The sequence below is a fragment of the Gekko japonicus genome, unplaced genomic scaffold (genome assembly GCF_001447785.1).
Source record: "Gekko japonicus isolate JY-2015 unplaced genomic scaffold, Gekko_japonicus_V1.1 scaffold696, whole genome shotgun sequence".
Lineage (NCBI taxonomy): Eukaryota > Metazoa > Chordata > Lepidosauria > Squamata > Gekkonidae > Gekko > Gekko japonicus.
The window spans coordinates 74,827-140,394 of record NW_015161971.1 but is presented as its reverse complement, the minus strand read 5'-3'; the positions used below and the strand labels follow the sequence as shown (position 1 = coordinate 140,394).

The following is a 65,568-nucleotide window of genomic DNA, read 5'->3' as shown; positions in this document are numbered from 1 at the left end:
CTACCCCCCCCTCAGAAGAAACCCCCCCAACAAGAAACCCCCCCCAACAAGGCAAGCCAAATGAAAAGCACACAGTAAAAAAAATTAAACTGTGCAAAAAGAGAAACTAGAAGAACCCACCCCCAAAATAAAACCCAGAAAGAGGCCCGGTGCCCTGGAGGCCTACTCACACCACCCTCTCACCAACCCCAGGCCCCAAACCACCAAAACAAAATTTTTTTTTTAAAGTGCCCTAATACAGTAAACCAGGCTGATGTCTGCTCTCGATCCAAGGAGGTCCAGGCAGGAGGGAGGAAAGCGGGCAGGCTGAAGGAGCAGGGCAGGGGCGGCAGCAGAAGCCAGCCAGCCACACACAATCTCCTCTAAGCCAAGCCAGGCAGCTCTCTCTCATCACCAGCAACAGGAACACAGCACACAGGATCCAGGAACAGCACAGCAGCAATAGCGTCAGCCACCAGAGACTGTCTCCTTTTATGTTCTCTGGGTATACACAGAAGGATTTCAAAAAGAAACACCTTCTGTGATTGGTAGAGAGCAGATGCCAAAACCCTATTGGCCACCAGTGCTCCTTCCCTGGGAAAGGAGCAAGCTAGTGGTTGGGCTGGCAGTAGCAACAACAGCCTTGCCGAAAGTTGCAAACTGCAGTGCATTTGCAAATGCATTGCATTGATTGGCTGTCTGAAGTTCCCTCTTTCCCCCTCCCTCATGGAAACAGGAGCAAGAGGCGGGAAAGAGGGGGAAATGGCGAGAAAACAGGTTTTCCTGGTCACGTTAAGACCCCCCAGTGGCCATTTTCGGCATTGCCGAAAAATGCCAAAAAACCCCCAATTTTTTTTTTCGGATTTTTTCCCGGCTCTCGGCATCCAGAAAGCCGAAAAATCCCGAAAAGAGTTTTTCGGAATTTTTTTCGGCTCGGAATTTCCAAAGGCACACCCCTACCCACATCATATATCAGCTTCTCCAAAATAAAATATTCCCAAACCTTAAGCAACCAAGAATGTACAGTTGGGGGGGGGGTGTCTCTAGCCTTCCATTTTAATGCTAAAACTTTTTTTTTGCTGCCGAGAACAGAACTGAAATCAAATCTTGAGTGTGCTTAGGCATCTTATAACTGTCCCATAGATTTAATAAAATTATTTTAGGATTTTGTGGTATTTGGAAGTCCAACATTAATTTAACTTCTTGCAGTATGTGTTTCCAAAAGGTTTTGATTATTGGGCACGTCCACCAATTATGTATATAGGTTCCTCTTTTCCTGCATCCCTTTCAACACCAGTGGGATGCTATGCTAGAAGAATGTTCACAGGGTGTATGTTGTGGGGAGGGGAGGGGAAAAGGAGTTTGTAAGCCGCTCTGAGACACCTTTGGGTAGTGAAGGGCAGGGGTATAAATCCAATCTCTTCTTCTTCTTCTTCTAATTGGGTAGGAGTTAAATACCACCTGGAAACTAGGGTCGCCAAGTCCTACCGTTTCTTTAGCAGGGGGAGTCCCGGATTTTCCCGGGAGGTCTTTGTCGCGCGCGCGCCGCGATGACATCACCCAGAAATGACGTCATCGCATTGGGCACTTTGGGGCGGGGCACTGTCATTTGAGGGAAAACCATAGAGTTTTCCCTCAAATGACAGAGCGTCCCCCCCCACAACATGCCCAATGCGATGACGTCACTTGCGGGTGACGTCATTGCAGCGCGTGCCGAAGACCTCCCGTCATCATGCCGGGCACGTCTACGTGCTCCTGGCACTTTGGGGATGGGGTTCCCCCTGGTGGCCCAATCCAGGCCTGCGGGGAATCGACCCATCGAACAGGGGTTTCCCCGCGCCCCCCCTCGGGCGGGACCTTGCAACCCTACTGGAAACAACTTTATACGTCTGCATTTGTATGTTCAGTGCTGAAGAGAGATAAACAGAAGCGCTCCGAGCTTGTGCCCCTTGGTCTTCTCCTAGTTCCTGTTCAATATCTGCATGTCAAGCCTTTTGATAGTGCAGTAATTTCGCACTTTTAAAAGCAAACAGCATACTATAGATTTGTGGTATCGTGCCTTTTATGGGTGTAGACTCGTGAAATGGTAATTTTTCATAGCCAGTCCATGCTAAATGTAAATCCTGAAAGTTGTAAGCACTGATTGAATTATGCAACTGAAGATATTCAAACCAGGGTAGTTCTCTGCTTCTTATCAGTTCCTGATAAGAACATAAGAAGAGCCCTGCTGGATCAGACCGCTGGTCCATCTAATCTAGTATCCTGTCTCACGCAGTGGCCAACCAGTTCCTCTGGAGGGCCCACAGAAAGGGCGTAGAGGCTGAGGCCTTCATAAGATCGTCAGAAGAGCCCTGCTGGATGAGACCAGTGGTCTGTCTAGTCCAGCATCCTGTCTCACACTGTGGCCAACCAGTTCCTCTGGAGGGCCAACAACAGGGCACAGAGGCCGAGGCCTTCATTAGAATATCAGAAGAGCCCTGCTGGATCAGACCAGTGAGGGTCCATCCAGTCCAGCATCCTGTCTGAAACAGTGGCCAACCAGGTTCCTCTGGACAGCCAACAAAATGGCACAGAGGCCGAGGCCTTCCCCTGAAGCTGCCTCCTGGCCCTGGGATTCAGAGGATTAGTGCCTCTGAATGTGGAAGTTCCCTTCAGTCCCCATGGCTGGTAGCCACTGATAGACTTGATAGACTGCCTGGACCGTGCTCAAAGACTTTTAGCTCACATTAGGGAGTTTTTGCGACTTGATCTAAGCTGTTTCAAAAAATTAACATATAAGAAATACAGGAGACAGCTTGAAAGACGGGAAGAGGAGGATTAACTGAGAATAAATACAGAAAGCAGGTTGAACGGTGTGTGTGTCAGAAACACCAAGGAGAACATAATTCAGGCGGGAGACTCGTTTGCAAGGTTTTGCAAAGGTAGTGCAGCCAAAAACGAAAGTAAAAAGAGGCTTCTGTCTCCTCCAGCCCTGCAGCTGTTGGTACTGAAAGCGAAACCACATTCTGCACACAAAGCAGCGTCTCTGCTCCAGAGATAGGCATTTGGCGCTCTGTCACAGTCTAGTGTGGTCGAGAGGCAGAACTCAGGATGGAGGCTGAGTAGAGAGGAACAGGTTTGATTCTTGCCAGCTTGCGCCACCCAGGGCAGGGAGCAGAGGCCGTTCCCAAATCTAATGCTGCAGTCTTTTCACTTCCTGTACAACAATACCATTAAAGGTTTCTCTCTCTCTCTCTCTCTCTCTCTCAACAACTTCCTAATATAGCAGTAAACGACTGCCAGTCATTCCTTATGGGGAGAAATGAAGTCTGGAGATTAGGGACAATGTTTGTTGGAAGCAAAACCAACTGTTGAGAGGAAGAAGAAGAAGAGTAGGTTTTTATACCCTGCTTTTATCTACCAGAGGAGCTGCGGTGGCTCAAGTGGTTAAGATGCTGAACTGCAGGCTGTGGAAGGTCGGTAGTTCAGCAGTTCGAGAGCCGAGTGTGCCGCATGATGGAGTGAGCTCCTGTCTCTAGTTCCAGCTCCTGCCAAGCTAGCAGTCCGAAAGCAAGAAATTGCAAGTAGATAAATAGGTACCGCTTCGGTGGGAAGGGAACAGCGTTCCGTGTGCCTTGGTGTTTAGTAATGCCGGCCACATGACCACGGAAACGTCTTCGGACAGCGCTGGCTCTCCGGCTTTGAAACGGAGATGAGCACCGCAACCCTAGAGTCAGATTCGACTGGCTTTCGAGCAAGGGAACCTTTATCTACCAGAGAGCCAGTTTGGTGTAGTGGTTATGAGCGTGGACTCTAATCTGGGAGAACCCGGTTTGATTCCCCACTCCTCCACTGGCAGCTGTGGGTGTGACCTTGGGTCAGTCATAAGTTCTTTCAGAGCAGTCCTCGAAAGAGCTCCCTCAGCCCCGCCTGCCTCCCAGGGTGTCTGTTGTGGGGAGGGGAAGGGGAAGGAGTTTGTAAGCTGCTCTGAGACACCTTTCGGTAGTGAAGGGCGGGGTATAAATCTAATCTCTTCTTCTTCTACCGTAAGGAGTCCAAAAGCAGCTTACGGTCGCCTTCCCTTCCTCTCTAAGCTGTTGTAAAAAAAAGTAACACATAAGAAATACACGAGACAGCTGGAAGGAATGGAAGAGGAGGGTGAACGGAGAATCAGTGTAGAAGGCAGGTTGAACGGAGGGGTGTCAGAAACACGAAGGAGAACATAGTGCGGGCGTGAGACTCGTTTTCAAGGTTTAGCCGGAGTGCAGCTAAAAACGAAAGTAAGAAGTGGCTTCTGTCTCCTCCAGCCCTGTGGCTGCGGCTGTCGGTACTGAAAGTGAAACCACATCCTGCACAGAAAGCAGAATGTCGCAGAGATAGGCATTTGATTCTCTGTCACAGCCCAGTGTGGCCAAGGGGCAGAACTCACCAATGGAGGCTGAGTCCTTTTACTTTCCGTTGTAGCAGTAAATGACTGCCAAGCATTCCTTTGGGGAGATGTGAAGAACAACGATTAGGGGCAATGTTTGTTGGATGTTGGAGCTGCGGTGGCTCAAGCGGTTAAGACGCTGAACTGCAGGGCTGTGGAAGGTCGGTAGTTCAGCAGTTCGAGACCCGAGTGTGCCGCATGACGGAGTGAGCTCCCGTCTCTAGTTCCAGCTCCTGCCAACCTAGCAGTTCGAAAGCAAGACTTTGCCAGTAGATAATAGGTGCCACTTTTGTGGGAAGGTCACAGCGTTCCGTGCGCCTTGGTGTTTAGTCACGCCGGCCACATGACCACGGAAATGTCTTCGGACAGCGCTGGCTCTTCGGCTTTGAAACGGAGATGAGCTTACCCTAGAGTCGGATTCAACTGGCTTTCGAGCAAGGGAACCTTTACCTTTTGTTGGATGTAAAACCAGCTGTTGAGAGGAAGAAAGGGAGGTTTTTTATACCCCACTTTTCTCTACTGTAAGGAGTCCAAAAACAGTTTGCGATCGCCTTCCCGTCCTCTCCCCACAACAGGGACTTTATGTGGTAGGTGGGGCTGAGAGAGTTTTGAGAGAACGGGGACTGGCCCAAGGTCGCCCAGCAGGGTTCAGGTGGGGGAGTGGGGAACCGAACCCGGTTCTCGGGATTAGAGTCCACAGCTCTTAACCGATACAGCAGGCTGGCCAATTAGAATAGAATCGTAGAGTTGGAGGGGACCTCCAAACTGGCCTGGAGAAAAATGGTTTCCTGACCCCAAAGGGGCAACCAGCATTTCCCTGGGTGTGTAAGAGAGGGCCACGAGAACTAAGCCCTGAGGCGACCCTTCCTGCCCTCCCTTCTCGTGATCTGCCTAAATTCACTTGCTGTCAGATGGCCACCTAGCTGCTGCTTGAAAACCTTCAGAGAAGAACCTAGCCAATATTATCATGCCCCTGCATAAATCAATGGTGCGACCTCCAGGCTTTCAGGGCAACAGAAAACAACTCCATACGGAGAAGGTACCGGCAATGCATACAATGCAATGTCACTTCTAGGGAAAAACCAGAAGAGATGTTGCTCTAAGACACCCCCCCTACCCGAAAATCTGTGGTAAAACCATAGAGTTTCTGGCAATTCCTAGAGACCTGTGATGTCACTTCCGGGCTTTCCTGGAAGTGATTTCGTGCTGCATGCAATGCTGGTGGTTTTAAAAAAAATTCTCCCACATCCTAAAGGAGCAGCAGCGGGAGAAGCAAGGGGCCAGTGAGAACTCACACACAAAACACACAATTGAAGCTTAAGAACATAAGAGAAGCCCATGTTGGATCATGTCCAATGTTCCCTCTAAGCTGTGACATCTTGTGAGCAAAAATGCTACTTTGTGAGTTCCTGGCATTAAAGATGTGAGCAAGCGATTTGGTTACAGCATAAATTAGTTTGCTCTGGAGCCACATCCTTCCTGAGCGAAGACAAAGACGTGTGAGCCGGAGGCCAAAAACCTGTGAGCTCACTCACACTAACTCAGCTTAGAGGGAACACTGATCATGCCAGTGGCCCATCCAGTCCAACACTCTGTCACACAGTGGTCAAAAATACCAGGTGTCCTCAGGAGGTCCAGCAGTGGGACACCCCTCGACACAGACGGGGCCCCACGGGGGGGGGGGGGAGCCAGCTGCTCCAGAGGGAGGGCAGCCAGTCTCCTCCTGTGGCCCAGAGGCTGTGGTCACCCCTGTTCAAAAGTTACCCACTCACAAGGGGGCCTCCACCCCACCCATCTGCAGCATCACGGGGATGAACACACCTACCAGAGTGGAGCACCAAGGGCATTATTCTGAAGACAACGGGGCAGGGGGCTTGCCTGGTTGGCATGCAGAAGGTCCGAGGGGGGGCCCACAATCCCCAGGGGCAACTTCACAGAAAAGGGGACCTTTCTCTGCCCAAGCAAACCCTGAAGACCCGTGGCTGATCAGAGGGACCATCGGGGCCAACCGTCTGACTCCATGTCAGGCATAAGAATATCAGGGAAGCCAGTGTTGGATCAGGCCAGTGGCCCCTCCAGTCCAGCACTCTGTGTCACACAGTGGCCAAAAACACCAGGGGCCCTCATAAGGTCCAGCAGTGGGGCCAGGACACTAGAAGACCTCCCACTGGTGCCCCCCCCCCCCAAGCACCAAGCATCACTGGCCCCAGACCGAGAGTTCCCATCTATGCCTTGTGGCCAATAGCCATTGATGGACCTCTGCTCCATATGCTTATCCAATTCCCTCTTGAAGCCGTCCATGCTTGTAGCCGCCACCACTTCCTGTGGCAGTGAATCCCACGTGTCAATCACTCTTTGGGTAAAGAAGGACTTCCTTTTAACCGTTCTAACCCAACCACTCAGCAATTTCATGGAGTGCCCACGAGTTCTTGTATTGTGAAGCTGCCTTATAGTGAATCAGATGCTTGGTCCACCAAGGTCAGTATTGTCTACTCAGACTGGCAGCGGCTCTCCAGGGGCTCAGGCAGAGGTCTTTCCCATCGACTCCTGCCTGTTCCTTTTAACTGAAGATGCCGGGGATTGAACCTGGGACCTTCTGCATGCCCAACAGAGGCTCTGCCACTGAGCCACGGCCCCTCTTTACAGCTCTCCAAAGTCTGAGATCTTTCCCATCACCTCCTGCCTGGTCCTTTTTAACTGGAGATGCCGGGGATTGAACCTGGGACCTCCTGCATGCCAAACAGAGGCTCTACCACTGAGCCACAGCCCCTCTTTACAGCTCTCCAGGGTCTCAGGCAGAGAGGTCTTTCCCATCACCTCCTGCCTGGTCCTTTTAAACTGGAGATGCTGGGGACTGAACCTGGGACCTCCTGCATGCCAAGCAGAGGCTCTTCCACTGAGCCACAGACCCTCTTTACTCTCAGGCTGAGGTCTTTCCCATCACCTCCTGCCTGGTCCTTTTAACTGGAGATGCCAGGGATTGAACCTGGGACCTTGTGCATGCCAAGCAGAGGCTCTGCCACTGAGCCACGGCCCCTCGCACAGTCTTGCGCCATAGAGGGAGACCTGGCAACCCCTTGCCAAGAGTGGTTTACCTAAGACCACCTAAAGACGCCCCCCCCCCGGACTGGGTAAATTAGAACCAGAGACTTCCAGATAAGGAGCTCACAGTGAAATCCTATGAAAAGCCACCAGTCATTTCAGTATGCTTGGACTAAAAGTAACTCTGCACAAGATTCCACTGCCTGTCTCTTCGCCGGCTCGGCTATACTAGTTCTCTTCATCAGGGGTCATTCCGTAGAAAAAGAGGTGCGGGAGCTCATTAGCATAACTCATTAGCATAACTTAGTTGCATATGGCACACCCCCTGGCGTCACCGGAAGTGTGTCAGAAGGCAACGGCCACCGCTCAGGCTCCACTGGACTGTTTTGGATTGCTAGCTAGTGGGGGGGGGGAGGAATGTGCAGATCTGCCCTCACAGAGGAGGGAGAGCTTGTGCCTGAATAAAACTTGGTCTTAAAGATGCCACTGGACGGTTTTGGTCCGGGGGCCCGGGGGGGGGGGCTGGCTGCCTCTTGCTCTGACTGAGGGCTGCTGGGAGCAGGGGGCGGGGCTTATTGCATGTGCCCGCCCCCTGGGCTCTTTACTGCCGAAGCTCCGCTCCTGTGCGCTCCTGCAGGAAATGACCCCTGCTCTTCATTAAGCCAACCAGTCTTCTGTGTCCCTGGAATGGAGATGCCGCTTTGTGGGCAGAATGTGGTTTCACTTTCAGTACTGACAGCCACAGAGTCTGGAGGAGACGGAAGCCTCTTTTTTACTTTAGTTTCGTTTTCAGCTGCAAGCCGCAGAGTCTGGAGGAGAGGGAAGCCTCTTTTTTACTTTAGTTTCGTTTTCAACTGCAAGCCGCAGAGTCTGGAGGAGAGGGAAGCCTCTTTTTTTACTTTAGTTTCGTTTTCAGCTGCAAGCCGCAGAGTCTGGAGGAGAGGGAAGCCTCTTTTTTACTTTAGTTCAAGCTGCAGAGTCTGGAGGAGACGGAAGCCTCTTTTTTACTTTAGTTTCGTTTTCAGCTGCAAGCTGCAGAGTCTGGAGGAGAGGAAGCCTCTTTTTTACTTTAGTTTCGTTTTCAGCTGCACTCCGGCTAAACCTTGCAAAGGAGTCTCACGCCCGCCTTATGTCCTCCTGGGTGTGGTTGACACCCTTCCTTTCAGACTGCCTTCTATATTTATTCTCCGTTAACCCTCCCCTGTCCTTCTTTCCAGCTGTCCCTTCTGTTTATTCTGTGTTAATTTTTTACAGCAAGCTTAGACCAAGCTGCAGAAACCCTCCCAACGTTAGGTAAAAATCTCCGGGCACGATCCAGGCAGAGTTTAGCGCGTGAACATGTGAAGCTGCCCAATAGTGAATCAGACCCTTGTGTCCCTCAAAGTCAGCATTGCCTACTTTGGCTCGCAGCAGCTCTCCAGGGGTTCGTGCGGAGGCCTTTCTCATCACCTCTTACTAGGGTTGCCAGCCTCCAGGTGGGGGCTGGAGATTTCCTGGGATTATAACTAGGGCAGTGCCTCTGCTTGGCACGCAGGAGGTCCCCTGGCATCTCCAGCTAAAAAGGAGCAGGCAGGAGGTGATGGGAAAGACCTCCGCCTGAGAACCTGGAGAGCTGTAAAGAGGGGCCGTGGCTCAGTGGCAGAGCCTCTGCTTGGCACGCAGAAGGACCCAGGTTCAGTGAGTTAGTGTGAGTTCAGTGTGAGCTGGCTCACAGTTTTTTTTAGCCTCCGGCTCACACATTTTTTTTTTGTCTCGGCTCCTAATTGAGACAGTAGCCAAATCGCCTGCTCACAGCTTTAATGCCAGTAGCTCAAAAAGTAGAATTTTTGCTCAAAGGACTCCACAGCTTAGAGGGAGCATTGAGCACGACTGATTTCCAGATAATAGAGATCAATTCCCCTGGGGAAAATGGCTGCTTTGGAGGGGTGGACTCAATACCTACCCTCTCCAGACCTCCCTGGGTTTCACCTCCCAAATCTCCAGGTATTTCCCACACAGGAGTTGGCAACTCTACATCCTACCTGATTTTCTTTTGAACTGGAGATGCCGGGGATTGAACCTGGGACCTTTTGCGTGCCAGGCAGAGGCTCTGCCACTGAGCCACAGCCCCTCTTTACAGCTCTCCAGGGTCCCAGGCGGAGGTCTTTCCCATCACCTCCTGCCTGGTCCTTTTAACTGGAGATGCCGGGGATTGAACCTGGGACCTTCTGCATGCCAAGCAGAGGCTCTGCCACTGAGCTACAGCCCCTCTTCACAGCTCTCCAGGGTCTCAGGCTGAGGTCTTTCCCATCACCTCCTGCCTGGTCCTTTTAACTGGAGATGCCGAGGATTGAACCTGGGACCTTCTGCGTGCCAAGCAGAGGCTCTGCCACTGAGCTACAGCCCCACTTCATGGCTCTCCAGGGACTCGGGCAGAGGTCCTTCCCATCACCTCCTGCCTGGTCCTTTCAACTGGAGATGCTGGGGATTGAACCTGGAACCTTCTGCGTGTCAAACAGAGGCTCTGCCACTGAGCCACAGCCCCTCTTTGCACCTCTCCAGGGTCTCAGGCTGAGGTTTCCCATCACCTCCTGCCTGGTGCCTTTTAACTAGAGATGGCAGGGATTGAACCTAGGACCCGTGCCAAGCAGATGCTCTGCCACTGAGCCACAGCCCCTCTTTACAGCTCTCCAGGGTCTCAGGCTGAGGTCTTTCCCATCACCTCCTGCCTGGTCCCTTTTAACTGGAGATGCCGGGGATTGAACCTGGGGCCTTCTGCATGCCAAGCAGAGGCTCTTCCACTGAGCCACAGCCCCTCTTTACAGCTCTCCAGGGTCTCAGGTCTTCCCCATCACCTACTGCCTGGTCCTTTTTAACTGGAGATGCCGGGGACTGAACCTGGGACCTTCTGCATGCCGAGCAGAGGCTCTGCCACTGAGCCATAGCCCCTCTTTACAGCTCTCCAGGGTCTAAATATACATAATAATAAATTTTTTAAAAACAACAGGAAATTTTTACTGGTGTTACCTCATATGCTTTGCAGTCATATGTTTTACCCATCAATTGGACATGTTTAACTATCAACTCTGACTGTAATAAGCTTTAAGAGTCTCATATTTGGACTATTTCTTTTAACCTTACGTATGGTTAAGACGCTGAACTGCAGGCTGTGGAAGGTTGGTAGTTCAGCAGTTCGAGACCCGGGTGCCGCATGACGGAGTGAGCTCCCGTCTCTAGTTCCAGCTCCTGCCAACGTAGCAGTTCGAAAGCAAGAAATTGCAAGTAGATAAATAGGTACCACTTTGGTGGGTAGGTAACAGCGTTCCGTGCGCCTTGGTGTTTAGTCACGGCGGTCACATGACCATGGAAATGTCTTCGGACAGCGCTGGCTCTTTGGCTTTGAAACGGAGATGAGCACCGCAACCCTAGAGTCGGATTCGACTGGCTTTCTAGCAAGGGAAACCTTTACCTTTACCTGTTTATGTTTTATTTATGTGTACGCCAGAATAAACATTTGTGTTTTTATAACAGTTTCTAAGCTTGACCCTCTTAGATCACATATAAATAAGGTGCCCATGAATAAGGATTGCGTTGACGGATCAGTCCCGGGTCCCAGCTAAGGTAAATGTTTGGCTTCCAAACGGAAGAGGTGGAGGGTGGCGTTCACCGGCCTTCTGTGTGTTTTGCAGGCTCTTGTCAGGTATCTGAATGACCGCGGGCTTTTCATCTTGCTCGTCTCGTCCGCACTGGCAAAAGAAAAAGGTAAGACCGAAGCTGGCAGCCGGTTAGTAGAAGCTGTATCCCGTGGATGCGTCCTGCGGAAGATCCGTATTTAGAGGGGGGGAGGCAGTACGGAGTAGCCCTTAGAGCAGCGGGTCCTCAACATTTTGCCCGTTGGACACCTTTCCTGGCATCCGCCAGATGTTTTTAAAATGTGGGTGGGTTCCGGTGGGGCTTTTGTCCAGCAGGGATTCTGATTGGCCACTGGAGATTTGATTGGCTGTGCAGAGCACAAGGGATCTCCACTGTGTGACTGAAGGTAAACTGCGGCAGCCATTTTGTTGCTGGCTCTGCCTCCTGCGGCTGCCATTTTGTGGCTGGCTCTGCCTCCTGCGGCAGCCATTTTGTGGCTGGCTCTGCCTCCTGCGGCAGCCATTTTGTGGCTGGCTCTGCCTCTGGCGGCAGCCATTTTGTGGCTGGCTCTGCCTCCTGTGGCAGCCATTTTGTGGCTGGCCCTGCCTCCTGCCTTTTGTGGCTGCGCCAACAACAAATTCTAAAGGTGTGTTTAGGCTCAAACAGGCCGAGGACCTGTGGCTTAGAGTGCTGGACTAGGGCCTGAGAAACCCAGACTGACATCCACACTCTTGTCACGGAGCTCACCATGTGACCCTAGGCAGATCACTCTGTCTCAGCTTGACACACCTCACAAGGTACATGACACCCAAAAAGATTGCAAATATAAATAGTAATATGTCAAACAAATGTTGGAAATGTAAAAAAAATGGAAGGCTCCTTTCATCATATGTGGTGGACATGTGACAAGGCAAGAAGTTATTGGGCTGAGATACATAAAGAAATGGAAAAATATGTTAAATGTAATTAAAAAAAAAACCCCTGAAATATTGCTGTTGGGACTTAAAATGGAAGAAGTTAACGTGCAAAAAAGAACATTGATGTGGTATGTGATCACAACTGCTAGAATGACTTATGCACAATGTTGGAAACAAGATAGAATCCCGGAAATTGAGGAATGGATAAAGAAATTAATATTCATGGTTGAAATGGACAAAAGGACAAGGAAACTTAAGAACCTTGAAGCAGAAGAATTCTATGCAAACTGGAAAGACTTTAAAGAGTATTTAGAAAAATATTGGGATGTAAAGGACAATTTAATTTGCTTTGACAATTATTGAAAAGTTAATGTTATTAGATTAAAGTTAATTAAGAGAAAATATTAGTAAAAAGAAGCGTTACCGGTAGACTATGGTTAGAAGATAAGTGGAAAATAGAAAAGACAAGACGGGGACCCGCGATACTCGCGGGGGGGGGAGAAGAGCTCCATCTCCTCCATCCCCCCCCGCTCGATCTCCCCGAGGAGGCGGCAGCAAGGCCGGTCCTCCCCCCCGCCCGGCTCCGAGGCGGCGGCGGCGGAGAGGCCGGTCCTTCCCCCCCCTTTGCCGGGCTCGGCGGCAGCGGGGGCGAGGCCGGTCCTCCCCCCGCCTGCCTGCCCGGCTCCAAGGAGGAGGCGGCGGCGGCAAGGTCAGCTACAGAGCGTTCCATGCGCATGCGCACGGAGCGCTCTTGCACTTTCGGGGGGATTTAAACATCCCCCCGAAAATTTTTTCTACTTTTAGCATTTTTGTGCACACGTGGGGACTGGCCCACGTGTGCACAAACCTCCCCCTCCCCCCCAAGTGCCCCCGGAGCGCTGATTTAGCGATCCGCACTCCGGGGGCAACTTGGCTATTAGATATATAGAATTAAGATATGGGCTGGAGGTTGGAGCACTGTGGGAAGCCAGGAGGGGAGGGGAAAGAGAAGAAAGGATGTATAACAAAAAATAATATGTTGTATGTTTGAACTAATAATATATCCTAATAAATTGTTTTTTTGGGGGGGAAAGGTTGTTGTAGGGTTAAAATGAGTGATGGAGGGAAGTGATAGACGTCAGCTTGAGTTCTTTGGAGGAAGGACCAGCCTTAACTCTGTGCCTCTTTCCTCCCCTCCTCACAGATTCTGTCCCTGAGGAATCTCCACGTCTTCAGGCTTTGTTTGTGATCTCGTCCCCGAGGCCAACGCGCCTAGCAGGTAGCGCTGAGATGCTTGGCACATTAGTAACTGCTCCGATGCTCTGTTGGGGTGAAACAGTGGGAGGGCTTCTGGAGTTCTGGATCCACTGGTGGACCTCCTGACGACACCTGGGTTTTGGCCACTGTGTGACATAGCGTGTTGGACTGGATGGGCCATTGGCCTGATCCAACATGGCTTCTCTTCTGTTCTTATGTCTGGGGCAAGGGATGCTCTGTCTTCTTGGTGCTTGGTGGGCAACTGTGGGAGGACTTCTGGAGTTCTGGCCCCGCTGGTGGACCTCCTGATGGCCCCTGGGTTTTGGCCACTGTGTGACACAGAGTGTTGGACTGGATGGGCCATTGGCCTGATCCAGCATGGCTTCTCTGATGTTCTTATATCTGGGGCAAGGGATGCTCTGTCTTCTTGGTGCTTGGTGGGCAACTGTGGGAGGACTTCTGGAGTTCTGGCCCCGCTGGTGGACCTCCTGATGGCCCCTGGGTTTTGGCCACTGTGTGACACAGAGTGTTGGACTGGATGGGCCATTGGCCTGATTCAACATGGCTTCTCTGATGTTCTTATATTTGGAGCAGGGATGCTCTGTCTTCTTGGTGCTTGGGGGGTGGCAACAGTGGGAGGGCTTCTGGAGTTCTGGCTCTGCTGGTGGACCTCCTGAGGGCCCCTGGTGTTTCTGGCCACTGTGTGTCAGCCTGGATGGGCCATTGGCCTGATCCAACATTGGCTTCTCTTATGTTCTTCTAGAGGTTTAGATAAGAAATATAGAACTGTGGGCCATCAGTGGCTGTTAGCAACAAGATAGTTCCAGGTGGTCAGCCGTGTTGATCTGAAGCAGTAGAGCAAATTTAGAGTCCAGCGGGGCACCTTTAAGGCCAACGAAGGTTTATTCAAGGTGTGAGCTTTTGTGCGCACGCACACTTTTTCAAATACCTGTTTTTTATTTTATTTTTTTAAAAATTAAATTTTCAAATTTGAAGAAGCGTGCGTGCACACGGAAGCTCATACCTTGAATAAAACTTTGTTGGTCTTAAAGGTGCCCCTGGACTCTAAATACATACATGACCAGATAGTCCCGTAATTCATAACATCGGGATAATCAGTGTTAATACAGTAGTGTTTGGAACTTAAAACAGTGAACGATTACAATGGACAAGCCTTAATAAACAACAGCGTATCTAAAATCGAGGTATACTCTTCTTTGGTTGACAAATATCCCAGAAAAGGGAGCCAGATTTGTACAAATTTTGATGTAAAAAAACCAGTGTTCTTCGATAAGACAGATTCGGTAAGTTTGTCTAACACGCAAAATTCACACACACGACTCATGCAGTCCGAAATAGTTAATTTTGTATTGTTTTTCCAATGAGAATCTAGCTGCTGCACAAAGAAGCTCTATTAAGCCTTTGTTGAGCCATCGTGAGGCGGTATTGTACCACAAATTTAGAATCAGTATATTTATCTGTTTATTCATTTGATTTATACTCTGGTAATGGTGTACCATTGGGTAATGGTGGTGGCTCCTTAGTTGAAGGCCTGGTGGAAGAGCTCTGTCTTACAGGCCCTGAGGAACTGTAAAAGATCCCACAGGGCCCTGATCTCTTCCTCTAGTGGTAACCTGAACCATGTTGTGCACCTTTTTCATTCGTTCTTCTTCTCCTCGGCAGCAAAAGATTTGCGATGCGACCACATGGCGAACGAGAGATCTTCACGAGTCATTTCGCTTCTGCCGGCCCTTCGCTATGCGTTGGCGGAGGCGGCCAAAGACCGCAAGAAGGAGGCGGTTCCTCCTGGAGTTCTGGTCAAGCAGTATGTCCAAGAGGTGGCGACGCTCGATAAGAATTTGCTCCCTACCTTTACCCACCCGGACAGACCGTTCCTCTCCTTTGATCAGTTCTTAAAGAAGTCCGACCTCGAAGCCATGTCCGGAAAGTGCTCCCAGGTCTCGTTTGCTCGCTTGCAGAGATACCTGTCGGATACCCAAAACTACAGTTTGGAAATGTCGACGGCCTCAGCTTCTTCCGGTGCCGATTCTCGGTCTCCCGCCAGCGGCAGAGCATGTGACTCTGGAAGCCCTTTGGGCTTAAGTTCTGGCCCTCTGCCCCGTGAGGGGTCCGTACAGCTTGTCGAAACCGCAAGGTCCGGGCGGTCTGCAGAATCGACCGCTCTCGGGGCAGAGGGCGCTGGGAAGCCCATCCAGGCGAGCGAGCGGAATTTGCAGCGCTGTAAAAGGAAATCCAGCCGGCTCCTGGGGATGAGCACCAGGAAGAAGTGGGCCCCTCTGAAAGTCCTCTGCATTATGGAGAACAGCAAGAAGCAGAAGAAATCCAAAAAGAAGAAGCTGGATCATTTGCCTGCGTCTTCCAAAACGCAGAGGCCCTTGGCAGAATCTGGCGAGCCCACCCTGAAATTAAAAAATCTTCAGTATCCCTCAAAAAGGAAGAGAGGTGAGAACGGCATCACTTGTAGGCAGTTTGGTGTAGTGGTTAAGTGCGCGGACTCTAATCTGGGAGAACCGGGTTTGATTTACACCTGGCTGGATGGCCTTGGGCAAGCCATAGTTCTGATAAGAGCTGTTCTTGAAAGAGAGCAGTTTCTGTCAAGAGCTCTCTCAGCCCCGTCTACCTCCCAGGGTGTCTGTTGTGGGGAGGGGAAGGGAAAGGAGTTTGTAAGCCGCTCTGAGACACCTTTGGGTTGTGAAGGGAGGGGTATAAATCCCTTCTCTTCTCTTCTCTTCTCTTCTCTTCTCTTCTCTTCTCTTCTCTTCTCTTCTCTTCTCTTCTCTTCTCTTCTCTTCTCTTCTCTTCTCTTCTCTTCTCTTCTCTTCTCTTCTCTTCTCTTCTCTTCTCTTCTCTTCTCTTCTCTTCTCTTCTCTTCTCTTCTCTTCTCTTCTCTTCTCTTCTCTTCTCTTCTCTTCTCTTCATATTCTGGTATTAAGAATCCTGGCTTTCCTCAGACGATGCAAAACTGATTCAAGTGGGTCAGCCGTGTCGGTCTGAAGCAAAGAGAAGAAAGTTGAGTCCAGTGGTACCTTTAAGACCAACAAAGGTTGTTTAACAGGAAATTGTCTTGTCCCCCCCCCCCCCCGGCCAAGGCCGGCTCAGGGCGGCTTCCATAAAACAGTGCAAACAGTATAGTACGACCCCGATCTCCTCCGGGAGCTCATTCCTCCAGAGTGGAGCTGCCACCAGCCTGGCCTACTTGATGTTCGGGAGGGCCAGCTGATTCTGGATCCCCAATCGCGGCACTCTCTGGGGAACATATGGGGAAAGGCAGTCCCTCACCTTCAACACCAACAAAGTCTAATTCTGGGTATCAGTTTTCGTGTGCATGCGCACGTCTCCAAGCAGACGAAAGCTTATACCCGTAATTAGACTTTGTTGCTCTTGAAGGTGCCACTGGACTCAAACTTTGTTCCGTGCAAAACTGAATTATTCAGGAGGGCTTTTCTATGCAGGCAATAGAGTCACACTGTATTCGGGGAGGGCGGGATACAAATCCAAAGAATAACTAAATAAATAAATATGTTTCACAGAGTGACTTGGATAAATGATTAGGGACTGTGGTCTACACTATAGTGAATAGCTTGCTGAAATAGGTCCAGGGGAGTTAGCTGTGTGAGTCTGTTGCTGCAGAATAGTAAAAAAACCAGTAGCACCTTTAAGACTAACAAACTTTATTGTAGCGCTAGCTTTCTAGAAACACAGCTCTCTTTGTCAGATGCATGGAGAGTATGAAGAAACTGGCCAGAGATATATAGGTGGTAAGGGGAAGGGGGGAAAGGATGCAGATCCCCTTACCACCTATATATCTCTGGCCAGTTTCTTCATACCCTCCATGCGTCTGATGAAGAGAGCTGTGTTTCTTAAAGGCTTACACTACAATAACGTTTATTAGTCTTAAAGGCGCTACTAGGCCAGTATAGTTGAAATATTTGTACCCACACTCATTTGCATCACTTTCTGTAATGCCAGGCAGTGGAGATGTAAACTTTATAAAGGACACAAACACAAAGGGTTTTTTTTTTTTTTACTTAAAGTAAAAGCATGCTTGAAACATTAGCTCTGTAAGCTGCAAACCTACTTTTGATTTATTGACATTCACCACAGAAATCTCATGCTCAGAGTGTTGTGCAATTCTGGTCACCACACGTTAAAAAGGATATTATAGCTTTGGAAAAAGTGCAGAAAAGGGCAACTCGAAGGATAAAAGGGTTGGAACACTTTCCCTATGAGGAAAGGTTAAGGCGCTTAGGGCTCTTTAGCTTGGAGAAACGACGACTGAGGGGTGATATGATTGAGGTTTATAAGATTATGCATGGGAAAGAGCAGGTAGAGAAAGAGGTACTTTTCTCCCTTTCTCACAATACAAGAACCCGTGGGCACTCCATGAAATTGCTGAGCGGTCGGGTTAGAACGGATAAAAGGAAGTACTTCTTCACCCAAAGAGTGATTAACACATGGAATTCACTGCCACAGGAAGTGGTGGCGGCTACAAGCATGGACGGCTTCAAAAGGGAATTAGATAGGCATATGGAGCAGAGGTCCATCAGTGGCTATTAGCCACAAGGTATAGATAGGGGCTCTGGGGCAAGGGATGCTCTGTCTTCTTGGTGCTTGGGGGGGTCAACAGTGGGAGGGCTTCTAATGTCCTGGCCCCACTGCTGGACCTCCTGAGGGCACCTGGTATTTCTGGCCACTGTGTGATACAGAGTGTTGGACTGGATGGGCCTTTGGCCTGATCCAACATTGGCATCTCTTATGTTCTTATGAGTCTAGGACCCAGGTTAGAACATGAAATGGCCGAGTGATTGAGAGAGTCTGGGGAATCAAGCTATGATGCAGCAGCAGCAGAACTGGAAGCAGGAGATGGCCAGTTCCGCTGTGGGCCTGATGAAAGCCCTCCGGGGGCCTGATCTGGCCCCTGGGCCGCTTGTTTGGCACCCCTGATCTAGAGATTTCAAAGAAGAGGGAGAGATCCGAAACAAACCGCAGGATATTTTTGTTTAGACTATTTGCAGCCTCGCTGACACTCGAGGCCGATTATGTTGTGCGAATCGAGCGCAGTCCAGAGGACGGGAGATCCGGGGAACTGTGCAATAGGGTTTGGGCGGCAGAGGTCTGGAAACGATCAGAAATCTAAGACCGAGCGGAAACCAAAGCGTGACCTTGGTAGCGATGCATTAGCTTAGGCCACAGTCTCAGTCCTTTTACCAATGCAACTTTGTGACCATTTCGTTGCAATACAGTCCCCATTTGTGAATAATTTAGCTTTGCATAGTTTGCAGAATGGGGTCGCGGTAGCTCAGAAGTTAAGACGCTGAGCTGCAAGACCGGAAGGTCGGTAGTTCAGCAGTTCGAGACCCGAGTGCCGCGTGACAGAGTGAGCTCCCATCGCTGGTCCCAGCTCCTGCCAACCTAGCAGTTCGAGAGCAAGAAATTGCAAGTCGATAAATAGGTACCGCTGCGGTGGGAAGGCAACAGTGTTCTGTGCGCCTCGGTGTTTAGTCATGCCGGCCACGTGATCACGGGAACGTCTTCGGACAGCACTGGCTCTTCGGCTTGGAAACGAAGATGAGCACCGCCCCCTCGAGTCGGATTTGACTGGCTTTCGAGCAAGGGAAACCTTGACCTTTACCTAGTTTGCAGAAAGCCAGGAGAGCAGAACCCTTCCTAACCTCATCAAGGAGGCCATTCTGGAAGGGGAGGGGGCCACCCCTGAGAATGCCAGGATATGGGGTGCTTGTCAGTTTTGCCCATTTGCCGAATGGAACCTGCAAAGGCCCTGCTGGGGTGAGCGCCGTCGTCGTGGCGGACCGTAGGGAGAGAGGCGTCCGTGTAGAATGAAACGAATGAGCAATGGGTTTAGAACAGATCAAAGGAAGCCCTTCTTCACCCAAAGAGTCATTAACATGTGGGATTCACTGCATCAGGAGGTGGTGGCAGCTACAAGCATGGACGGCTTCAAGAGGGGATCGGATGACATACGGAGCAGAGGTCCATCAGCGGCTATTAGCCAGTTTGGTGTCCCGGATAGGAGTGCAGACTCTAATCTGGGAGAACCCGGTTTGAGTCCCCACTCCCCCACGTGCAGCTGCTGGCATGACCTCGGGTCAGTCACAAGTTCTTTCAGCACTGTTATCTCCAAAGCAGTCCTTGAAAGAGCTCTCTCAGCCCCACCTACCTCCCAGGTTAAAGGGAGGGGAGGGGAAAGGAGATTGCAAGCCGCTCTGACATTCCTTTGGGTAGGGAAGGGCAGGGTATAAATCCAATCTATTCCTCCCCCTCTCCTTCTTCCCACAAGGTATAGAGGGAACACTCTGGGTAAGTGATGCTCTATATTCTTGGTACTTGGAGGGGGGCACAGCAGAAGGGCTTCTGGAGCTGTGCCCCCACTGGTGGACCTCCGGAGGGCACCTGGGTTTGGGCCACTGTGGCACGTGCACCTGTGCCTGGAAGTCATGGTGACTGGGTGGGCCATTGGCCTGATACAACGTGGCTTCTCTTACATTCAGATATGAGGGACCAAGGCCATAAAGGAGAGAGTTAATCAGCAAAAAGCCAATGTGTGCAGGGGTGTGTGGGTGTCTATCCTTGTTGTACAGACAGAAAGGACTTTCTGCCACATGTGGTGTTGGCTCAGAGAAGGGCTTTTCCATGGGCTCAGTAATGTCTCTATGGGGCCGTAAGGAATGTGGATTGCCTACCCCCTGGGATGGAGGGGGGCACGTCACTGTTCTGTTCTGCATAGCATCTAGTGCGGTGGCACTGAATCACACGGCAGTGGTGGTAGCAGGGGTCATTTCGTGTAGGAGCGCACAGGAGCGGAGCTCCGGCAGTAAAGAGCCCAGGGGGCGGGCACATGCAACAAGCCCCATCCCCTGCTTCCAGCAGCCCTCAGTCAGAGCAAGAAGCAACCAGGTAAGTTGCAGAGCTCCCCCCTGGCCCCCCGGTCCACGACAGTCCAGTGGCACCTTTAAGACCAAGTTTTATTCAGGTACCAGCTCTCCCTCTGCGAGGACAGATCTGCACGTCCCCCCCCCCCAATAGCTAGCAATCCAAAACAGTCCAGTGGAGCCTGAGCGGTGGGTGTTGCCGTCCGACACGCGTCCGATGATGTCAGGGGGGGGTGGCACATGCAAATAAGTTATGCTAATGAGTTATGCTAATGAGCTCCTGCGCCGCTTTTTCTATGAAATGACCCCTGGGTGGTAGGGTTGGGTTACGCCTCCCCTCCTCTCAAACAGCCTTTCTTTCTCCCAGGTGCCGAGGTGTTGTCAGCGGAAATAGTGCAGAGGACAAGGCATGAGTCTGCCGTGAAAGCCACGTTGTCTTCTGAGGTTCCTGGCGCTGAACAAAAGAAGCCAAGGCTCTTGAGCGGCAGCAAGAGTGCGGAGGTGGAGAAGACAGAAAACAACAAGAGTCGGACAGGTAAGAACATTAAGAGAAGCCAATGTTGGGCCAGTGGCCCATCCAGTCCAACACTCTGTGTCACACAGTGGCCGAAACCCAGGTGCCTTCAGGAGGTCCACCAGCAGGGCCATAAGAACATCAGGGAAGCCATGTTGGATCAGGATAATGGCCCATTCCATCCAACACTCTGTGTCACACAGTGGCCAAAACCCAGGTGCCCTCAGGAGTTCCACCAGCAGGGCCGTAACTCCAGAGGCCCTCCCGCTGTTGCCCCCCAAGCACTAAGAAGACAGAGCATCACTGCCCCAGACATAAGAACATAAGAGAAGCCATGTTGGATCAGGCCAATGGCCCATTCGGTCCAATACTCTGTGTCACACAGTGGCCGAAACCCAGGTGCCTTCAGGAGGTCCACCAGCAGGGCCAGAACTCCAGAGGCCCTCCCGCTGTTGCCCCCCAAGCACCAAGAAGACAGAGCATCACTGCCCCAGACAAAAGAACATAAGAGAAGCCATGTTGGATCAGGCCAGTGGCCCATTCGGTCCAACACTCTGTGTCACACAGTGGCCAAACCCCAGGTGCCTTCAGGAGGTCCACCAACAGGCCTGGAATTCCAGAAGACCCTCCCACTGTTGCCCCCCCAAGCACCAATAATACAGAGGAACACTGCCCAAGACATAAGAACATAAGATAAGCCATGTTGGATCAGGCCAGTGGCCCATCCAGTCCAACACTCTGTGTCACACAGTGGCCAAAAACCAGGTTGCCCTCAGGAGGTCCACCAGCGGGGCCGGAACTCCAGAAGCCCTCCTACTGTGGCCCCCCCAGAACTAGGAGTACAGAGCATCATTGCCCCAGAGTAAAATCCTGATGCTTCGATCTTCGAACCCAAGTCAGGGATGTACAGTTGGGGAACTGAGGCATCAATCTAGGCCTTAGGATACCCTTCCCGCAAGGACTCTTCCCCCTGCCCCCTCTGCTCACACCCCTCTGCTCCATCTTCTTCTTCTGTTCACGGGGGAGAATTCTGCTGGAACATCTTGCATTTTCTTCATATCAGCCCTGCAAAGTAGGCTTGGTTGAGAGAGATCGACTGTCTCAAGATCACCCAGTGAGCTTCTTGGCCACCTGGGGATTTGAACCAGGCACTTCGTAGTCTCTCGCCTGACACTTTAACCACTAGGAAACACGGTCTCTTTCACACATTAGGGAGAACATGACTCACTAGGCAGAGCTCTCGTCCTAGGCCACTTTAGGCCTTTTCTGAGGGTAGCTGTATTAATCTGCAGTAGATTGGAGTCTAGTTCACCTTAGAGATCCAATGAGAATTTCAGAGTACGAATTTTCAGGAATCAAAAGCTCCCGAGATAGTATCAGAGGGCAGCTGTGCTGGTTTGCAGTAGAACCGCTTAGATTCCAGTTCCGTGACGCCTTAGAGAACAAGAAGAACGTACAAGATTTTATCCCCGACAAAGCCGAATACAATCACTCGGTACTAAATCTAAAATTCAAACATAGCTGCGTATTCTAATATCATAAGCAATACACCAAATCATATATTCTTCTCAGTTGCTTAAAATTCTCCTTACTCATCAAATAGAGGGTGAAGGGAGCTTTGACTCTTGAAAGCTCATACCTTAAAAACTTTTGTGACCTTGGGTCAGTCACAAGTTCTTTCAGTAGTAGAAAACACCATCGAAAATTGCCAAACAATATATTAAACAATTATAAAGTTGGTGGTGTCACAACAACAACATTAGTGCATACTGTAACTCAGGGGTCATTTTGTAGAAAAAGAGGTGCAGGAGCTCATTAGCATAACTTATTAGCATAAATTATTTGCATATGCCACACCCCCTGGCATTACCGGAAGTGTGTTAGAAGACAACACCCACCGCTCAGGCTCCACTGGACTCTTTTGGATTGCTAGCTATGGGGGGGGGATGTGCAGATCTGTCCTCTCAGAGGAGGGAGAGCTTGTACCTGAATAAAACTTGGTCTTAAAGGTGCCACTGGACTGTTTTGGATTGCTAGCTGTGGGGGGGGAGGGGAATGCACAGATCTGCCCTCAGAGAGGAGGGAGAGCTTGTACCTGAAGGCGGGCCAGAGGGGGGCTCTGCACCTTGCTAGCTCACACTAACTCAGCTTAGAGGGAACATTGACTGCAATATTTCCTCCTTTGTAGATAAGACATAAAGTCCATGTAATCAGTGTAACTTGATAGGAGGAGTCCACATAGTCATACTATTGTCCAAACAGCCTTTGCAAAGACGCCCGTTCTAGATACTCAGAAGATGCGTTCCCTTCGACTTCTTCAGTTTGCCGGCTGTGTAAGTGGAACTGTAAAGAGATTTACACAAATGTGTAACACGAAAATACATATAAAAAACAGTTGTTTTTAAAGAAAGCTGCCTGAAAAATACACTCACCCTGATTTCAGCAATTTGAACAGACCGCAAGGTTCATAGTGTAAGAAGCGAATCATAGGCTCTCAAAGATACAGGCAAAGATGCATGTCAGTTTAAACCTCAACAGGGAAAGAAACGTGTGTATCCAATTTAGATTAGTCCCATTTAAAGGGCTCTATTTTTCTAAAATAAACGTTTGATTATATTCCCTTTGTTTACAACAAGGCTGAAAAATCAATTTCCCTGTTCGAGTAGGTGGGGAGGGGCCGTGGCTCAGTGGTGTAGAGCAGGGGTCATTTCCTGCAGGAGCGCACAGGAGCGGGGCTCCGGCAGTAAAGAGCCCAGGGGGCGGGCACGTGCAACAAGCCCCACCCCCTGCTCCCAGCAGCCCTCAGTCAGAGCAAGAAGCAGCCAGGTAAGCTGCAGAGCCCCCAGCCCAAAACAGTCCAGTGGCACCTTTAAGACCAAGTTTTATTCAGGTACAAGCTCTCCCTCCTCTGTGAGGACAGATCTGCACGTTCCCCCCCCCCAATAGCTAGCAATCCAAAACAGTCCAGTGGAGCCTGAGTGGTGGGTGTTGCCTTCCGACACACTTCCGGTGATGTCAGGGGGCGTGGCACATGCAAATAAGTTATGCTAATGAGCTCCTGCACCTCTTTTTCTACAAAAGGACCCCTGGTGTAGAGCATCTGCTTGGCACACAGAAGGCCCCAGATTCACTCCCCGGCATCTCCAGTTCAAAAGGATTAGGTGGTCGTTGAGGCAAAAGCCCTTCGCCTGAGACCCTGGAGAGCCGCTGCCAGTCCGAGTGGACAGTACTGACCTTTGATGAGCTGATGGTGTGATTCAGTATAAGTAGAAAAGCACAAGAGTCCAGTGGCACCTTGAAGACTAACAAAATTTGTGTCAGGGGGAGGAGCTTTGGTGAGTCATTGCTCACTCGACCTGAGCAGGGTCTCAAAAAAGCTCACCTCCTGGCCACGAATGTTGTTGGTCTTTAAGGTGCCACTGGACTCTTGTGCTTTTCTGCTACTACATACAGATTAACACGGTGACCAGTGTTCCCTCTAAGCTGAGTTAGCGTGAGCCAGCTCATAGGGTTTTTTTTAGCCTCCGGCTCAGACATTTTTGCCTTAGCTCGGGAAGGGAGGGCTCCAGAGCAAACTGATTTATGCAGCAGCCAAATCGCTCGCTCACAACTTTGATGCCGGCAGCTCACAAAGTAGAATTTTTGCTCACAAGACTCCACAGCGTAGAGCAGTGGTGGCAAACCTATGGCACGGGTGCCGGAGGTGGCACTCAGAGCCCTCTCTGTGGGCACGCGTGCCATCGCCCCAGCCAGGCCCAGACCGTCATTAAAGTGTCGAATCCTCTGCCAAATAATTTTAAGTAAATGAAAGCATTTGGGATTGCTTTCCTTCCTTTGTTTGGATCATCTTAAGTTAATGTATGAGTTGTTTTTTCTAAAGTAAAACCTCAGTATTCAGGTTAAATTGCCGTGTTGGCACTTTGCGATAAATAAGTGGGTTTTGGGTCGCAGTTTGGGCACTCGGTCTCTAACAGGCTCGCCATCACTGGCTTAGAGGGAGCATTGACGGTGACCCATCTTGATCCAGTACAAGGCGGCGTCATATGTGTTCTGTGCTGAGTGATACTAGAACCCTGTTTTCACGCTGATTCCTTGACTTCTCTTCTGCAGTGAAGAAGAAATACATCCACGGCGATACAGACGTAGTCGAGTTGGAAATCCACGGTGACGAGAACGCTCCTTCTCGAGAACGGTCTCCTTCTTGGGACACTTGTCTGCCCCTGAGAATAGACAACTGCGATTCCCATGCCTTGAACATGCTGGCCGATCTGGCCCTCAGCTCCCGTGACTCTCTGCTCCTCCCTAACGCCGACAGATCCGGGTTGTCTCACAGCCCATCGCGAGAGCGGCGGCACCTGCAGAGAGAGAAGCTTTTGCAAAAGGCTTCTGATCACGAGTATCACAGGATCAACGCAAAATTGAAAGGCACTTCCCTTCCCGGCAGGAGTCCTCAGTGGTCCCATTCATCCCCCGCACAACCCGATCCAAGCCTGGATCCCCCTTCTAGCCCTCGAGAGAGGGGCCATGTAAGTTCTGGCAAGAAAAAGAGTGCAAGACCCCATCCACCCAAGCCCCTTGCAGCACTTCCAACAGAAATTGGAGATGTTTTGGACCCGAGTGTGCCCTTTTTGATCTCCACTGAGCACTCCTATGCCTCTCCGGCCCTGGAGCCTGTGCAAAAGCAGCTCCCTTGGAGAGGGTCACCGAGTCCCCCCAGCTCCAAGAATGGGGTGAAAAGTGCGAAGTCGGGACCCCTCGTCGGGAAAGTCCTGCCTTTCCGGCACCAGCAGAACATTTGTCACCCACACAAGCAATTTCGGAGCTACTTACCGTTCTCGCGCTCTGCTGTCATGGCTGCCAGGCCAAAGGACGACTTCGGCAAGTCTCGCAAAGTGACCTTTTGCGACCAGTCAGTTCGAGTGACTTGCCAGTGGGAGGCCGAATACCTCTTCAGCGTAGATAGCAAATACACGAACAATTCGTTAGAGAAAACGATTGTTCGGGCTGTACACGGGTAAGTGGCTTTTCTCCCAGGTTTGGAAAGGTACTGAATCCGGTACGGAGGGGATTATCATTTTCTGAGTCTTGTTCTGGACCGACAGGCCCGGCTTTGCGGTGTCTTTGTTTGTCCATTTGAGTCACATGTCGGATCGGCATTTGGACTGCCCGTGGGCCTTGCTATCAGCAACAAGAGCGTTTGCCTCCTCCCTAGCTCCAGCCCTAGACTCCATTAAAGTCCCTAGACTCCAGAGTAACTTTGTTTATTGTGGGTATTTATACTCCGCCTTCCTTGTTGAGACTCAAGGCGGATTACATAGTGCACGTCAGGTACAATCAGTCAAGTATCATCAACAGGATGGGACATCCGCCTTCACCTGGATAGCCCAGACAAGCCCGATCTCATCAGACCTCGGAAGCTAAGCAGGGCCAGCCCTGGCAAGTATTTGGATGGGAGACCTCCAAAGAATACCGGGGTGGGGGGGCAGAGGCAGGCTATCAAGCCAGTTTGGTGTTGTGGTTGAGTGCGCGGGCTCTAATCTGGGAGAAACGGGTTTGATTCCGCACTCCTCCACTTGCACCTGGCTGGATGACCTTGGGCAAGCCGTAGTTCTGACAAGAGCTGTCCTTGAAAAAGAGCAGTTTCTGTCAAGAGCTCTCTCGGCCCCACCGACCTCACAGGGTGTCTGTTGTGGGGAGGGGGAGGGAATGGAGTTTGTTTGGGTAGTGAAGGGTGGGGTATAAATCCAATCTCTTCTTCTTCTCTGAACGTCCCCCACGCCCCAGTAGGAGTCGCCAGAGGTCACCATGACTTCCAGGCACGGGCGCACGTGCACACACACACACAAAATACGAAAAAAACCCAACACCACGATGGGACATCCAACGGACAGTACAGTTGGGTTTGGACTACAGAAATCTGAAAACAAACAGAAATCTCAAGCAGCTGAAATAACGAATGAGCTTTTAAAAACGATACATTAAGAGGCACCTAGTCTGGAGCATACTTGCGGCAATATGCCTCGATGTCACAGTGCTGGCTACATCCCCTCTCCCTTTACCGATGTTCCTTGCCCCCTGCGTCAAGTGCGCATGTTCTCGTGTTCCTTTCCCCTGCTAGTTTCACAGTGGGGTGCTCGGTGGTAAGTGGGCCTCCTTCCCACATTTCGAACGCCTTTTCTGCATTGCTCTCCGGGAGGGTTATTGGGCAGTGCAGCTTGGTGGGTTCCCCCTCCGCTCTTCTCCCCAGTAAGAAGGGATGGGGCAGTGTGGAATTCTGGTGGAGTGCCTGCTCTGCACTCCTCCTTAGCAGACATTTATTTATATTTTATTTATTTTATTTATTTATTTATTAGTTTGACTTATATCCCGCCCTCCCAAAGGCTCAGGGCGGCTCACATGCGGCAAAGCTGAGTGCAAAATATATATAATAAATAAATATATATAATAAATAAAACATTTAAAATCACAATAAAACCTTCCAATAATACGGTGCTATACCTATATTAATCATCGAAGATGGGGACAACCCCCCCCCCCAGGTTTGGTGGCCAGCTGTCTCAGTAGTGTGGTCTCCCACTACACTGTCTCAAACTTCTGCCAGGGCCCGCTTGCCCCCGTTCTTATAGGGCAGCCGATGACTTGCCACCTCGGTGGTAGAATAGTGGCGGCGGCGGCTCCTACTCGAACTCCTACATTCAGACTGTCACCATCCCTATACTGCCAAAACCGAAATTTCACAGGGAACGAATGTTCGTTTCTCTCTGTTGGTATCAGAGGAAGGGAGCTTTGACACTGGAGAGCTCGTACCTCCCCAAAATCATGTCGGTCTCTAAGATGCTCCTGGACTTGAACCTAGGATCATAGAATCATTTAAAAAATCAGAGAATCTGACGGGGCCCTACAGGCCATCTAGTCCAACCCCCTGCTCAATGCAGGATCAGCCTAGAGCATCCCTGGCAAGGGTTTGTCCAGCCGCTGCTTAAAGAGTGCCAGGGAGGGGGAGCTCACCACCTCCCTAGGCAGCTGATCCCACTGTTGAACAACTCTGACTGTAAACGTTTTCCCTAATATCCAACCGGTTCTTTCCCACTCTTAATTTAAACCCAATTCTGGCAAGTCTATTCTCTGCTGCCGACAGGAACAGCTCCCTGCCCTACTCCAAGTGACAGCCCTTCAGATACTTCAAGAGAGCAATCATGCCCCCCCTCAACCTCCTTTTCTCCAGACTGAACATTCCCAAGTCCCTCAGCCTTTCCTCACAGGGCTTGGTCTCCAGGCCCCCGATCACCCTCGTCGCTCTCCTCTACCGGCTCCATTCTGTCCACATCCTTTTGGAAGGGAGGCCTCCAGAACCGCACACACTACTCCAGGTGTGGCCTGACAGATCAGTGTACAGCGGGACTATTGACGTTTTGCAATGGCAACCTAATTGTTTTGACATTAGTGCGGAAAGGGGGGAGGGAGACAGAAGTTGCAGCTGGAGGCTGGCTGATCATAACTCCAGATTTGTTCCTGAAAGCATTCCGGACTTAATTTCTTACAGTCATAAAACGTTAATAAAATGACCCTCGGATTATGGTCCAGGAGGGCATGTGGAATGGTGCAACCCAGTCTTCTGAGATCACAAAAGCTAAGCAGGGTCGGTACTTGGAAGAGAGACCTCCAAGGAAGACTCTGCAGGGGAAGGCAACAGCAAACCACCTCTGCTTTTCGCTTGCCTTGATAGCCCCTCGCTGGGGGGGGTCACTGTAAACTGGAAGCTAAGCATAGTCGGTACTTGGGTGGGAGACCACCAAGGAAGACTCTGCAGAGGAAGGCAGTGGCAAACCACCTCTGCTTCCCGCTTGCCCTGAAAGCCCCTCGCTGGGGTCACCATAACTTGAGAGCACTTTACACACGCAGGATTGTGGTCCAAACCAGCAAATCGCGACCAAAGCCTAGACTTCTTCAGCGCCCTGGATTGATCAGCACCATGTTCCTCCATTGTGGGCTTTGGTGAATCCTTCTGTAGAACGAGTAGGCAGCCTCGGTTTCCCAAGTGCCAAAAGCCCCGCTGCGTCTACCTGTAAGGACACTGATGTGCTGGCAAACAAAATGGGAACTGGGAGAGATGAGACTTGCACTTCACAGACGTGGTTGGGAGCCGGTTAAGTCCCAGGAGTGCTGCCAGCACTTCGGGGACTTGGCTCAATCCCTTGGGTCAGGAGCCAACTCCAAGCAATATGGTCTGCCATGGTTTAGAATGATTCTACAACGTTGTGCGTGCCATGGATGTGTTCTTCCTCGAAGTTACACTTACGTTAGAAGGGTGGGACAAAAGTCCAATCACAGAAAGGTAAAAAGAGCCCTGCTGTATCAGACCACTGGTCCATCCAGTCCAGCATCCTGTCTCACACAGGGGCCAACCGGTTCCTCTGGAGGGCCAACAACAGGGCATGGAGGCCGAGGCCTTCATAAGAACCTCAGAAGAGCCCTGCTGGATCAGACCAGTGAAGGTCCATCTAGTCCAGCATCCTGTCTCACACAGTGGCCAACCAGCTCCTCGGGAGGGCCAACAAGCAGGGCACAGAGGCCGAGACCTTCCCCTGATGTTGCCTCCTAGCACTTCGATTCAGAGGTTGACTGCCTCTAAATGTGGGGGTTCATTTTAGTCGCCATGGCTAGTAGCCACTGATAAACCTCTCCTCCATGAAACTGTCTACTCCCCTTTTAAAGCCATCTGTGCCTGTGGCCATCCTTTGGCAGCGAAATCCATGTTTTAAACCAGGGATGTCAAACTCATTTGTTATAAGGGCCAGATCTGACATAAATGAGATCTTGTCGGGCCGGGCCATGTGTGTCATAAAATGTAATGCCAGGCAGCGGAGGTATAAACTTTATAAAGGACACAAACACAAAGATTTTTTTAAACTTAAAAACATACTTAAAACATTAGCACTCTTGCAATATTTTGTTTATTTAACAATCTGATAACTGGCACCTCTTGCTCTGAATTATTGCATCTAAATGTCTGTGCTGCTGCAATCTTGAGTATGCTGTTTAGGTGTGTGTCTGGAAGCTGCAAACCTACTTTTTGATTTATTGACATTAATTACAAAAATCTCATGGTCAGTGCTCTGAGTCTAGGACTCGGGAAAACATGAAATAGCTGGGCATTGCGAGCTTTGGGACATAAATGACTTTGTGTGCTGGTCAAGAACACGTGAAGGCATTATGACACAGAGTGAGGGCTATGTGTTTGTCTAAAAAAACTATAGTCTTCCCAGAAAAATAACTCCTATGAGGCAGTACAAGAATAGAGACAGCCCTATATAGTGGTCAGTATCAGCCTGCAATCTGGGAAGTCTAGGTTCAAAAACCCCAGTCTACAAAGGAAATGCGCTGGGTGAACTTGGTAAGAACAGACACTATCAGCCTAATCCACCTCACTGGCTTGTTGTTATTCTTCATCTAAATAGTTCACATTGCTTTTCTTTGAGAAATACTGGATCATGAGGTCATTAATACAGTGATAAAGGGGAGGCAAACCCAGTTGCACCCAGGAGAGCCACAACATAACGAGCCCAACAAAACATACACGTATTCACACACAGCATAACGAGCCCAACAAAATACACACACACTGTAGCAATTCACGCACAAGCTTATATCTTGAATAAAACTTCATTGGTCTTAAAGGTGCTTTGTATTTCTCCCATGCAATTGAGGCAGCTGAGAAGGGGAGGCGCCTCAGCCAATGGAAGGGAAGAAAGGCTTGCCTTTGTCTCCTGTGCAATTGAGGCAATCTGGCCAGGAAGCAAGCTCTGGCTTGTTCCCCCCCCCCGATGGAGGAGGGGGGGAGCCTCAACTAATGCAGAGGCTCGCCTATCTATCTTTGCTGTGCAATAGAGAGTCTGGTAAAGCCAGCTGCAACACAGCTGTATCAGAACTGGAGAAGGAAGCTGGAGAGAGCTAGTTGTTCAAGGGCCGGATAGGAGCCCTTTGGGGCTGGATCTGGAGCATGGGCTGCATGTTTGACATCCCTGTTTTAAACATTCACTGTGTAAAGAAGTATTTCCTTTTTTCCATCCTGAATCGACTGCCCATCAGGTTCATTGGATGCCTTTGAGTTGTATTTTGGGAGAAAGAGGGAAAAGAGTTCTCTTTGTCAACTCCACTTCGGCGGGAGGGCGGGGTTGAAATGTAATAAATAAATAAATAAAATAAACTCTTTCCACCCAATGGAATTTGTTACCCAACTTGTTAGAGAAACTGCAGTTATAACACTGTTCAGAGATTAAGAAGATTTAATTAATCCAACTTTCTGAATGGCGTTATAATTTTTAAAAATGTCTCTCTCTCTCTCCCCCCCCTTCTCTTTCCTTCCTTTGCTCTTTCTCTAGGCCCTGGGACCTGAGCCTGTCTGATGATGTGGAAGAAATGAAACTGATCCTCCACATGTGGGTGGCCTTGTTTTATAGCAAGCCCTTCAGATCCCCGACAGTCAGGAAGGTGGTTGAACACAGCAACCCTGCCAAATACGTATCGCTGAACAGTGTTGTGGATCCTTTGGAGCTCATTGATGACAGCGAGGGTTTCTGCGACTCGGATAAGCATTCGGTGGACTTGTTCTCTGAGGAATACCAGACGCCCGATAAAGTCGAAGGAAGAGCCTGTTCCCCCGTGGAGAAACCACTGTCTTGTAATGAACTATCCTCTACAAACTGCATAGAGAACGAGGCTCCCCTTGCCGACCCTGTGGAGACCGGCGACCTGCCTTTGAAAGATGGGCCAGTCAGCTACTTTGACAGCGACTTGGAGAATTTGCCTCAGGCCTTTGACAAGGTAATATTTTAGTAGCCCAGCAGTGGCCAGTTTTCAGATTCTCAGGGGCCATGGTTTTCCCATCCCACAGTCTCGGTATGGTTTGCCTTAACAAAACAACCCCCTTTGCTGGTGATCGGATGGGCTCTGTCTTTATATCTCGCAGTCAAGTGTGGTTGGATCTGCAGATATTTATATCCACGGATCAGGCCCACAGGGACTAAAAACAGATAGTTCCGCAAACTTGGGGGACTCCCCAGGTTAGCAGAAAAAATGGGAAAGGTTTCAAACGGGGTTTTTTTGGGGGGGAGGGTTAAATCTCCCCCAAAACAGAAGTGCTGGTTGTACCTCCTCATCTGTTGGATGGTGGTGATGAAGATTGGGTGGACAGAAAGCCTTTCACACAGACACACTGTCACAGCTCAGGTGGGGGTGTCACCTGATGCTGCCACCACTCTGATTTTAGGATCCCTTGAGAAGGCCCAGAGCACCCCCCCCCCAGACCTTCAGACCTCCCTTATTTGGCCGAATAATAGGCGTGAGGACCAGGCAGAGTAAACAACGAATAAAAGGTTTATTTTATAGGTCAGTCAAATATGGGAAACAAACAAGGTGCAAGAATGATAACGATAAGTGGGTAAAGAGAAAAGAAAACAAATGCCCCTAATGCGACTAGACTCACAGTCCCTAGTCCACTGTCTGTTGGGCCTGAGTCTACTCACCCTTTCTCTCAGGGTGAGGGTCTCTCCCAGCAGCAGCCTTCCTTCTGGCCCTGCTTTCTTGGAAGAAAGAACAGCTCCTCTTCTGTACCAGCTCTTTAATTGTAAACAAAAGGCTGCTCCTCGCCATGTTGATCTGCAACAGAAGAGGTCGATTTGAGTCCAGAAGCACCTTAGACACCAACAAGTGTTTCAGGGTGTGAGCGTGCAAGAGTCAATGCTCATATCTGACAAAGGGAGCTTTGACACTTGAAAGCTTATACCCCCAAAATCTGGGTGGTGTCTAAGGTGCTACTGGACCAAATAAATTCGGCAATACCGATTATTTCCCGAATCCCAATATCAGTATGATTCGGGAATATTGATTTGGGATTCGGGAATATTGATATATACTGATGTTTTTCAAGTTTGCTATACCCGAACCTGGAAAATACCAATTTTGTGTGTGTTTGTGTACATGCCCTTCTGCCCTTCTTCCTCATGACTTTGGAATTTATAATATCTCCCCGGAGAGTTTCTCCTCCCCCTCCTCCAGTTCTAATCTTCCTGGCTCAAGAGGAAGAGAAACTATCTAGCCATTTGGCTGTCTCCAACTCTGTCTTCTGAGGTGTGACACTCTATCAAGATGTGATATGGCAAAGTATTTGTTTTTCCCTGGCCTTCCATTTGCAAAACTGAAGAGTTTGGCAGAGCCAGTTTGGTCTAGTGGTTAAGTCTGCAGACTCTAACCCGGGAGAACCGGGTTTGATTCCCCACTCCTCCACTTGCACCTGCTGGATGACCTTGGGCAAGCCGTAGTTCTGATAAGAGCTGTTCTTGAAAAAGAGCAGTTTCTGTCAAGAGCTCTCTCGGCCCCACCTACCTCACAGGGTGTCTCTTGTGGGGAGGGGAAGGGGAAGGGAAAGGAGTTTGTAAGCCGCTCTGAGACACCTTTGGGTAGTGAAGGGCAGGGTATAAATCCAATCTCTTCTTCGTCTTCTTCTGGGCTGGGGGGGGGGGATTGGAGGCATCATTCCCGGGACTTATTCTCTCTGCCAGCTACAGACATTCAGAGGGGCCCCTGTGACAAGGGTTATGGTGTGCAACCCAGAGGCTGAATGATTGGGGTGAATTCCCCACAGAGGTAAATGTTTTAATTCTTAGAACAAGTAGCTTTGAGTGCGGTCGCACCTTACAGACTGTGGTGGAACAGGCCTGCTCTAGCCTGCAGGCCCTGTTCCACCAAGCTACTGGACCTGAATCTAGCTGTTCTGTTGTAGACCAATACGGCGAGCCCCTGACTCCTCTGGAAGATTCCTGTACCGTTTAAAAGCCTGCGCCCTCTTAAACTTAAAAAGGCTGATATAGCGCAAATCGGTCGCGTTTAGGTTTCAGCTTCTGGCTCCGACATGGCAGCGGCTTCCTGTGTCCAGACAGTTTCACAGAGGGTAGCCATGTTGGTGTGCCGTCGAATAGCTAGATTCCAGCCCCGCAGCACCTTAGAGACCAACCAGCTTTTCAGGGTTGTGAGCATTCGAGAGTCAAAGCTCCCTTTGTTCGGATAACCACCCTGACGGAGTGAATTTTGACTCTTGAAAGCTCATACTCTCAAAATCTTTTTCTTTTTGCTCCCCGAAGGGGATTTTTAAATTTGCGTCTCTAGAATAATTTATTTATTTATTTGACTTATATCCTGAGCCTTCCACGTGGGCTCTGGGTGGCTAACAAGAGGCAATTGCCATACATAACACCAGGGCTATTTTTGGGCAGGAACGCACAGGAACGGAGTTCCTGCTGGCTCCTGAGTTGGCCACACCCAGCTGGAACTCATTAGCATAACAGGCCACACCCAACAGCAGGAACTCATTAGGATTGGCTACATTAGGGGTGTGTGGCCTAACATGCAAAGGAGTCCCTGCTACAAAAAAGGCCCTGGACCGTTTGGACAACAAACAAGGTGAACAGAATAAGAAGCAAAAGGTGGGTGTGGCTGGATGACCACACTTCTGGTAACATGGGGGTGCGGCCTAATGTGCTAATGAGCTGTGCTGTCAGGGGTGTGGCCTAATATGCTAATGTGTTCCTGCTGTTGGGTATGGCCTATTATGCTAATGAGTTCCTGTTGGTCTTTTTCTACAAAAAAAGCCCTGCATAACACTGAAACCAGATAAAACAATCAATTCCATTTACAATTACATACATACATACAGTTACAATAACTACATAACTATAGGAGCTGCGGTGGCTCAAGTGGTTAAGACGCTGAACTACAGGCTGTGGAAGGTTGGTCGTTCAGCAGTTCGAGACCCGGGTGCCGCAAGACGGAGTGAGCTCCCATCTCTAGTTCCAGCTCCTGCCAACCTAGCCGTTCGAAAGCAAGAAATTGCAAGTAGATAAATAGGTACCACTTCGGTGGGAAGGTCACAGTGTTCCGTGCGCCTTGGTGTTTAGTCATGCCAGCCACATGACCACGGAAACGTCTTCGGACAGCGCTGGCTCTTCGGCTTGGAAATGGAGATGAGCACCGCAACCCTGGAGTCGGATTTGACTGGCTTTCGAGCAAGGGAAGCCTTTACCTTTACATAACTATAACGAAAGAAGGGGAGGGGAAAGACTACAGACTAAGGGAGAGAAAAAGGCACTAAAAGCCCAAGTGTAGATACAAAGTTGTAACTCTTTATCAATTAACTTCTGACATGAGGCGTTTCCTTGTTCATCGCTTCAAGTTCATACTCTCAAAATCTTGTTGTTCTCTGCGTTACTGTAGTCGAATCATAATTTTGATTTGTGTGTTTTAGAATAGCTTGCCGATTTGAAAGCTGTAGGTATTCTGCCTGTGCCTCTTCGTGTCTCCCTGAATCTCCCTGAATCTCTGAAACTTTTGTCACTTTCAGGTACCCGGGAAGGAAGCCGAAGAGGAGTTCTTTCTGGAACCGGTTATCTCTCCTCTCAGCCAGAGCGGCGGCTCTTTAAATGGCCACGGCAGAAGTTGCTCGAGACCTGACGTGGAGGCAGAAGTAGAAACAGTCAACTTGGTGGAAGTTTCCCAAAGCAACTCTGCTTCTGTGCTTCCTGAACTGCCAGAGACCCCAAAAGATAGACAGGGGGTAACAAGTACCGGGAGTGCCATTTCCACAGAGAAGCCGGAAATAAACAACACCTCATCTTCCACGAAGGAGGACGGCTGCCAAATCAGCAGTATCAAGTCGCTGCATTCTTCCGGAGCGACGTGGTTAGAGGCAAATGCAGAGTATGGGAAAGACAAACGTCCGTATAGAGGAAAAGGGAGTTCGCAGGATCTCCCGGTAGATGAAGACGAGGAGGACGTTGATGGTGAGAACACGGAGCTGGAATCAATTGACCTTGCTCTTTCGGATAGCAATGATGCTGATGTGGAGCCACGAGATGTGGATTTGGATCAGGATAGCGAGGAACTTGCCCAGGAGGGTTGTGTGGCTGAAGAGACCTGCATGTGTGATGCGGTGTCCTCTGGTGATAGCTTGACAACTTTAAGCCCATCACCAACTGCAAGTTTTGTACAGCAGTCTGCTTCCGAAACAGTAACCGAATCACCAGGGGACCAAGACAACCCTGCAGGATTAGACTCTAAATCTGCATTTCTAAACCAAATGGATTCTGTTGAGGGTCTCTGTATTTCGCAGGACAGTAAAAGAGACGTCCTGGCTGATTTTCATCCATCGCAAACTGTTCCTTTGCATCAGGTCATTCTTGATGAAGTGACTGAAGATTCTGTTGAATCACCCAAACTTCCTATATCTCCAAATCAAACAGACCTGGTTGAACACTCCGGCATTTCCCAGGAAGATAAAGAAATCTGTCCAGCAGATTCAGTTTCTCTTCAAGCTACTGAACTGAACCAAATAAAGAATGATTCGGTAACTCAAGGGGATTTTGTAGGGAGCCAAGGAGATTTTCTGGTGTTAGGGAAAAGTCAGACATTCTCAAACCCATTTGATATAGATGGTGTTTCTGAGGGAGGCAAAGAAACCAGCCGGGCCAGTTCAGCTTTGCAGGAAACTAATCCTGCCCATCGGTCAAGGCCTGATGAAGTATCAGAGTTGCTAGGGAGCCAGGAAGACTCTGCAATGTCAACTAAATGTCCTGAATCTCCAAATCAAATGAATGTGATTGAAGCGGAGTCCCAGGAGGAAGTCCCCCCGGCTGAGTCGGCTTGTGAACTGGGCCAAGTACAAAACAGTATGCCGAACAGAGAAGAATCTGTAGGAAACCAAAGTGATTCTCTTGTATCGGCCAAAATTTTTGTGTCTTCTAAACTATCAGGTCTCATTGGGAACTCCTGTGTTTCTCAGGAGGAAAAAGGAACCCTCGATTCGCTCGATTCAGCTCCGTTACAGAATCCGGCCCAACAAACCACTCCTGACGAAGCGACAACATTGGCTAAGAACCCAGAAGACTCCATTGCATCAGCCCCAAGTCCTGTGTTTCCCGAACCAATAAGTTCGGATGAGGGTTCCTACACTGACCAGGAAGAGGAAGACATGAATGTGTCTGATACAGATCCATTGGAAGCAAGTCACCAAGTAATTCAAGGGGAACAGAAGACCGGGCAGATGTCGGAATTACGGAATGATGTTGTAGAAGCTGAAGAAATCCAGTGCTTGGGGTTGAATGGCAGTGAGCCTAGTGATGAAAACGAAAGTAATGTAAATGTATCCGCTGTGGAAGAAAAAGCTTGTGATGATAAGCTCAGCCAGGTCTCAGCTGTCGTGTCTGAAGAAATCAAGTCCTTCCTTGGTGAACTGATTGACACCGTGAGTGGTTTAAAAGCGGAGAGGGGAGGAGCCTCTTCTAAAGAGGACTCAGGTTTAAATTGGATCAGTTCCATGACCCTGGAGTGCGTGACCCCTCCTGAGAGTGACGACGAGAGCCGTACAACTGACCAGCATACCACTTCTGACCCCGAATTGGTGGCAGATGAACATTTAGAGAAGCAGAGCACCTTTGTTAACCAAGAGGCAGAGTCGCAAGAGGAGAGTCGGTGCCGTTTGACGTCTTACGAAGGTCTAAGCTCGCATCGAGTGGCCGGGGTTGAAAGAGAGCCATTCCAAGAGGATGAAGCTGATTTGATGGCTGCGGATGTCCTTACAAGTTGCACAGATAGGGCAGAATCGGTCTCCCCAAGCCCAGACGGCAAATTCCAGTTAGCTGAAACAGCGGTATCCTCAAAGACCAGTGATTCAGCTATTCCCTTGTCGCATGGAGAAGTTGGGTTAGGACCTGCTAGCCATGAAGTATCCATTTCGACAAGGGAGGACAGCCCGCTCAGGGAAGGGGACGTAGAAATATTGGCTTGCATTCCAGGAGGATGTCTGTCTGAGTATCCACCAGAAGAATCTGATACCCCTTTGCATGGAGGCCCAAGTGAAGGACAAAACCGGGGGGATCCTAAAGATGCTGTGGATGTACAGTTGGCCAGTGAACAGACAGAGTTGCCTACCAGAGTCTTGGGTCCTAATATGGATAGGGAAGTGGAGTCCCTTTCGGCAGATGATGATCAAGGTCTCTTTGGTGATGCCTATTGCAGAAATCCATCTGCGAGCACTTGTTATACAAGATCTATCGATTCTAGAGGAGTTACGGGGGCTACTTACGTCCGTGATTTGAGTCCGGAGGAAGAGATCGGTACAAGTGACGACTGGGTGTACTTTGGGAAAAAGACAAGGATTTTGGATGTTGAACCTGAGACTAAATGCTTTGACCGGCCTTTTACGTCCCGAAGGGATGATAGACCTGCCCCGCCCTCACTCAAAGCTGGTGGCGAGCAGGGGCCGCTGAAGGATTATATCAACTTTTCCGTCACCAAGAAACACAAGGACAAAACCAGAACTTTTCACCCTTCCAAGAGGGGTGACAGTCTCACGGAAAGGTCGGGATTAATAAACTCCTTGAACAGGACTTGGCGAGTCTTGGACGACCCTATCCAAAGCACGTTAGATATGGAGTGTTTGCGTTTTCATTATAAGCTAAAGCACATCTTAGAAAAGAAGCGACCACAACTCTCTACCTCCGGCGAGCTCTTTGCAAAAGAGTTTGCAACTCAGGCAGCCGCCGAAACATTACCTTTGAGAAAGATACCCGACGGTCCTCTTTTAAATCCGCCGCCTCGGAGCAGAAGCCCCCTTCTGATCACAATTGTGAATCCTAGCGCGAGGCGGAGTGCCGCCCGTTGGTACCCTAGAATCAGCACGCCCGGCGACTCCTTTGGCCCTTCGCCTCTTCTACGGGACTCCTTTAGTAAAGCTGCTAGGTTCAAAAGTAAGGGGCAGGAGCGGCTCACCCCTTTCCACCTCAACAAGTTAACGTACAATAATAAGCTAAAAGACTGCCGGGGTGACATCTCGGTCATTATGGATGAATTTGCCGAGCTGAGCAGGGTGATGAAGCTGGACGACAGGCAGACGAGCCACAAAGGGCAAGATCCCAATACTACCTCAGAAGACGTTCCGGAGAAAAGATGCCAGTCCTTGCCCGGAAGGGTGACTTCCTACGAGCACCTCTTCGATGACTTGTGCAACACACTACATTTCAGACTTACAAATGTTGCCAAAGAGGCATGCAAAAAACCCTATTCCTTCTACCTGGTGGAAACAGGCGACGATCCCGTCTTTGGGAGAATAAAGGTAAAACGTTCACTTTTTAAAAAATTCATAACGGATTTTAGGCATGCAAGGCATTTTGATGCTTGCATGTCATGACAGCAGCACACGTGAAAGGGATCTGGGTGTTTTGGTTGATCACAAGCTAAACATGAGCCTGCAGTGCGATGTGGCTATGAAGAAAGCTAATGCAGTCTTAGGATGCATTAACGGAAGCATTGTGTCCAGATCACGGGAGGTGGTCATTCCGCTCTGTTCTGCTATGGTCAGGCCTCACCTGGAGTCCTGTGTCCAGTTTTGGGCACCACATTTCAGGAAGGGTGTTGACAAGCTTGAGTGTGTCCAGAAGAGGGCAACCAGAATAGTGAGAGGGTTGGAGTCCAAGTCTTACGAGGAAAGGCTGAAAGAATTGGGTCTGTTTAGCCTGGGAAAGAGAAGGCTTAGAGGGAACATGATTGCAGTCTTCAAGTATGTGAAGGGCTGTCATGTAGAAGGTGGAGCAGATCTATTCTCTCTTGCTACGGATTGCAAGACTAGATCTAATGGGTGGAAATTACAAGGGAGTCGATACCGGCTAAATATCAGGAGAAACTTCCCAACTGTAAGAGTGGTTCAGCAGTGGAAGAGTCTGCCTCGGGAGGTGGTGGATGCTCCTTCGCTGGATGTATTCAAGCGGAGGCTGGATTACCATCTTTCGGGTATGTTGTAGGTATGTAGGGCTCTCTTTCAGCTATGCTCCTGCAGAGTGCAGGGGGTTGGACTAGATGACCCGTAAGGTCCCTTCCAACTCTAACATTCTATGATTCTCCCCTGCCCAGTTCCTCGTATGGTACAAATTCCTGCCTCTTTGTTTTTCTTTAATCGTGATCTAGCATAGTAACATGGGATGACAGTAACCAGAGTTTATCCTAAGTAGTTTTGTCTTCATATTCATGGTCTGCAAACTAAATTTCCAGTTTTTGCTACCAGGGAGCCATGGTTAGTGTTAGTGCATGTAAACAGTATTCCATGGGTGAAAAAGGTATGTTTGTTGGGGGGGGGGGATATCCACTGGCGAGGAGAGGATGACGGGTGGGGAGAGTGGATATGCCTGAGAGTGGATTCCACATTTGGAAACTGTGGAAAGACAGAATGGATGGATGGCGTCCAAGTTTGGAAGCAGAGCATCGGCCAGATATCCCTTAAAGCTTGATTGCAGGATTCTCTCATGTTGAGCATATTTTCAGAAATTATTTTAGGCACGTAGCTATTACTCCTCAAGCCAAGCATACGGGAAGAGTAACAGGACAACTTGTTGTTTAAGCAAGGCAGCCTTTACTAGTGAATAGCTATCTTGTGACTCTGAGATTTATAGGATTACTCTTGGGTGTTGTGAAGGAATGGACTCGCAAGCCCAAGAGGCTGGAAACCATGCCGCCATCTCCGCTCGGCAATGCCATCTGTTTCCTGTACTCTTGGGTAGTAGAAACTAACTGGGTCATAAGCAATGTTCCCTCTAAGCTGTGGAGTCTTGTGAGCAAAAATTCTACTTTGTGAGCTACTGGCACTAAAGTTGTGAGCACGTGGTTTGGCTGCTGCATAAATTAGTTTGCTCTGGAGCCATCCTTCCTGAGCTAAGACAAAAATGTGTGAGCCACCGGCTAAAAAACTGTGAGCTGGCTCACACTAACTATAACCAATGTTCCTTCTAAGGTGTGCAGTCTCGTGAGCAGAAATTTTACCCTGTGAGCCAAAAGTCGTGCTAGCTTTAGAACTGAGTGGGCCGACATTTAAAAAAAAAATTATTTCAGTGTACAAACATACATAACATACAAATATTATCATTTGGATTACAAGCCATATATTTATATTAAACTTATTTATATGGAACATATTTGTATTACTTATATGCAGGGGTCATTTTGTAGAAAAAGAGGTGCAGGAGCTCATTAGCATAACTCAGCATAACCTATTTGCATATGCCACACCCCCTGGCATCACCGGAAGTGTGTCAGAAGAACATAAGAACATAAGAACATAAGAGACGCCAATGTTGGATCAGGCCAAAGGCCCATCCAGTCCAACACTCTGTGTCACACAGTGGCCAGAAATACCAGTGCCATCAGGAGGTCCAGCAGTGGGGCCAGGACATTAGAAGCCCTCCCACTGTTGACCCCCCCCCAAGCACCAAGAAGACAGAGCATCACTTGCCCCAGAGCCCCTAGCTATACCTTGTGGCTAATAGCCACTGATGGACCTCTGCTCCATATGCTTATCTAATTCCCTTTTGAAGCCGTCCATGCTTGTAGCACCCACCACTTCCTGTGGCAGTGAATTCCATGTGTTAATCACTCTTTGGGTGAAGAAGTACTTCCTTTTATCCGTTCTAACCCGACCGCTCTGCAGTTTCATGGAGTGCCCACGAGTTCTTGTATTGTGAGAAAGGGAGAAAAGTACCTCTTTCTTTACCTGCTCTTTCCCATGCATAATCTTATAAACCTCGATCATGTCACCCCTCAGTCGTCTTTTCTCCAAGCTAAAGAGCCCTAAGCGCTTTAACCTTTCCTCATAGGGAAAGTGTTCCAACCCTTTTATCATTCGAGTTGCCCTTTTCTGCACTTTTTCCAAAGCTATAATATCCTTTTTAAGGTGTGGTGCCCAGAACTGCACACAGTATTCCAAATGAGGTCTCACCATTGATTTATATAGGGGCATTATTATATTGGCTGATCTGTTTTCAATACCCTTCCTAATAATCCCCAGCATAGCATTGGCCTTCTTTATTGCAGTCACACACTGTCTCGACATTTTCAGTGAGTTATCCACTACAACTCCAAGATCTCTCTCTTGCTCAGTCTCTGCCAGTTCAGACCCCATCAATGTGTATTTATATTTAGGATTTTTGGCTCCAATGTGCATCACCTTGCACTTGGCCACATTGAACCCCATTTGCCATGTTGACGCCCACTCGCCCATCCTTGACAGATCCCCTTGGAGTGCCTCACAATCCTCACTGGTTTTCACCACCCTGAACAACTTTGTATCATCCGCAAATTTAGCCACTTCACTGCTTACTCCCATCTCCAAATCATTAATGAACAAGTTAAAAAGCAGTGGACCAAGTACTGATCCCTGCGGTACCCCACTGCTTACCACCCTCCACTGAGAAAATTGCCCACCTACACTCACTCTCTGTTTTCTATGAACTAGCCAGTTTTTGATCCATAAAAGGACTTGTCCTTCTATCCCATGATTTTTGAGCTTACTTAGGAGCCTTTGATGAGGAACTTTATCAAAAGCTTTCTGGAAGTCAAGGTAAATAATATCTATTGGATCCCCCTTGTCCACATGTTTGTTCACCCCCTCAAAGAACACTAACAGGTTAGTGAGACAAGATCTTCCCTTACAGAAACCGTGCTGAGTCTGCCTCAATAGGTTTTGTTCATCTATGTGCCTACTAATTCTTTCCTTAATAATGGTTTCCACCAATTTACCCGGTATCGACGTCAGACTGACTGGCCTGTAATTTCCCGGATCTCCTCTGGAACCCTTTTTAAAGATGGGAGTGACATTAGCTACCTTCCAATCCTCAGGAATGGAGGCAGATTTTAAGGAAAGATTACATATCTTTGTCAGGAGATCTACAAGTTCACATTTGAGTTCTTTCAGAACTCTCGGATGTATGCCATCTGGGCCTGGTGATTTTTCAGTTTTTAAGTTGTCTATCAGTTTTAGGACCTCCTCTCTCGTCACCTCAATCTGACTCAGGTCTTTCAACACCCCTCCTGAAATCAGTGGTTCTGGAGTGGGCAAGCACTTCTCATCTTCCACAGTGAAGACGGAGGCAAAAAATGCATTTAGCTTCTCAGCCATTTCCCTATCATCCTTCAATACTCCTTTTACCCCTTGGTCGTCCAAGGGCCCCACTGCCTCCCTGGCTGGTTTCCTGTTTCTAATGTATTTGAAGAAAGTTTTATTGTTGGTTTTTACGTTTTTTGCTATATGCTCCTCATATTCCCTTTTTGCCTGCCTGACCTCAGACTTGCATTTTATTTGCCATAGCCTGTGTTCCGTTTTATCAGCCTCACTGTGACTAGCTTTCCACTGCTTAAAGGAATTCTTTTTACTTTTTACAGCCTCCATTACTCTGTTTGTTAACCATGCAGGCTTTTTCCTATACCTGTTTGTGCCTTTCCTAACCTGCGGAATATATATTTTTTGAGCTTCTAGGATCGTAGTTTTAAATAGATCCCAAGCTTCCCCAATTGTTTTGACCCTTTCTACTTTTCCTTTCAGTTTCCTCCCCACGTGTCCCCTCATATCAGAGAAATTACCCCTTTTAAAGTTAAAAATGGTTGTGTGAGTCTTTTTGGCCAATTCTCTATTTGTACAAATGATGAACTCAACAACATTATGATCACTGTTTCCAAGCGGTGCAATCACTTTTACATCTCTCACCAGGTCTTGAGTGTTACTTAGGACCAAATCAAGGATCGCCTCTCCCCTGGTAGGTTCCGTGACCATCTGCTCCATAGCACAGTCATTTAGAGTGTCTAGAAACTCAATCTCTTTTTCCCGGCTAGAACACATATTGACCCAATCAATGTGTGGGTAGTTAAAATCACCTATTATTACACAGTGTTTTTGTCTAGTTGCTATCTTTAAGGCATTCATCATTTTATAATCCTCCTCTATCTTTTGATCTGGTGGGCGATAACAAACTCCCAGTGTTAAGTTTCCTTTTGGCCCCCCTATTTCAACCCATAGAACTTCCAGAAGCGAATCCAATTCATTTAGCCTCTCAATCTTTCTAGACTTTATACCCTCTCTGACATACAGAGCTACCCCACCTCCAACCCTTCCCCCCCTATCCTTCCGATATAATATATAACCGGGAATCACTGTGTCCCACTGATTTTCCTCATCCCACCAAGTTTCAGAAATACCCACAATGTCTATTTTTCCCTCCGACACCAAGCACTCCAACTCCCCGATTTTACCTCGGACACTTCTAGCATTTGTATAGAAACAGCTGTAATTTCCCTTACAAGTTAAGCCTGCATCCTTCCTCTTGCTATCTCGAGTCGTTGTCCGGCAACACCCACCGCTCAGGCTCCACTGGACTGCTTTGGATTGCTAGCTATTGATTGCTAGCTATGGGGGGGGCAGATCTGTCCTCGCAGAGGAGGGAGAGCTTGTACCTGAATAAAACTTGGTCTTAAAGGTGCCCCTGGACTGTTTTGGGTCGGGGAGCCTCTGCAACTTACCTGGCTGCTTCTTGCTCTGACTGAGGGCTGCTGGGAGCAGGGGGTGGGGCTTGTTGCATGTGCCCGCCCCCTGGGCTCTTTACTGCCGGAGCTCCACTCCTGTGCGCTCCTGGAGGAAATGACCCCTGCTTATATGACTCTTTCAAATATTTTAGAAATTCATATCCGGTTTTATTCTCAATTAAGTTCTCCAGGTGATCTGTTTCTAACCGACTCCTTATCTTAGTTTTGATGGCATTCATCAAGCTAAAACCTCTCTCGCAGTTCCAACAGAAACCTCAAAGGGGTGTGGTTCCGAGATACACTACCCCTATACATGGAGGTTCCATTTAGCTGCTGTGCTCTGCTCAGAGAGGTCTAATGCCATAAAGTCCACCCTGCAAAGTGGTTGCTTTCCCGGGGGGATCTCCGTGGTCTGGAGACGGGTCAGTCTGCAAGATCTCCAGGCCCCACCTGGAGATTGGCAACCCTAAATGCAGGTTTATGGTCCCATTGTGTTCAGCTCGTGTGTGTTTGTGTTTTTTGTTAGCTAAGTCATTCTAGCCTCATGCCTTGGCCTTAATCCCCCCCCCCCCCAAAAAAAAAACTCTGCCTGCCAACTCCAAAGTGATCAGCCATGGCATTTTATTTTAATTAAGAGCCAACACGGAGAATGCTATTTGAAAATCATTAGCCAACTCTCTCCAAATTGGGAAAGTGCCCACCTCACAGTGAGATTGCTGCATTATATAAGGTGCATTACTGTTTTTTCCTAAAGCTTGACTTGGAGGAGGAAGAAACTTCCCTCATGACAGCAAAAGCCCTCACCCCCTCTCCCGCTCCCAAAGGGAAGAGAAACCGTGCGGGGCTGAAAAGAGGCCAGCAAACACACGGCCGGCGTTCCTGCACAGATCTCAGCCTGGCCGGTCCAGCTGACCTCCCCTCATGCCAGCAAAAGCCCTCCCCCCCCATTCCCAAAGGGAAGAGAAACTGCACGGGGCTGAAAAAAAGGCATGTACAGCCTCCCAGCAAGCACACGGCTGGCGATCCTGCACGGATCCCAACCTGGCCGTTCCAGCTGACCTCCCCCCCCACACACACCCTCAGACAAAACAAACAACCAGCGATTCACCTCAGGAAGGACAGAAGGTGGGCAACAGAGCAATACTCCTTCTGGGCCAGTGTTTCTCCAGGAGCACGAGGCAGAGGACCTTTCATAGGGCAAGCAAACCCCAGCTGAGGGGAGGCGGGGTCAGCCCAGATTAGGAAACACAAATCATACTGCTGTGTTTCTGTGCTGCCTGGGCAAACGGAGCCGTGCTGCATGGCCATTGGGAAGGGAACCTTCCGCCCCTACGCTCTGAAAAAATTGCTGTGCTGGTCGGGCGAAATTGGTGCACCAGCGTAGCCTGGCGCAGCTTAAAGGGAACCTCGGTCATAACCACTGCCACCAGCAAATCAGAGTGTGTCTCCCACTGGGTGGATTTGCACACCTAGGATTCTACCTGCATTGGCAATACAAGACTCTGTTTAGTTGCTGCATCTCACACTTTGTTCCTCCGAGCTGCCATGAGGACAATCAATTGTCCCTTTGCAATCTTGAGCTATTGTGCTTATCAAGTTTACTTTCTGCCCTTCCTTCTCAGTTCACTTCATATAACAAGACCAAAGGGGCATGGTGCATTTTCAGAGATCAGGCTTCAGGCAGTCATAATATACAAAAGTTTAGTAAACAAAAATGAGAAGAGTATACACTGTCTGTTCCTGCATCAGGCTGAGCAAGGATACAAAGAAAAAGTGAAAAAGTGCAGGGACTTCTCCCCATTGGCCCTCACTATTGTCCCTTGGTATAGATGTAGTATATCATGGCGTCTGTCTATGGTTGTCCAAGCCCCGAATAGATACCTGAAAAATTCCTTGTCTGTATTTTTGGGTATTATGTAAGCTGAATATAGATCAGAGGTCCGTATTCAGCTACCGAGCTGAGTCTGGAAAAAGCTGATTTTATTTGGCTTTTATTCGGGTGCTTTCAGAAGAAAAAGAGATTGGATTTATACCCGCCCTTCACTACCCAAAGGAGTCTCAAAGCAGCTTACAATATCCTTTTCCTTCCCCTCTCCACAACAGATACCCTATGAGGCAGGTGGGGCTGAGAGAGCTCTTTTGAGAACTGCTTCTGAGAAAACAGCTCTGAAAGAACCTGTAACTGACCCAAGGTCACACCAGCAGCTGCATGTGGAGAAGTGGGGAATCAGCTATACCAAAACCCCTGGCCATTTAAATCTAACAGGCGAGGAACGGAGCTGCCCAGGTTAGAATACTCACTCAGGCACTCATTTCCAGGGTCATTCAGCAGAGACAAGCTGGCTCAAAACATTAACCATTTATTTACAAGACGACAACTCCAACCAGCAACAACTTCAGCTGGCGTACGAATACTGGAAACTGAAACTATTTGAGCTCCACTCCATTGAAATACATTGCAGCACAGACAAAGTTGCAAAGAAAATGCGGAATGGATTTTCCATTAAGGTCTCCGGCCCTAGATAAAACTACTCTGGGACTGGAATGACAGTCCCCAGAGTGGAATGACGGTCCCTGGGAGGAGCAGAAGCATTCTGGGAATGGAATGAAGACCCCCAGAGTGGAATTCCATTCCCAAAACACTGTTGTTACTCCTAGGGGCTGTCTTTCCATTCTGCGCCCTGTCATTCCAGTTCCAGACTACAGATTCTATTGCTAGGGACTGTCATTCCAGTCCCAGAACACTGGTTCTGTTGCTAGAAACAGTGCTCTGGGACTGGAACGACAGTCCCTATTGCTAGAAACAGTCCAAGAGTAATCTATCTGGATCCAGAGACCTTAATGGAAAATCCATTCCATATTTCCTTTGCAACTTTGCATGTCCAGAAGAGCTTCCTGCCAAAGCAGGCAAAGACAAGGCTGAGGGAGCTGGGAAGTTCGGCAGCCTGGAGCTTCGAAGGGTGAGGGGGGGGGGAGAAAAGAGCCACGAGCGGGATTAAAGCCCTGGGTGGGCCGGTTCCAGCCCGCAGGCCTTAAGTTTGACACCCCTGATCTAAGTTGTGATGTTTCATGGGACAAGGCTGCATTACACAACACAAGTGTTCCCTGCAATATAAGTGCTGCACTACTTTGAAACTAGGTCCCACATGCAATCTCACTACAGATGCTAATTGTCTGCCCCTTAGCATTTCTCCTTTGCTCTAATCAAGCTGATTGCAACGTGCATTGTCCTTTCGCATCCACACTGCATCCACACTGCCACAGAGCCAGTTTGGTTTAGTGGTTAAGTGTGCGGACTCTAATCTGGGAGAACCGGGTTTGATTCCCCACTCCTCCACTTGCACCTGGCTGGATGACCTTGGGTCAGTCACAAGCTCTGGCACAGCTGTCCTTGAAAAAGAGCAGTTTGTGTCAGAGCTCTCTCAGCCCCACCCACCTCACAGGGTGTCTGTTGTGGGGAGGGGGAGGGAAAGGAGTTTGTGAGCTGCTCTGAGACTCCCAAGTGAAGGGCGGGGTATAAATCCAATCTCCTCCTCTCCTCTTCTTTGCAACACCCCTTCCCACCTTCCACCTGGGATATAAGGACTTGGGGATCTCTGTTCTCGTTCTTTACTTATTAAATGGAGGTGCATGGGATTGCACCTCCGACTTTTTGTGCACTAAACCGACACCCAGCTTGTGAGCCATAACCTTGTCTCCATTTGTGGATTTCGGCAGCTGCTAACTGCCAACCTAGCAGTTCGAAAGCAAGAAATTGCAAGTAGATAAATAGGTACCACTTCGATGGGAAGGTAACAGCGTTCCGTGCGCCTTGGTGTTTAGTCATGCCGGCCACATGACCACGGAAATGCCTTCGGACAGCGCTGGCTCTTCAGCTTTGAAACGGAGATGAGCACCGCAACCCTAGAGTCGGATTCGACTGGCTTTCGAGCAAGGGAACCTTTACCTTTACCTTGTTTTTTAGCCCCAACTACAAATCTGTCGGTAACTAAAATGGTTGGTACATTTTTTTTAACAGTAGGTTTTATTCTGTTAACGTCGTTTCAGAACCTGCTGAAAAAAGGGGGTCATTCGGAGGCCGACCCTCAGCTTTTCTGCAAGGCCGGCCGCCCGGAGACGGACAGGCTAGTGGTGATCATTAGGAATGAGGACATCTTTCTGCACGTACACAAAGTAAGTGTTGGAGATGCAAAGTGGCTTCCTGCTAGAAAAATCCTCGGGCGTTTCTTTTCTCAAGTGCCCCTAAGCTCGCCTCGCCCCGATACATTATCTGCTCATAAGTAGCCCTGGATAAGGTTTGGGATTTTGCATTCTCATGTGCCAATTACAGACATTGGACAACCAGCCCCGGGCTACCCCACCACTGAGGGGGGCCCGTCTGACATCGACCAGAGCTCGGGCCTTTTCTAGCACAGCCCCCGCACTGTGGAACGGGTTCTCCGAAGACATGAGAGGGCCCCTTCCTTGGGTGTGGGCATTTGGGGGATTTTACTTGGTTTTAATCTGTAACATCACAGTAGCTGCTTGCACGTTGCCTTGAGCGAAGAGGAAAGGTGGGGTGTAATTATTATACGAGATATTACAGTAAATTTACCTGAGGAACCGCCTTTCCCCACATGTTCCCCAGAGAGCGCTAAGACCAGGGTCCCAAAATCGGCCGGCCCTCCCAGGCCCTAAAGAAGACAGGCTAGCGGTGACGAGGGCCAGGGCCTTTTCTGTGGTGGCCGCTTACTGGTGGAACGAGCTCCCGGATGACATCGGAGCCCTGCGGGACCTTTTACAATTTTTACAGTAAATTTACCTGAGGAACCGCTTTTCCCCACATGTTCCCCAGAGAGCACTAAGACCAGGGTCCCAAAATCGGCCCAGGCCCTAAAGAAGACAGGCTAGCGGTGATGAGGGCCAGGGCCTTTTCTGTGGCGGCCCCTTACTGGTGGAACGAGCTCCCGGATGACATCAGGGCCCTGCCGGGACCTTTTACAGTTCCGCAGGTCCTGTGAAACGGAGCTCTTCCACCAGGCTTTCGATTAGGGGTGCCGCCTTTCAATATCGTGGCCCCGGCCCCCAACATCAGCACCAATATCAGCACGGACTCAATAACTAACAGCCTGGCAAGAACCCGGACTGTGGTGGTGGTTGACCACCAGGATACTGAGAGAATACCACCATCTTTTTTAAAATATTTAATATATGTTTCTTATTACAACATTTTTTCATGTTGTGGTTCTAACTCAATTTTTTGTGTTTTAACCATATTTTGTGTTTTAATCATATTTTAATTTTATATATATGTGTGTGTGTGTGTGTGTGTGTGTGTGTGTGTGTGTGTATTTCTGTAAGCTGCCCTAGCCCACCACGGCAGGGAGGAAGGGATACAAATTGAATAATAATTTTAAAAATTATGTGGTCTTCAGAGCTGATGACCCTTACTCTGTTGGTCCTTAGAAAAGTAGGGCTCCGTTTGCCCGCGTATGGCAGGAGGCCTCCAGATAATTGTGGCCGTTGTCCGCCAACGCTCAGCCGATCACCAGGGGGAAACTGGGAAGATAGGGCAAAACCCTGGGGATAAAAATTAAAAAGGAAAATAAGGCCTCGGGCATTTACTGGAAGCTCAGACTATAGAGTTCCCAGAGGTTCCTAGAGTTACCCAAGAAGTGACAAGACTAGCTCTTGCAGTGGCCCGAAAGTCTATCATCTTACTAATCTTACCACAGATTTTAATTGCTGGAGCTACCGCTATCACTTCCGGGAAGCTCTAGGGATCGCCAGGAATTCTTATGTTTAGAGCTTCCAGTAAGTGGCTTTGCAACATCAAGCTCAGATTATCCATTTGTGCTAGTTCTAACACTTTCACAACTAGCTCCTCCCTGGTCGGTATTGGCCAACAATATACGTGCAGCGGTTATTATATAAACATATAAACATTATATATGTATTTATCCTGCTGGCTATATCCTTTAGGTATTATATTTAATAAGTATATTTCAGGTTCCAACGCCAAGTTTTTAATCCATTACTTCTTGAATTATCCTTCTCACCATTTCCCAATATCCCTGGATTTTATTACACATCCACCACATGTGGTAATAGGTCCCTGTATTTTTATCCCAGGACGTCTCCCTCCCTCCACGGCCGTTTTATTACGAGCCGTGGTGCCTTCATAGACAGAGGCAGCCTACCTCTGACTACGAGCTGCTGGGAGCGAGTGGCGGGGGAACGGGCGAACTTCCCAGAGGCGCTTCTGCCTCGCTGAGTCTGGAAACATTGGTGGCCTAGGTGGAATCCCAATTCCCACAGAACCCCCACCCTGCATGTTAGAACCGGACAGGTCTTACCCTCGGGAAACGTTTGCCTCTTGAATAGATTCCTTCCCTGCTGCGCCTGAAGCGCTTCCCCAGCGTGACGTTTGCCGGCGTGGACAGCCCCGAGGACCTCTTGGATCAAACCTACCAGGAGCTCTTCCACAGCGGGGGCTTTGTGGTGTCTGATGACCAAGTGCTCGAGACCATGACCACGGGTGAGAGAGCAAGGGGTTTCCACTTCTCTGTGTTCAGGGGGGCATGCATGCATGGTCTGAAGAAATTGCGGCCCGCTGGGGTGGTGGGATCATTTTTGAATGCAACGGGGGAGTCGTGTAATGAAACGCTTCCCCCCCCCCAGGTGAAAACAGCCCTGTCCTGTGCAGAGGAAATGAGCGTGCGGGGGGGCATCGGTCCAGCCTTATTTATAAAAAGTCATCTTGCATTTAAAGCCTCTCCGCGAACTGAGTCTTTGCAGGCCACACCCATCTCTCTTTGCTCCTTCAGATAGGCAAATTGATAAAAACGGGCTGCTTCCTGGAAAATTCCTATTCTCACTATGCCTTATGCCAGACTGGGAGGGTCTGTGGCTCAGTGGCAGAGCCTCTGCTTGGCAAGCAGAAGGTCCCAGGTTCAACCCCCGGCATCTCCAGTTAAGAAGGACCAGGCAGGAGGGGATGGGAAAGACCTCCACCTGAGACCCTGGAGAGCTGTAAAGAGGGGCCGTGGCTCAGTGGCAAAGCCTCTGCTTGGCATGCAGAAGGTCCCAGGTTCAACCCCCGGCATCTCCAGTTAAGAAGGACCAGGCAGGAGGGGATGGGAAAGACCTCCACCTGAGACCCTGGAGAGCTGTAAAAAGGGGCCGTGGCTCAGTGGCAAAGCCTCTGCTTGGCATGCAGAAGGTCCCAGGTTCAATCCCCGGCATCTCCAGTTAAGAAGGACCAGGCAGGAGGTGATGGGAAAGACCTCTGCCTGAGACCCTGGAGAGCTGTAAAAAGGGGCCGTGGCTCAGTGGCAGAGCATCTGCTTGGCATGCAGAAGGTCCCAGGTTCAATCCCCGGCATCTCCAGTTAAGAAGGACCAGGCAGGAGGTGATGGGAAAGACCTCTGCCTGAGACCCTGGAGAGCTGTAAAAAGGGGCCGTGGCTCAGTGGCAGAGCATCTGCTTGGCATGCAGAAGGTCCCAGGTTCAATCCCCAGCATCTCCAGCTAAAAAGGACCAGGCAGGAGGGGATGGAAAAGACCTCAGCCTGAGACCCTGGAGAACTGCTGCCAGCCTGAGTCGACAATACTGACTTTGACCGACTGAGGGTCTGAGTCACTATAAGGCAGTTTTATGGAAGGGGGGGCTGTGGCTCAGAGGAAGAGCTTCTGCTTGCTCTGCAGAAGGCCCCAGGTTCAATCCCCATCATCTCCAGTTAAAAGGATCTCGGGTAGATAATGTGAAAGAGCTCAGCCGGAAACCCCTGAGAGCCGCTGCCAGCCTGAGTAGACAATACTGATCTGGAGGGACCAATGGCCTGATTCAGTATCAGTTAGCTTGAAGTGACACTTTCAGCATTTGCCTTTTAAGGATGGGCATTCCGCACCTTTGGATCCAGTGGTGATTTTTAACCTCTTCTGGCTACACCTGCATTGGTTAACGTAGGCCATATCAATCCGGTACAAGGGTGTGCCGAATCAAAAAAATACCCAAATAATACCTTGTCGGTATTTTTGGGGTATCACATAAGCCGAATACAGATCAGAGAACTATATTCAGCTGCCAGTATAGCTGAACCCTAAAAAGCTGACATTATTCGGCTTTTTTCCGGGTTCATTTTGCTACTCTTACAAGGTGTCAGTTAAACCTAACAGCCTGAACTGCCAGTCAGCTGTTTGGTTTAAACGCTTTCCTTCCTTCCCCGATCTCGGGGTGGGAAAGAAAGGCATTTTAATCATGTGTAGTTTCCCTGGCAGACCTTTTCCAGGTGCCCCGCGCCTGCAGGATACCTGCAAAAGATCAGGCAGGGAACCCAGGCATGTTTCCATGCCTGACCTTCACTTCCCCAGCTTGGGGGGGTGGGATGTTTAAATGCCTTTCTTTCCCTCCCTGAAAGAAAGGCATTAAAACTTACCTCCTCTGACTTTCCCTCCCCTCTCTGAGTTTCTCCGCAGGAGCTGAGCGGCTCATGGAGGGCAGGGAAACATGCCTGGGCTCCCTGCCTGCCCTTCTCCAACTACCCCATGTCAGCTAGAGAAGAGAAGGCAGAGAAAGGAGGCTTTCCCTTCTTAATTTCACTAACAGCAGACTGGGAAATTCACAAGGAAATCTACAGGGGCTGCCAGAAGGAAAGAAGGCATTTTAACATGCCTCCTTTCCCTCTGGTGGTGTATATCAGACCCAAATATATTCGGCAATTCCGAATAGCTCCCGATCCCAACACTTTACTGGTATTGGACTGCGGAAATTCGGCATTTACCAATATTTTTCGGGTCTAATTTACCCGAAGCCGAAAAATACTGGCTTTTTTTTTTTACACACTTCTAATCTGGTGCAGATCTGGTTTATAATGGAAACAGAAGTCCAGGAAGTCACTGGCCATCTTTAAGGAGCGGCTAGACAAACACTTGTCAGAGATGCTCAAGGCTGATCCTGCATCGAGCAGGGCTTTGGACGAGATGGCCTGTAGGGCCCCTTCCGACTCTGTGTGATTCTAAGTCCAGTCACAAATTTCCTGGGTGGCCTTAAGGAAGCCGCACTGTCTGCCACCGCAACACCCCCCCCCCCCAATCCCTTCTACACAGCAGAAAGAATAATACTGGTCTACAGGGGTCATTTCGCAGAAGAACTGTGGGAGCTCATTAGCATAACTCATTAGCATAACTTATTTGCATGTGCCACACCCCCTGACATCACCGGAAGTGTGTCAGAAGGCAACACCCACCGCTCAGGCTCCACTGGACTGTTTTGGACTGCTAGCTATTGGGGGGGGGGACGTACAGATCTGCCCTCACAGAGAAGGGAGAGCTTGTACCTGAATAAAACTTGCTCTTAAAGGTGCCACTGGACTGTTTTGGATTGCTAGCTATTGGGGGGGGGGACGTGCAGATCTGTCCTCGCAGATGAGGGAGAGCTTGTGCCTGAATAAAACTTGGTCTTAAAGGTGCCACTGGACTGTTTTGGGCTGGGGGGGGGCTCTGCAACTTACCTGGCTGTTTCTTGCTCTGACTGAGGGCTTCTGGGAGCAGGGGGTGGGGCTCGTTACATGTGCCCGCCCCCTGGGCTCTTTACTGCCGGAGCTCCGCTCCTGTGTGCTCCTGCAGGAAATGACCCCTGCTGGTCTACACTGCAGAGTGGTCGTGAGCAAGACTATAAAATGTACGAAGTGCCCAGAGGCCTTAGTATATCAAGTGTTATTCGTGACCAGAGCTCTGTTGCTCACACTTGGGCCAGGGTGGGGGTGAAAGGCCCCCCGTCCGGACTGTTTCCTTGGACCAGCCTTACTGATGCTCTTCCTGCAGGGATGCTGAAGGACGTGGTGAAAACTCTGGAGCAGCTCAGCGGGCACCGGAAGTGGAGGTGGCTCCTTCACTACAAAGAGACGAAGAAACTGAGAGAAAACGCAAGGTGAGAACTTCCGGCTCTCGATCGCCGGCCGGCTTCCCACTCTCCAGTGAGCAGATGCTTGGCAGATGCCTGTCGCAATCTTCTGTAGGCACCTGCTCCATAGAAAGAAACCAGCCTGGGCCATGATTTCAGCTCCGTTCTCTCCTCCTTCCCTCTGGCACTGGAAGCGTAGCTGCCATTTTGCTGCCAGGCAAGGATACAAGAGGGTCTTTTGAGAAACATGTCCTTTGCCCTATCCAGGCCCGTAGTCAGGATTTCGTGGCTTCTGGGGCAAATTTCTTTTCTGGTGGTGCTGAAGTTTTCGGTGCAGAAAGAAAAGCCATTTAGCCAATAGAAAGCTACTACCAGGATAGATCTCTAAATTGCAGGCTGCCAACCACTTTAAATGACAGTTCTCAGCTGCTGCAAGTTAATCACTTCTGCCAGCCTAAGCAACGATTCTGAGAAGAAGCCAGCAGGAGGGGGTGATGACTTCTACAGTCAAGGAAGCTAACACTTAGGCAGAAAAACTCTCTTAAAGGAGACCAGTTTCTTGACACAGAGTTAGAAGGGATCCTAGAGGTCACCTACTCCAACCCCATTGCTCAGTGTGGGCATTAGTCAATTACAGTACCCCCACTCTGCTTAAAGGAGCGCACACCTTTTTAAAAAGGTTTTTAAATTCACGACCTTGGAATCGTTGATCAGTATAGCTAGAGTAACACAATGGGGCCTAATCTCTAAAATCTATAAGGTTTTAGCTTCTCTAGATAGTGATACAAGCCTAACTTATCAAACTTTCTGGCATAAAGAATGCAACATTAGTTTGACAACAGAAGAGTGGCACAAAATATGGTCCTCTCCACCATTTCGTTCTAAAATCACCTCGCTGAAGCTCCAATCATTTAAAATTATGGCACATTGGTACCTCACCCCATGCAAACTGGCACAAATTTTGTGGCTTCTGGGGCAATTTTTTTTTCTGGTGGGGCTGAAGTTCTCAGGGCAGAAAGAAAAGCCATTTAGCCAATAGAAAGCTGTGACCAGGACAAATCTCTAAATTGCAAGTTGTCGCCCACTTTAGATGACAGTTCCCAGCTCTGCAAGTTAATCACTCCTGCCAGCCTAAGCAACAATCCTGAGAACAAGCTGGCAGGTGGAGGCGACGACTTCTATAGTCAAGATAGCTAACACTGAGGCAGAAAAACTCTCCTAAAGGAGATCAGTTTCTTGACACAAAGCTAGAAGGGATCCTAGAGGTCACCTACTCCAACCCCCTTGCTCAGTGCGGTAATTAGTCAGCTACAGCCCCCCAGTCTGCTTAAAGGAGCGCACACCTTTAAAAAAGTCTTTAAATGATTGAAAAGGTCATTTACAGGAGAAATTCTTGTGGGGCTGTGCCTTTAAGAAAGAGGGTGGAGCCCCCCCCAAGCCCCCACCGTACCTACGGGCCTGGCCCCATCCATGCCACTTTTAGAAATATCACCAGCCCTGGAAAGGGTGCATTTGTTTTGGGGCGGAGATCTTTCCGTGCTGACCTCCCGACCCGCTCTCATCCCACAGGGTGGACCCCGCGGCATGCTCCAAGGACTCGATCCTCCGGTCCTGCCAAGGGGCCGATTTCACCGAAGTCCTTCACTACCACCGGTGCGACTCCCGATCCGCCCCGAGACCCGAGTATTTGAATTGCTTGTTGAACTTGCAGGTGCAGAACATTGGTGCTCGACTGGCCGTCTTTCTGACAGGTAAGGAAGCCGCTTCCTCTCGGTACGCTTCCCTGGCTTGGGCCTCGGATCTTAAGCACCCCCTTCCCTTTGCAGGGGGACGTGGAAAGTGACTGCAGGAACCAGGAGAACCATGTGAGCTTGTGGTGGCATTGCCGCAGTGGGCAGATCACCCGTGGTGGTGGTGGGAGGCTTTCAGAAAGCAACAGCATCCCCTGGCAATGTTCCCTCTAAGCTGTGGAGTCTTGTGAGCAAAAATTCTACTTTGTGAGCTACTGGCATTAAAGTTGTGAGCGAGCTATTTGGCTACTGCATGAATTAGTTTGCTCTGGAGCCCTCATTCCTGAGCTGAGAGAAAAATGTGTGAGCCGGAGGCTAAAAAACTGTGAGCTAGCTCACACTAACTCAGCTTAGAGGCAACACTGCCCCCTGGAGTCACTTCATAGTTACATCAAGCTGTTGACGCCGTCCAGAGTGAAGAGCAGGCTGTCCCGAATATCACGGGACTTCAGTTGATATGAGGCGTAGATTCAGGATGGACCGAAGGGGGTACTTCTTTGCACAGCGAGTGATGAAAATGTGGAATTCTCTGCCAGAGGATGTAGTGATGGCCACAGGCATAGAAGGCTTTAATGGGGGTGAGACAGATTGATGGAGAAGAGGTCTGTCAGTGGCTGCTAGCCTCACACTAACTCAGCTTAGAGGGAACGCTGGCCGCAATTGGTCTTGGGAGAATCGACAATCCTTTCCTCTCCAGGACTTAGGGGTGGCTGCCCGCCCCCCACGACTACTGGCAGGGGGTGGGGTCTTAATGGGCGCTCGGGGGCCCTTGCCGGCAACACATTGACATTGCTGGTGACACGCTGACATCACTTCCTGTGCACACCGGAAATGAATGCCAGTGATGCTCTGGCATTTGGGCAAACCTCTGTGGTTGAACCATAGAGTTTTGCCCAAATAGCAGAGTGTCCCGACTCCCCAGTGTCACCAAGTAGCGTGTGGATGTTAACTTCCTTGTGCACAGCGAATGAAGAAGAAGAAGAGATTGGATTTATACCCCACCCTTCACTACCCAAAGGTGTCTCAGAGCGGCTTACAAACTCCTTTCCCTTCCCCTCCCCACCACAGACACTCTGGGAGGCAGGTGGGGCTGAGAGATCTCTGACAGAAACTGCTGTTTCAAGAACAGCTCTTATCAGAACTACGGCTTGCCCAAGGTCATCCAGCCACGTGCAAGTGGAGGCGTGGGGAATCAAACCCGGTTCTCCCAGTTTGGAGTTCGCACTCTTAACCACTACACCAAACTGATGTCAGCAGGTTGGGACCAATGCCCCCTGTAAGCTGTAAAGTCTGGTGAGCAAGAACCCTACTTTGTGAACTACTGGCATTAAAGTGGTGAGCGAGCAATTTGGCTACCGCAGAAATTAGTTTACGCTGTAGCCATCCTTCCCTGAGCTAAGACAAAAATGTGTGAGCCGGAGGCTAAAAAAATTGTGAGCTAGCTCACATTAACTCAGCTTAGAGGGAACACTGGTTGGGATGCTGCCGATACCCCCTGCCCATTTTGGCAGCATTCCCCTCCCACACACACACCAGCTAGCTGAGCTGTGGCTAGGAGCATCCACTTGGGGCAGAAAATCCCCTGCCCCCGGTTGGGGTCTAGTAACAAATAAATATACACTGCAAAAACCTATTAACAAACGAATGTGTTTGATTTATGTTCATCATTTAGTAAAATGCATAGTGTATCATTCTTTCATCCTAGTCAGGTATAAATATCCATTACATCCAATAAGCAATAACATTCAGTACATATAGATTGCTAACTACCAGACAATTTTGCATCAGTGCTTTAAAAGTCAAGCCCCAACAGGAGTTTCTAGAATTATAAGCCCGCTTCTCCTTGCATGAAGTCTTCCAAAAAGGGGGGACAGCCTTCTTAATAGTTGTATGGATGCTTTTTGCCGGTCCTACAAAAGACACATTGTGCAGCTAACATTCATGGACGGAGTGCTCCTGTCATTCAGCCTGTCACCTCTTGGTCCAAGACTAGCTGACAGTATACAGAGGCGTCAGTAACACCCGCCCACATCTTCTTTCCTCCATACAGAAAACCCCAGTGCCAGCAGAGAGGCCTTCGAGAGCAAAGGGATCTTGGTGCTGGATGTAAATACTTTTGTCGCGACGGCACAGGACTTGGCGACGTCCTGCAGAAGCAATTATTGGTAAGGGCAGGGCTATTTTTGGGCAGGAACGCACAGGAACGGAGTTCCGGCTGGCTCCCAAGTTGGCCACGCCCAGCAGGAACTCATTAGAATATTAGGCCACACCCAACAGCAGAAACTCATTAGAACTGGCTACATTAGGGGTGTGTGGCCTAACATGCAAAGGAGTCCCTGCTACAAAAAAAGGCCCTGGGTTTTGACAACAAACAAGGTAAACAGAATAACAAGCAAAAGGTGGGTGTGGCTGGATGACCACACTTCTGGTAACATGGGGGTGTGGCCTAATGTGCTAATGGGCTGTGCTGTCAGGGGTGTGGCCCAATATGCTAATGAGTTTCTGCTGTTGGGTGTGGCCTATTATGCTAATGAGTTCCTGCTGGGCTTTTTCTACAAAAAGAGCCCTGGAAGGGTAATCGCGGCCGGTCGGGGGGACCACCAGGAGAAACGGGGAGCCTGAAATCATCCAAAAGAAGGCACATGCAGCGGTGGAGGGGTTCAGGGCCGGTACTTCGTTGCGACGCCCTCTGCGGCTCTCCAGAAATATCACAGGACCAAACAGGAGCTCATGCCGGGACTACCGTGAAGAGGTTGCACAGTGTGTGATTTTTTTGGTTTTCACTTGAAAAGTAGATGCACAGAGCGAAGGAGCTCCACACGCCTGCTTTCAAAGCGGGGGGGGGGGATCCCACTGGAATTTGCCTTCATGGCGTCGTCTTTTCACTCTCACAAGGTAGATGTGGAAGGCTGCCTTGCCCACTGATTTCCTCAAAGGCTGCCACCTGGTGGTCCTTGAGAGAACAGCATCGGTCGCTGAGTCCTTCGCCGTTTCGTCCCAAGAGTTCAGGTGATGATACACATGGGTTTTTCCCTCGCAAGGCCGTCAGGTTAGAACAGATAAAACAAGTCCTTCTTCACCCAAAGAGTGATTAACACATGGAATTCACTGCCACAGGAAGTGGTGGCAGCTACAAGCATGGACAGCTTCAAGAGGGAATTAGATAAGCATATGGAACAGAGGTCCATCAGGGGCTATTAGCCACAAGGTATAGATAGTAACTCTCGGTCTGGGGTGAGTGATGCTCTGTATTCTTGATGCTTTGGGGGGAGGCAACAGTGGGAGGGCTTCCAGTCTCTTGGCCCCACTGGTGGACCTTCTAATGGCCCCTAGTATTTTTGGCCACTGTGTGACACAGAGTGTTGGACTGGATGGGCCATTGACCTGATTCAACACTGGCTTCTCTGATGTCCTTATGTCTGGGTCAAGGGATGCTCTGTATTCTTGGTGCTTGGGGGGGGCAACAGTGGGAGGGCTTCTAGTGTCCTGGCCCCACTGGTGGACCTCCTGATGGCCTCTAGTATTTTTGGCCACTGTGTGACAAGAATGTTGGACTGGATGGGCCATTGGCTTGATCCAGCACTGGCTTCTCTTATGTTCTTATGTCTGGGGCCAGTGATGTTGTTTTTTTTGGTGGTGGGGGGGGGGGGGGCAACAGTGGGAGGGCTTCTGGAGTTCTGCCCCCACAGTTGGACCTCCTGATGGCACCTGGTCTTTTGGGCCACTGTGTGACACAGGATGTTGGGACTGAATGGGCCATTAACCTGATCCAAAACTGGCTTCTCTTATGTCCTTATGTCTCGGGCCAGTGATGTTCTGTATTCTTGGTGCTTGGGGGGGGGGGGTCAACAGTGGGAGGGCTTCTGGTGTCCTGGCCCCACTGGTGGACCTCCTGATGGCCCCTGGTCTTTTTGGCCACTGTGTGACACAGAGTGTTGGACCGGATGGGCCACTGACCTGATCCAACACTGGCTTCTCTCACGTCAGCTTGTTTTAGGTCACTCCACTCTGCCCTACAATCAGATAGGGCACCGATAGAGAAATATCCAGTTATGCCACAGCATTCAAAAAGGATGTGGACAGAACGGAGCGGGTGCAGAATAGTTCCCGGTGATCGAATAGTTTTACCATAGAGTTTCTAGGGATTCCCAGAGCTACCATGTGTCCCTTTTAGGGTCTTACCGGAAGCGACGCAGTGCTGCACATGCTCAGGGGCAGACCAAAGAGTGTTTCAGGGCTCTAGTCTGGAAGCGGAGCCTTGGGTGCCGCCTGCCTCCTTCAGGAGTTGATCCTTCGAACTTTGCAGGGAGGTGGCTCTTCAGAGGAAACCATCTGCAGGAACTCCTGCACAGAGGAAAAGGAAGGCCCTCCTAACGCTCGCTCTGGAGGAGAAATGCTAGGAGGCAAAACGTGCCTGAGAGCGCTGCTACCTCTATGGTGCCTTCTCGTCCCGCAGCCCGACACTGAGATACACTTCAAAAACTTCTCCCCTCGGGACTTAAAATGGAAGAAGTCAATATGGCGAAAAGGACTTTGATGTGGTATATGATTACAACTGCCAGAATGACTTGTGCTCAATGTTGGAAACAAGATAGAATTCCTGAAATTGACGAGCGGAGAAAGAAATTACTTTTTATGGTTGAAATGGATAAAATGACAAGGAAGCTTAAGAATCTGGAAGCGGAAGAATTTTTTGCAGATTGGAAAGACTTCAAAGAATATTTAGAGAAATATTGGGATGTAAAGAACAACTTAATTTGCTTTGAGAATTATTAAAGAATGATAATAGAAAAAAAGATTAATGTATAAGAATAATAGTGGAAAGAAATGTTACCTGTAGATTGTGATAGATTATATTATAAAGAAATATTGAGAGAATTTAAGATATGGGTTGGAGGTTGGAGCACTTTGGGAAGCCGTAAAGGGGAGGGGGATAGGAGAAAAGGATATATGACGAATTGAAATGGATTGTGAGTTGGATTTTTTAATTATATCCTAATAAAGTGTTTATGGAGAGAAAAAAACTTCTCCCGTCGGTGACGGATGTTCTTTTTCGTTTCAGATAACCAGGATGCCTCTTTGACGACCCCGGGGCCAGATACTGAGCAAGCAAATTTCTTTCTTTCCTGAAATTCTACGAAGAGATGAATTTGGGTTTGGGGTTTGTTTCCAGTCGTGCACCGCGAAAACCGCCCACGGAGGTGCGACAGGACAGAGTTTTTTCTCCCTCATCTCCCCCCGCACCCCCCACAATTCCACGAATAGGATCGACAGCTATTTTATTTATGGGCTTTACAGAAGACGTCGTCATTTAACCACCGCATGGACCTTCTTACGAAGAGAAATCCTTATGAATTGGTGGTCGGAAGGATAGCGTTTTAACACACCCGGGTCGTGCAGCTCAGCAGAACTTGTCATAGGAAAAACAAACAAACACATACCTGTCTACTTGAAGGTTCAGCACTCACTCACTACTTAGGCCAGCCGTCACACTCTCGGTGGTACATAAGGGGTGCGATCCACCTGGAAGTTGTCCCGAACAAGCCCCCACTGCTCTGGGGCGGCTCCTCTTGTGCAAAAGCCCTTCCCAACGGATTGGGCCCAGTGTACTTGAACTGCAGGCACTCTAGGGTCTGGTTTCTTCTTTTTTTTGTGTGTGCATCAAAATATTTAATGTTGTTCCTGTGCAATCAACACTCTCTTTCTTCACTAGTTACTAACTGTCAAGGAGTAGAACCCGCCTCCTTGTACGTAGGCCTCCTCATGTCCTATTTATGGTATTGCAATAAAGGTTCCGAATACATCGTAGCTCTAACGGCGAGCAAAAGTTAAAAAAAAAAAAAGACGCCTCGGCCGTCACTCTGGAGGCCGTTTTGTAAACTAATCTTTATAAATAAAAGCGGATGGGGAAAAAAAAAGGCACTGGCTTGGCTTGATCCGGGAGTTGCCAAGATCCCGACCGCGTGCCGGAGAGCAGCTTTGGACTCTTTCGGCTACCCTCCCAGTTCTGGTTTTGCACGTAGGAGCGGGGTTGGGTGTATCAGTAGCACTGTAGGCTGGCATGAATGACTGATTGGAAACACCACGGAAGCCCTGTTAGAGCACTCACCTGCCCCAGGAGCAGGGGTCATTTCCTGCAGGAGCGGGCAGGAGCAGAGCTCCGGCAGTAAAGAGCCCAGGGGGTGGGCACATGCAACAAGCCCCGCCCCCTGCTCCCAGCAGCCCTCTGTCAGTGCAAGAAGCAGCCAGGTAAGTTGCAGAGCTCCCCCCCGGTCCAAAACAGTCCAGTGGCACCTTTAAGACCAAGTTTTATTCAGGTACAAGCTCTCCCTCCTCCCCCCCTGCGAGGGAAGAATTTCACGTTCCCCCCCCCCCCAAATAGCTAGAAATCTAAAATAGTCCCGTGGAGCCTGAGCGGTGGGCGTTGCCTTCTGACACATTTCCGGTGTTGTCAGGGGGTGTGGCATATGCAAATAAGTTATGCTAATGAGCTCCTGCACCTCTTTTTCTACGAAATGACCCCTGCCCAGGAGAATACATTCAGATGGGTCGCCATGTGGGTCTGAAGCCACAGGACAAAGTTCGAGTCCAGCAGCACCTTTAAGACCAAAGTTTTATTTTGGTATAAGCTTTCGTGGGCATGGCTCACTTCTTCAGGTTCATTCTGAAGTGAGCGTGCACATGGAAGCTTATACCCCAGAATTAAACTTCGTTGGTCTTAAAGATGCCGCTGGACGCAGACTCTGTTCTTTTCCCCAGGAGGGGGAGCGACGGCTTGGGAGGCTGTAAGCGGCCTGAATAAATTTCAGTTTGAGGGCCAGTTTGGTGTAGCGTGGTGTTTAAGATTGAAGGTCAAAGACGGCGGGGACAGCAAAGGATGAGATGGTTAGACAGTGTCATCGATGCAACGGACATGAAGTTGAGCAAATTTCAGAGGATGGCGGAAGACTGGAAGGCCTGGCGTGATCTGGTCCATGGGGTTGCGAAGAGTCGGACCCGACTGTGCGGCTGAACAACAAGAAGTGTTTAAGAGTGGCTGACTCTAATCCGGGAGAACCGGGTTTGATTCCCCCACTCCTCCTCCACATGCGGCCAGCTGGGTGACCTTGGGCCAGTCACAAGTTCTCTTAGAGCTGTTCTCTCGAGCAGATCCAGAAAGAGCTCTCTCAGGCCCGCCTACCTCACAGGGTGTCTGTTGCGGGGAGGGGAAGGGAAAGGAGATTATAAGTCACTCGGAGACTCCCAAGTGAAGGGCGGGGTATAAATCCAATCTCCTCTTCTTCAGATGCTTTTGAAGGCTCAGAGGTGGAGGCTGACTCTTCCCGTATCCGGGGGCAGCCCCTTTCCTTCACAGCATGCTATGATGCCCGTTTAGACCATTTTGCTGCTGCCTCTGCTGCCACCACCCACCAGTTCAAAATACCCCAACCTCACTGAGCCTTCGGACACCTTTTGAATGTTGAGAGGGCATGGGTTGCTACTAGACAGACACCGTTGGGGACAGCTGTGGTGTTTCTTCAGGGTCAAATATACTTGAAGGGATTTCCTCCAGTCTCTCCCCCGCCCCTTCCCGGATCTATAGTTTCAGAAAGTTCCAATAAAACAAAATGTACCTGGAGAAAAAGCACAGGATCCCACTTTTCAAAGGGGGACCAAAGGAAAACCTACTCCTCCCACAGTTGGCCAAGCATCTTAATAGCGAATCCAGTTGAAACAGATTGGGGGTGGCAGTGGTAACCTTAGAGACTAGTTGCCAAGTCTTTGCAGAATCAGGGACCCAATTTTAGTGTGGATCTAACTGGCAATGCCGGGGGTTGAACCTGAGACTTTCGGCGTGCCAAGCAAGGGGCTCTTCTACCGAATCCCAGTGTTCAAAAGCTAAATAGGTCCCTGCCCTGAGCACCTTAAGTTGGTAAAACGTGCACCGTGGGAGGAGAGCTACAGAAGGCGGGCTGTGGGACCTGGCTCGTTGATGCAGCTGCGGTTTGGTGTTTCCTTTGTGGAGCGAAGCCCATTGGGCAAAGCTAAATCCCCCTTTCAAGCCCTGTTCCTTGGTGAGTGGAACATTTATTTATTTATTCAATCACTAGGAAAAAGGCCCAGTGTGGAAATAAATACAACAGCCTCTAGAAAGAGGCTCTGGGCGGGTACCCCGGCCTTAGACACTCAGTGTCAATTTGCTGTGGCGACCTCAGCAGGGTATGATAACACTGAGTCCACCATTTTCTCCAGAGGAACTGATCTCTGCTACTTAAAGAACAGCTGTAATTTTGAGTGATCTCCAGCCCTCACCTGGAGATTGACAACGATGGCTCCCCAGAAGGGAATAGTTGGTTTGTAGGGTGGAGTCTATGGCTTTGTACCTGTCCGAGGTCCCACACCTCCTGTAACCTCACCCTCTCCAGGCTCCATCCCTCACATCTCCAGGAGTTTCCCACCTGGAGTTGGCAATCCTGTCTCCTTCCCAGCCAATCATCAACCTACCTTTATTTCCCCCTCACTCTTCAGCTTTCCACCCCACACACACCTGCAGCCTCTCCGGTGCTCTGAAGCCCTGACTGCTACATCACATTGGCTATCATACGGGGGCCACCTCAGCAGCATAGGATACAGAGCCCACCATTTTCTCCAGGGGAACTGATCTCTGCCATCTGGAAAGCAGTTGTAATTCGGAGTGATCTCCAGCCCTCACCTGGAGATTGGACACATTTTACCTCAGAACAGCAAACTGTTTAGAATGTTAGAGGCAAAAGCCAATCAAGTCGCATATGCAAACGACCTCTGTGTTCCGAGGCAAAGGCCAATGAGGCTGCATATGCAAATAACCTCTGTGTTCTGACTGGCTATGGGGGGGAGAGGAACAGCAAACTGTTTAGAATGTTGGAGGCGAGACTCAAGCAATGCAGCCAGTGGATAGGGACAGATCCTGAGTGACACACCAGGGCGCCAACCAATTCCGGAGCCTGTGGAATGTTCTAGAGAAGTGCCACCACCATTCCGCTTTTATATATAAGGGAGATTCCCCGCCCTCCCTTCTGAAGCAGGCTCATCTTATGAGCTTCTTATAGGGAGAACCAAATATTACAAATGCCACTAGTAGAAATCATCAAAGATTGCCAAAACACTATATTAAACAACTATAAAGTTGATGATGTCACAACAACAACACTTATACTGTAACTATATTAAGGCATAAGATACAATATTTCCTCCTTTGAAGATAAAACATAAAGTCCATGTATTCAGTGTAACTTGATAACTTGATAGGAGTCCACATAGTCATAACATATTCCAAACGGCCTTTGCAAAGACGCCCACTCTAGATATTTGGAAGATGCGCTTCCTGCGAAACTGTGAGTGGAACCTGATTTCAGCAATTTCAACAGACCACAAGGTTCACACAGCCGGCAAACCGAAGTCGAAGGAAACGCATCTTCCAAATATCTAGAATGGGCGTCTTTGCAAAGGCTGTTTGGAATACGTTATGACTATGTGGATGTCCTCCTATCAAGTTACACTGAATACATGGACTTTATGTCTTATCTTCAAAGGAGGAAATATTGCATCTTATGCCTTAATATATTTACAGTATGCATAAATGTTGTTGTTGTGACACCACCAACTTTATAATTGTTTAAATATACTGTTTTGCCAATCTTTGATGGTGCTTTCTACTAGTGGAATTTGTAATATTTGGGACTCCTGTGACCAGGGGTCATTTCCTACAGGAGCGCACAGGAGCGGAGCTCTGGCAGTAAAGAACCCAGGGGGTGGGCACATGCAACAAGCCCAACCCCCTGCTCCCAGCAGCCCTCAGTCAGAGCATGAAGCAGCCAGGTAAGCTGCAGAACACCCCCCCCGGGCCCAAACAGTCCAGGGGCCCCTCTAA

The 65,568-nt window shown here is 49.4% G+C and overlaps 1 protein-coding gene across 1 annotated transcript; it reads left to right on the top strand.

Annotated features, from left to right (window-relative positions):
* Nucleotides 1-20,552: 20,552 nt before the first annotated feature.
* Nucleotides 20,553-61,577, top strand: FAM208B (family with sequence similarity 208 member B). The gene is made up of 10 exons (XM_015429672.1): nucleotides 20,553-20,640; nucleotides 24,730-25,633; nucleotides 31,002-31,443; nucleotides 35,015-38,782; nucleotides 48,055-48,180; nucleotides 50,371-50,524; nucleotides 53,811-53,916; nucleotides 55,459-55,640; nucleotides 57,730-57,844; nucleotides 60,742-61,577. Coding segments are annotated over exons 2-10 (5,652 nt in total). The 5' UTR covers nucleotides 20,553-20,640; nucleotides 24,730-24,875; the 3' UTR covers nucleotides 60,743-61,577.
* Nucleotides 61,578-65,568: the final 3,991 nt, after the last annotated feature.

What these genes read in the sequence shown, in the direction of transcription:
- FAM208B (XM_015429672.1), top strand. Translation starts at nt 24,876, where the DNA reads ATGCTGGCCGATCTGGCCCTCAGCTCCCGTGACTCTCTGCTCCTCCCT. An exon ending in ATTGTTCGGGCTGTACACGG is followed by an intron (nt 25,634 to 31,001) that starts GTAAGTGGCTTT and finishes CTCTTTCTCTAG; the next exon opens with GCCCTGGGACCTGAGCCTGT. An exon ending in ACTGGCCGTCTTTCTGACAG is followed by an intron (nt 55,641 to 57,729) that starts GTAAGGAAGCCG and finishes TCCTCCATACAG; the next exon opens with AAAACCCCAGTGCCAGCAGA.